Source organism: Anas platyrhynchos, chromosome 5, assembly GCF_047663525.1.
Source record: "Anas platyrhynchos isolate ZD024472 breed Pekin duck chromosome 5, IASCAAS_PekinDuck_T2T, whole genome shotgun sequence".
In the NCBI taxonomy this organism is placed as follows: domain Eukaryota; kingdom Metazoa; phylum Chordata; class Aves; order Anseriformes; family Anatidae; genus Anas; species Anas platyrhynchos.
Window position 1 is genome coordinate 15,937,991 of NC_092591.1, and position 55,852 is coordinate 15,993,842.

The 55,852-nt window shown below is 44.1% G+C and overlaps 2 protein-coding genes and 1 long non-coding RNA gene across 6 annotated transcripts; 1 reads left to right on the forward strand and 2 right to left on the reverse strand.

Moving 5' to 3' along the window:
• The first annotated feature begins 9,477 nt into the window (after positions 1–9,477).
• Positions 9,478–44,933, forward strand: ASB2 (ankyrin repeat and SOCS box containing 2). 4 transcript variants are annotated; one of them, XM_072038353.1, is made up of 11 exons: positions 9,478–9,763; positions 14,913–15,242; positions 20,793–21,066; positions 22,561–22,665; positions 25,839–26,005; positions 26,651–26,806; positions 28,898–29,143; positions 31,526–31,697; positions 36,478–37,039; positions 40,315–40,468; positions 41,220–44,933. In XM_072038353.1, exons 3-11 carry the CDS (start codon positions 20,822–20,824, stop codon positions 41,354–41,356), a joined length of 1,944 nt encoding a protein of 647 aa, XP_071894454.1. In that variant the 5' UTR covers positions 9,478–9,763; positions 14,913–15,242; positions 20,793–20,821; the 3' UTR covers positions 41,357–44,933. The 4 variants fall into 4 exon arrangements, with proteins under 4 accessions (XP_071894454.1, XP_027314051.1, XP_071894455.1 ...); XM_027458250.3 differs by lacking the exon at positions 9,478–9,763 and having other exon boundaries at positions 14,873–15,242; XM_072038352.1 differs by lacking the exons at positions 9,478–9,763; positions 14,913–15,242 and adding an exon at positions 18,653–18,780.
• On the reverse strand, positions 33,097–36,478 carry LOC110353062 (uncharacterized). The gene is made up of 2 exons (XR_002403051.4): positions 34,661–36,478; positions 33,097–34,535 (listed from the first exon to the last, which is right to left on the reverse strand). It is a non-coding gene; the product is annotated as an uncharacterized lncRNA (long non-coding RNA).
• Positions 44,934–47,215: 2,282 nt separating the features above from the next.
• On the reverse strand, positions 47,216–50,195 carry FAM181A (family with sequence similarity 181 member A). Its single transcript, XM_021273684.4, has one exon. The coding sequence runs from the start codon at positions 48,695–48,697 to the stop codon at positions 47,828–47,830; it is 870 nt and encodes a 289-aa protein (XP_021129359.4). The 5' UTR covers positions 48,698–50,195; the 3' UTR covers positions 47,216–47,827.
• Between the last annotated feature and the right edge of the window lie 5,657 nt (positions 50,196–55,852).

Below are 55,852 nucleotides of genomic sequence, written 5' to 3' on the forward strand. Positions count from 1 at the left end.
AGCTCTTCTCTTGCTCTAGCAGAGTGCCTGCTACTTAAATGCCCCACTGACTGCACCATGTGTGAAAGTGCAAATGCTCCCCACGAATAGCCACCACAGTCACCCAGGGACACATCAGGACTAAGCCCTGACACCAGGGATCTTCTCCTACCTCAGAGTGGGAAGGATGCTTACATCTTGCGGCTTGGCAGCCACCTCTGCTTTCCACTGGGATGCGGCTTCCATCCCCTCTTCATTTTCTTGCCTCTTGGCAATGAGCTCTGCTGTGACACGATTGACTTCAACCTCCCTCTTTAGAAACAGAGCCTTCTGGAGTGTATTTGTAGAGCTTTCCAGAGTCTTGCTGGGGGCCTACCAAGTGAACAAGTCAGTAAAGGCACACAGCAAATCCCCTTGTGCTTGCATCGAGCCAAGTCAGAGCCAAGTCAGACAATAACTTTTTGTCTTTAAGCTGGCCAAAATCTCAAGTTCTACTCCCTCGCCCTCACAGTGCAGGCATACACTTACATCAAGGCTGCAAACCAGAACAGAAGTGTGACAGATTTAAGTTCCCATTTAGTCAAAGTAAACCCCTAAGACATCCTTGGGCCATACTAAGAGCTACTGTGACCCAGGGTCCCATCTTGCCAACGCCCCCAGGAAGCGTAAAGTGGGGAGAACCTCTTCAATCAGAGGTGCAGTGGGGCTGGGCAGGACCTGCCCCATCACAACCTGTAAGGCTGGTGGGACACTGACACGTGGGTCTGAACAGCTCTTGGAGTCTTTGACATCCATGGAGCTGACTGGATCAAGCTGGGAAGTGTGTGAACTGCAGCCCAGTCTCACTCAGAGCTTTGTTATGGTGGAATTGGTGCCTGTTGACTGAAATGAATAGTGAGTTGCCATACATGGGCTTGTGTGTGACAGACTTGCCAGATATGGGCCTCTCCTCCAGAAAGGTCTAACCTTGTGTGGTGTTTTTAATAGAACATAGAGTAAGTATCCTGGTTATCTCTAGGTATTTAAAGACATGCCAAAGTTAGAAGATTAATCAACTTTAAAGCTGATAAACAAAAATAAACACCTCAAGAGGTCATCGTGGCCCACTCAAGCTCTGTGGTGGTCAAGGAGTTACTGCCTCTCTTTCTCTTTCTCATGGTTCAGTGAAGTGTAAAGTGATGAGAACATGAAGCATGGGTCAATATCTACAGTTATGTGGGACAAATATGGGCAAAGGAGAGTGGAAAAGGAACTGAGCAGGTGCTGAGGCATGTCCCACTTTCTGTACAAAGGAAGGAGTAGCTGAGGTAGGACACACAACATGACACAAACCAAACAGGTCCATAACTAATGATGCTATTGTAGAAGACTTGGAACTAAGTTTTATTTCCTTAACACAGAATGTTTTTCTTCTTCAATTTTATTACTGGTTTGTTACCTTGTTCTCATCATGAATTACTGCTTTTGTGTTGCTCTGTGTATAAAACTAAAACATACATATTCTGACGTACAACTTATTTTGAGGGAAGTCCCCACGTAGTAACGTGGCTTGGCCCAAATTTGAGCAGATATTTTGAATCTACTACATGCTTGGCTTCCTGCACTCGTGACAATGCTGCACCTGGCTGAGAGGGCTGGATGTATGCACTGTACACTGAGAGGGCAGCATTTGATTTAAGAGTTAAGAGGTTGCTTTGATTTAGGGAGAGAATGCAGTTTTCTGGGATTCTCTGACATATGAATAGGCAAAAAATTTGTTCAAGCTCACAGATGATGGAGATGTGAATGACACCTTTGCCTTCTTCTTCCCTAGGAAAATACAGAACAGTCAATCAAATCAACCAAAATGTTAGCCAGATCATGATTTTTTACTCCCTGTTTACTCATCTGTATGTGGTGAAATAGCCCTTGGCTTCAGCAGGCATTTTGCCCTTAGAAAATATTTCATAATCAACCCTCTCTATAAAACCGTTAAAGAATGGTGTCACACAAGAATATGCAGAAAAAGATTAAGGTAACACAGGGCTGCCTACCTTTCATACCCCAGTATGGGAGAGAGGAAAGCAACTCCTGTCCCTGATTCCTTGCAGAAGGCAGGCTGAAGGTGACTGTTTTTCTTTCCCTTCCCTTGGGACCAGAGATAGGGACTGACCAGATGTTAGTAGTGTTGATACTACCACCCAGGCCATGCATGACACAGTTGTAGGTCTTCTTGGTTATCTTTTGTTCCAGACTTGAGCTCTCTCTGCTGGCAGGTAACACCAACAACATGGCACAAAGTGTTTTTGTCAGCCAGGAAAAATTATTGAATAGAGGTGTTTTTAAAAAATTAGTGTTACTTATTTGCCAGCAGAGACTGATCAGGCAACAGCTTTCATCAGGTTCCCTTTGATAATATTTTTAGTTACTGAATTTATGTTAGAACACAATCATTTAATTCTTTGACCAAGTCATAAGCTCAATAATGCTGATGTAAATTGAAAGAGAAACTGTTTTATTCATTGGTGTTACAGTCTTGTAAGTTAGAAGAGCTGAGGCAGGGTGCATCTCCTTGTCTCTAGTAGGTTTGTCTTCAAAATACTGAATGCAGTGACGGCTTGTGAAAAGTTCTAAAAATTATATGAATTGTTGACAGACAAATTTTAATATTCTGATTTTTATCATTCTTTGTTGATTTCAAAAGCAATTGCACTACTTGGAAAAAATTTATGATGCAAGGTAATTTCAGGGGGTTTTTATATTTCAACTTTTCTTTCAGATTTAAGATTAAGCTAAATAGAAATGAAACAAGAAATCTGTTTTTTTTTAAGAAAGGCTATGTTGCATGTTTTCAAACACATCAAGAATTTGCTCCTGGAATCAGACCTTGCATGAAAAAACATCAGCTGTAGTGATGATTTTCTTAATACGTCACTTAACCCTGATAATAGTAATTACATGTGGTGCATTGTCATGGCATATAATTATACGGCTGTGCTTGGTAGTGCATGATAGCAAAGATGAGAAAGGACTATACATACACAAAGAAAAGAGTCACTCTGGCACTTTCAATGCCAAAGGGATTTTGGTCTGTGTATTTACAGAGATTACTTACTTTGAAATGTGTACAAAATGAATGGGTGCCTTTATTTATTTATATACGCACATGTATATCCATACACATATGGCCAGGGCTCCTTTTGAGGAAAATTTAGATGAAATAAAGACCAAGGGAATATAAAACAGACCTGTGCAGCTTCTTGACTAGTTGGTGCCAAGATTATACTTTAGTATATACTTTAGCACACAGGGGCCAGGCAGTAAACAAATTGTACTATATCTTGCAATGAAGAGAGGCATCCAGGAGGTAGATGTGTTTTTCAACAAGAAGGTTCAACCCACAAAGTATCATCAGGGCAGTCATTATATAAGACTTTTCTCTTAAGTTTAAAATTAATCTTCAAATCTGAAAACTTGAATTTTTATAAATCCACAAGGCCAGATCCTGATAGGCAAGAATCACATGTATTTTAATCAGTGTAATTCAGTGTGTGATGGTCTCTTGAACAGATCCTTCCTTATGGATAATACTGCAAAATGGCTACAAATTCTGGAAGTCTCAAATGTCAGGACAGAGGCCTTTGAAGGCAGGCTGCAAGAGAATGGTCCCAAAATGTGCAAAACTAATGGGCATGTCTGGTATGTTGCTGATTCTTCTGAAGAGAGGTTCTGTTGGAAAGAAATGCTGCCAAAACACGTGGAAGAGACACTTTTGTGCTATTTTGAGAAGACCCACAAACAAGTCAGCCAGATGTAAGGCAGCTAGACAAGTAGGTTTGGACAGTAATTCCGATCAAGCTAGTCAATGCATGTATGTGTCAGAGCTCCATGGTATATAAATAAGTATCACAGTGGTAGGCACATTACAATTGAGCAGTGGATTAAGTGGGCTCACACATGAGCAGCAGCTGCACACACTCAGTTTCCCAGAGCTGTCCTAAGCTTTCTGGGGCTGAATCAAGCAGTTGTGCACATGTGTGTCATATTACTTCTTTGGGGTTGTTCTGTCTTTTTATTTTTATTGACTCCAAATTATCTGCTATAAATTTTAATTTTGAAATGATGAATCATCTCACTGCCTTCTACAATGTGCCTTCCCCCTGTTGCAAGACAGATTCAAATTCAGTCAATGTAAGCCATCTGTAGAAATGTAGCAAATACCCAATAAATGGTTGGTGCCTACTGACATCTCTCCGGTTTGTTTCTATTTTCTGGGATGCCTCACTTTATGCACAACACGAAGTTTACACAGAGCTGTTTCACATATACAGGAAAACTGCTATTCAGTCATTCCTGCTCTTTGTCCTAAATTCTTTAGAAACACTTTTATTTCTGAGAATTCCTTGCCACTATATTCCCCATATAGTTTCCTTCTAAATTTAAGAATATGGCAAGTCTCCTGTTGATCTCTGGTCAGCAGGGAGAGCGCATCAAGGAGTTGAGCTCTGTGGTGCTACAGCTGCCTTCCTGCCATGGTCACAATGGTGTTCCCCTGGCAGATTCAGCCGTACCCAGGCAGGGTCAGGGTATCAGGGGCTTTGGGGCTTACCCTGGCAAATACTTCTTCCACTATGCAAAGCACTGCCCAGTCATGCTAACACCCTTATTTGGGTAAATAAAACCCTTCCTTGCTGCATGTAACAACTTGGGGGAAAAATTCAGCCTTAAAGATTTAAAATCAACTAAAAAATATACATATACATATGTGTATAATCAGTTCCCAAAATGTAAATGCTGCAAGCAGAATCTGAGTTTAAGCATTAGATTTCCTTGATTTTTTTTCAAAAGCTGCCCAACTTGCTTGGTGCTGTCCTTTACACGCAGTTCCCAGTCCCCTTTTTGCATCTGTGTGTGCATGTGGGTATGTCCACTGTATGTCCACAGAGATACACAAATTTTATCTTCATCCAAACTGCAGAACTGTGTATTTTGTTTTATTTGCACCGCAAAGTATGATTTCCCCTACGAAGTCAGCAAAAGTGGTGCAGAGCCCCATGCTTGTATCTGGTTTACTCTATTTAGTTATATGTAGATTAGTTTTTGTTTGTTTGTTTCTCTGCTAAGATACACACAGTGCTGCTATTTTTTATGATTAATTTTTCTTGAAGATGTTTAGCCAATATAGCTCTGGCCTGTCCACTCCATATAGTGAAGGCATAAATTGCCTAAGCCAAACACTTTTTCTGCTTGCTTCAGTTCAGCCTGTCTGCATAACACACATCTGGTTTTGTTGTTGTTGTTGTTTGTTTGTTTGTTTGTTTAAATATATATTTCACTGATGCTCTGCTCAGACAGAGTGGCGAGCTCTGTGCACAAGTATGTCATCAAGGTCCTTTCCAGATCTATTTGCAAATGTGGTTGTCATTCTGCGTCAGCAAATTACCTTGAACCATATGGAACTGACAGAGAGCTTCTCATAATCTCCAAAGATCCTGACATCTTATTGTTTGTTTCTTACCAGGCATAAGATATGGCTCTGGAGCTTAAAAAGGAAAAGCACTAAAATGTAATGAGAATTTCACATGGCAAGTCAATGTATGCCATTTGCATGTCACATTATTTCACAGACCAGAAACTCTGTTTTAAAACTCTCTTCATGGGAGCTACATGCCTACATGTGAAGTGCTGCTTGTGCTCTTCAGTCTGAGCTGCACCTTCTTTGGAAACAACTAAGCACAGTTCCACTAAAATAAATAGGGTTATACTGATCACTACTGGTTAATCATCTGCTCATTTTTTTTACATAAATAAATGCAAACAACTGAGTTCCCTGGCCTGGTCTGTCCATTTTGTGACATAAGGTGAAGAGCTTAAGGATAGGTAGAAAGCATGTGGAAGCAGTGGTTGTGAAGGAATTCTTTTTCAGAAGAAAATTGGGAGAAAGCCCACACCTTCTGCAATGTTTAACCCAGGTACTCTCTTGCCACACTAATTTGTACCTGCAATGGTTGTCTCAGGTAAAGGACTTTACCCAATGATAGAAAATTTCCAGTAAGACGTGCACATATAAATGTGAAGAGAGAGAATGAGTGCTTATTCATATGTGTGTTACATGTGGCAGGAAGGTCAGAAGAGATTACAATCATTTGTTATAAACAATAAAGTATAACTACAGCAGGGAAAGAAAATGCTGGCAATGCCTGCTTGATCTGTTCTTTCTTTCTATGAGACCTTAGTGGGTCTTGACTGACTGCTTTGTCCTCACTTATTCTAGTGTAACGCCATCAGCTTCTCTGGTCCTGGACCAATCTACCTGAGCATGCCACTAGCTGAGTATTGGCTCTTATGCTTTATTTTACAGAAGTGATGCAGAGCAGAAACAAACTGATCCTGAGGCCAAACATGTGGTATGGATTGTGGATCAGTGATGAGGAGAGCACCTTCCAATTGCTCTGGTGGTTTCTGGTAAATCTTTGTTTTTTCTCTCTCTCTCTCCTTTTTTTTTTTTTTAGTCATTATGCTAAAAGCAAATACAAAGATTATGAACACATGCACTCCTATTCACATCCTGAGCAGTGAACCAATAGCCTGAAACATTTCTTAACACTGGTGAAAACTGACAGACTATTGATTGCTTTTTTATGACACAAATGTTTTGACTCTAGGCAGACACAGACGTCCTGTGGTGTCCTGTGCTGCACAGCCTGCCCTGGTGAGTGTGCCTGCAAATTCATCAAGAGCTGCTGTATTGATGGCAAAGGCAAAGTTTTGATTCATGCGTGTGTTTGGGGATTTTTTTCTTCCTCTGACTGTTTTTGAAGCTAACCACAAAGTTTCCTGTACAACTTGAACTTGGTGTTCAAAGCATGCCCCAATGTCATTTTTGTTACCCAGTGTGTCAAAAGCAAGCTTAGTGCGTGCAGCCTCGCTTTCCTCTAATGCTTGGCTCACAGTTTCAGCCTCCATCAGTGATGGGGGTCCCTGCTCCTGGTGTTCAAAGCCACATGTGGGTCTCTGCTGGTACACAGCAAGAGGTTGCCACAAGTTCGACAGCCCCAGATGTGGTATTTGGGGCTCTGGAACTCATTGCTTCACAATGTCGTGGAGATAAAGAATTTAGCAAGGTTCAAATTTGGGCTCAGCACTTCATGAAAACAGGATTCTTCAGAAGTAAATTAATCAAAAAAACATTTGGAGAGCCTGCAAAGTGCCAAGTTTTGAAGATTTAAGCCAGTCTTTATGAATAATCAAGACTTCTCTGAGGGGAACAATTTATCCTGCCAGAAGTTTCTTGCAAACGCTCCTAAACCACCACTGTCAGAAGACAACCAGTGGGGTCAAGCTAAGCTGACCACTGGCCTGATTGATTTTTAGGTATCAAGAAATGAAAAATAAGGTTAAGTCAGAGATTTATCCATTATATATAACTATGAACATAACTAATGTGACAGACATGATGGACAGTTGCAGCAGAGAAAACAAAACCACTGTCATGGAAAATAGGTTGTGTTAATCAAGAAATGACTCAGTCTTTACAGCATTTCAATAAGAGTATCTTTGACACTCTGCATGTACCTATGTACACACACATAGAGTGTGAGTAGCTGAAGGCATATAAACCTGTGTCACAATCTCAGGTCAAAAGGGAAAAAATAGTAACCATGATTTAAGCCCTGTTGAAAGGTGCTGTGCTGACATGCCCTGACAGCAAAGTGCTTTTGTATCTGGAGTACAAGCTCAAAGTGGATGGACAGGCTTGCCTACACTGGTGTGGCAATGTGCCTCACTCTCATCCCAAAAGACTGTCCCACCCGTGGGTGAGAGTTTTTGGCTGAAGAGAGTGGACAGTGCCCGCTGCAGCCCATCACAGAATCACAGTGGTTGAGGTTGGAAGGGACCTCTGGAGGTCACCTGGCCCAGTCCCCAGGTTCAAGCAGGGCCACCCAGAGCAGAGTGCCCAGGGCCAGGCAGTCCATGAAGCCACACAGCCCCCACACCCAGGCCAAGCCCCCCCACACACATACCCTTCAACTACTGGGCAACTGTTGGGCATCAGCCCCTCCATCTGGGCTGGACCAGATTTGGCCTAGTGACCCAGGGATATGCTTGCAACCCATTTCTAATGCCTTGAACAAAAATCCTCCATGCTCAGCTCCCACAGGAGAACACCAGGTCCCTGCTTGCTGGACAGCACTGCACGCTGCCCTCAGTGCTCCTGGTAAAGGAAAACAGTAGCCATCACCCATGGACAGCAGCACCTGCAGCCCCAACACTCAACAGCAGGTGAAACCCCCTAATCTGTCCTTATTGGTGGGGTGGGACTACATAAATGCCTAAGGACAGAAGCACAGCAACAACTCTGATGGAGAAAATGCATTCTTCTTGTTACAGCTCTCATTAATGTCAGTGAAATTCAGCTCCTTACTGCAGCCTTCATCTCAGTTGTCATGCTTGTTCTCATCTGAAAAGGTATTAAACAGATTTTCCACAGTATAACTTTTTTTCTTTCTTTCTTTCTTTTTATTTCTTCCCAGTGGTCTGGTTTTTCCCTGGAGCTAAGATCTCCAGACACAGCTCAAGAAACTGATCATGCTTATTTTGGAGATCTGGGTCTCCCTGCCTCAGTCACGCTGAATGGCATCACCTAGCCCTCTCATAGTTCAGGAGACCATACCTGTTGCAAACCATTTCTTAATGGTGAAAGGTCTGCCCTCTTCCAGGTTTAGGGTGGGAGTTTAACAGCCACTTAACCCTGCTTTTGAGGAATCAGAGATCTCTCACTTTGGTGAGAAAAAACTCCACAATTCTTTTCACAATTCCACTGTAATTTACCTACTCACATCCTTTTGGTAATCTAGGCTGTCGTATATAAATGATAGTAAATACTGCTCAATACAATAAGAAAAGAGAGCTAACACAGAAAAGGATTTTTTTTTCTGTCTTACAAGTAGTGATGTCCCTTTCTGCAGTATGCTTGTGACTCTTTTTATTGCCCAGTCTGATTACCGTCTCAGTAGATAGAATCCAGAAGCCTTCTGAATTAGGTAAGTGTATGGTTATTTTTAACTGAATTGAACGTTACATGTTCGTATGGCATGTTGTGCAACAGATACATGCTGGTGTCATATGATATTCTGTCCAGACACTTGTCCTAAATTTAGCTCTAAATTTAACCTGAGAGAAGTAGGGCAAACAATTAAATGTCAACCCTGCAAAACAAACCTGTTGCATTGTGATTTGAACTTAAAGGAGGCATAAATCTCTGCTCCTTTCTCATGTGTGCTCAGAGCAGTCAGTGCAGAATAGCCAAGCTTTCTCAGTGGCAGTATAGAGGGGAGTTAATTTGATCAGAGCTTCAAATATTGTATTTATTACATTTGAATTTGACCACACTGCAAAAAACAGCACTGGCTAAATAGAGATGATGGTGCAATGTCCTTTAGCACAGTCTATTTTGGTTCTTTCGCTGCTCTCCTCTGCACAGCAAGCAATGATGTCCCAGGCCTGACCATCTCATTAGGGGGAACAGGCCAGTGCTGCATGGCAGAAGTCAGTAGGGGTGACAGGCTGTTCTCCTGCTTTGAGCTTCCCAGTCTGATGGCAGTGAACCCACTTCCAGCTGGGATGGCTGGAAGCCACCTTCAGCACTCATACCAAACCAGGCTGGAGCTCATCTCTGCAGAACCCAAACCACCCGCTTCTCCCTGCGGCACTGCACAGCAGGGTCTCACTCTGGTAGCCTTGGTTTAACTCTGGACACATAGAAAGTCATAACTGAACTCCTTGAACTTCATCATGCTGAAAGGTATGTATGTGTTTGCAAGCTGCTCTATTTAGGTGGGGCCATCTTTTGGTTTCCAAGGGCTTTTTATCTGTGGAAATAGTGAAGCAAGGACAGACCTGTACCTAGAAGGCCTGCTGTTCCCAGGTCATTAAGGGAAGGGGAGGAGAGCACTATAGCAGATCTGCATACAGCAGTTACAACAGTTGGAAACCAATCAGTCTTAAAGGAATTAGAGGATATCAGAGAAATGAATCCAAAACTGTAAAGTAGCAGAGGGAGACCATTCAGAGAGTAGATTACAGAATAAAATGGAGTAAACTCCCATGGCTCCCATGGTATATTTACACAGATTGTACAAAGCTTGTGTATTTACACAGGAAGTACAAAGCTTGTTGGACTTTTTCACCATTGCTGTTCTGGAGTCACTGTTTCTGTTAGGATCTTCGCTGTTTGCAGCAGCTCATGTCTCACGTTGCCATTCTTGCCCTCCTGCTTCCCTGCAAGAGCTTCAGAGCAAAGGGTTTGCAGCAACATCTCTGATTTCTGTGGATTTTGTAAAGGTCAAGAAAAAGAAAAGCCTTTCATTAGAACTCTTAATAGCATACATTATAGCATAAAATAAATGATATTTACACAGTGAAGAGTAGCTAAAAGATAATGTTTATGCTTTTCCCCTTCCTCCAAGGAGTATTTTTTATATATATAGTTTTTGGGTTGCATTCACTTTGTATTAGGATTTCATGTTCTCCTCTGACTGATTGCTCTTTCAGTCTGAGTCAGTGGATATGACCTTAGGATGACATTTGCAGAGAGGCAATGACTGCAATAGCTGTGTGTTCTTTCAAAGCTCACTGGCATGGCAGGTTCGGGCTGAGTCACCAGATACCTGAAATAAGGCTTAGGACCCTAATACAGGGTGTTCCCCATTGTGATCATATCATGTTTCCAGAAGAGTGAGGGCTCCGTTTTGATTGCTTCTGAAAGGTTGAAGCTTTCTGTGAAGAGCTACTGTGCAAACGTGGAGGTTGCACACTGAGCAGAAGTCCACCCCAACTTAGGGGAGAGGATTAGGAGCCGTTGACATGAGCTAAATCCCTCCTGATTATTATGTTCCCAGTAGAGCAAACTCCAAGCACCTACATCTTTGCAACAATGAAGTACTGAGGCAGCAGACTCAGCAAGGAATACTGTATATTGTATTCCCTATCCCTGGGCATGTGTGACACTGCACCTTTTCCCATGCAAGTGCCTCTGGCTCCTTGCCTCTCTCAGGGTACTGTGGCCAAAGCAATCTTTAGTTCTTGCAAAGGAAATTGAAACTGTCTTCCCCTGTGGGAGTTTCTGTCTCCTTGTTTGAACGTGGGTTGTATAGCGGGAGGTACAGGAAGATTGTTTTTGGTTCTGGCGTTTGCATTTAATCTTTGGGAGTGTCTGATGGAAGCACAGCATGGCACTACCAAATGCAAAGCAAAGCTCTGCTTACTGGAATACGATTGCGAAAGGGGCAGAGACATGTGCTCTAGGTCTATACTCGCATTGAGAGATACCACCCAAAATATCTTGCTGTCTTTCTATGGTGAAAAAGTTCAGACAAGACACAAGTGACAAGGAAAGAGTTCAAGGTACCTGGCACACACAGTCTGTGACAAAGTATTGCGGGGTTGCTCTGCTTTAAGCATAAGAAATTGTCATTAGGAAACCTAATCAAACAGGTGCCATGCAACTTCATAATGCAAGAGGTCCCCTCAGCTGGATCTTTTTGCATCTCATATCCGTGTGCATTCAGCAGTTACTACTGTTACATGCTGAAAACTGTACCTATGAATGGCAGGCAGAAATGAGGTGGTTAGGTTACCTCCTGGAGCCACATTTTCCGTCTCGGAACTGTCACTGTTACAGCTAGTCAGTATTTTTTTGCCTTCAGAACAGGCACTGCTGAGCCAAGCATCTGGGTGCAGCAGAGGTTGTCGCTGCTGGGAGTTACAGGCTAAGGATGAGAATACATTCAGTGTTGTGACCGTTCTCACCTGTATTTCATCGTGTGATGGCAAATGCGTTGCCAGCTTTGCACACAGAACAAGTCTTTAACTAGGTGAAAGGCCTCTAAGGATGCACAAATGAACTTTCTTTTTCCACAAGCCTTAGCCACCTGATTAATTTGTGCTTTAATAGAAAATAGCGCTTAGTGGAACTGAAGGGCTACTCAATTCAAGTAACTGTATTAGCGGCTGCAAACAAATCCAAAAATAAAACATGTTAAATGTGCTTTCCTGACCTGGCTTCTGATGGCTATTTTGAGGAAACATAAAAAATAAAGAGAACCTTGTTGTTCACTTAGCCATTTACTATTTTTATATGGTTGTCCTTTGTCTTCTCTCAGATTCAACTCTTTTTTATTGCTCCCTGTTTGTGAGACCCTAGCTGACTCCCCCATCAGCATGAGTTGGCTATTTCCATCATTTTCTATTTAAAAAGAAAGCAAACAGATCTAATGTGCAGTGTCTGAGTTTGAAGTCTGTCCCAGAAAATGGCATGAATTTATGTATTTATTTTTGCAGGTGACATTTCGTAATCTCTTGGAATTTCTCAGGGTTAAGTTGAAAATGCAAATTCATTACTGGGTGAGTCCCAGGGGAAATATTAACAAATCTGATGCAATGCTAATAAATCATAATGATTGTTATTATTATGCTTTGGATGTGTTGTAATAAAGACACGACATTGTTTTGGAAAAACAAAAAAAACCCTCAGCCTACAAATGTATGATTTCATGACTGTGTAGTAATATTTCTGTAATTAGTTTTTCAAACTTCTATGAGGTCTTCCTCTGAGGATAAGAAAGTATTTCACAGATACTGATTAAATAAAGTCCTATTTGTCAATCTCTATCCATATAAGTAATCTTGTTGGCTTCCTGTCTATGAAGAAATCTGAACTCCTCTCTGAAGTTAATGCATTTGGTTATTCACTGACGCAGATGAGACACAGAGGAGTTAAATGTTTTACTCAAGAGAAAAGTGAGAGTCAGTGGTATGTAAAAATAGATCTTCAGAAGCACTTTTATTAGAAAAGGGTGCAGCAGCCTTCATAGGTGCTCCAAATACATCAAATCCCTGATGTTCACAGTGATGCATTCCTTCAGCAATGGGCACTTAATGCTGCCTGGTCTGGCCAGAGTCATGCACCGAGGGAGACATTCATGCAAAAAGCTCCTCCATAGTGGAGCTTCTCTCCCACTCTCCAGCTACAGCTGGCAGTCCTGCTCCATGACCTACCAGCCTGTGGCATTTGGTTTGCTGAAATTTGGACTGGGGGAAGAGGCTACAGTACTGTGCTGTGCTTGGCAGGCACTAGAGGACTCTGCACCAAAAGCAGCCACCCAGCCGTGGCCCTTGCCACTTCATGCTGTGTGTCTTGCATGTCTCTGTACAGACACAAACATCTGGTGCAGTGCACAACTTGAATGGTCTGATCTGTATAATGCTAAAGAAAAGCAAGGCATGGGCAAGGACTTATGGTGACATGTTCCTAATTTCTTGTATGCCCCAGGACTCAGAGTATGCTTCATACAGTTTCTGTGTGGGAGGGATGCACTGGGCATTGCAAGGAAAACCAGGAGTGTGGGAGGGAGGGAAGTGCAGTGTGCTTGGTGTGAATGACATGGGTTACCTCCTGCAATGTTCATAGCTGCTGGGACCTTGAGCTCCAGTGTCTTTTTTTTCTGATTAAATAACCCTTACTGGAAGACTTACACACCCTTGTCTTTTCCAAGTCTGAATCTGCAATGAAGTATCAGCATTGTTCCTTGAGTTCAGTGGGTCATCATGCAGGCCATAAGAGTGCCAAGGGTGTGGATCTGATGAGAGGCTGCCAAAAGGAAAGCAGAAGGGTTAGATCTGGGAGATATTCACTCTTGTTTTTAAGGCAAGGCTGATTGCAATCTTAAAATAATATCAGGAAAAAAAGTGTTGGGTGTTGTTTAAAAGTCACAGAGGGTTGGCTGACATGCTGTCAGGGGTGTAGGAGTTTCACACCCACTCAGTGACAACATCCATGGCTCCTTTGTCTGCCTCAGTAATTGTTGAATGTCCTTAATTTTGGACAAAGCAATTGCCCTAGAACTGGTGATGAGGGGTAGATCATTTTTCGGGCAGCAGAGAAGAGGGATGTGTCATGGAATGGCTATCTTCTTGTGCTGGAGCACATCGGATTGAAGAACAGACATGGAGAAGGAATGATGCTGGTCCTGAAAGACCCTAAATGCAAAGCAGGTAAGTTAGAAGGGATCATGTAGGAGTGGATGATGCTAAATTGGTTCTCTTCCAGATTGCTCTTGACAAGCCTTGGATGGGGTTGTTTATGCAGTGACAGGGTGAGTACAACTAGCCTGAGGCTCAACAAGGTGTTCTGAAAGGAAACGAGACCTGTTGCAATCCAGGCTTTATTCTTTTTAAATGCAATGTTTTGTCACAGGAATTAATGAAATAGGAGCTGAAGGAAAAAGCATAGGCATCATTTTGATTCTGTATTATACTGTATTATACTTCATTCATCATATTAGCTAGACAAATACACAGTAACCATCCCAAACGGAGGATTATGCCCATGTTCCAGTTAATCCAGCCGCGTCAGCTCTCCCGTATGTGCCTGACTATTTCTTATGATCAGAGCTCTCTCTTCCTTTGCCAGTTTGCCCTATAACACATGTGGGGACAATGGCTGCCATTTCACTATTATGGCCGAAGGCAGTGTTGTCTTTGAGGGTCTTGTCTTCTACATTTAACTGTTTTGAGAGCTGTTCTTCTCCAGTAGTAAGCTCTTATAAATATTACTTGGAACAGGTTCACAGCTGCTTTTGTCATCTTTGGAATTCTGAAGTTTCAAACCTTGTAGCCTTAAAAATGCACAAACCACTCTAAAACATCACTAAATACCCACAGTAATGTTTGCCTGTTTCATTTAATGTGCAGCAGCTAAAGGAAAAGTAAATTGAGCTCCTTTCACCCAAGTAAATAAAACTCTCCAGGACAACATATTTTACTTCAGAATTATATGGTAATTTCTTTTCTTTTTTTTTTTCTTTAGGTTCCAGAAACATGTCCATATATGGTCTACTTGTCAGGGACAATAAATAATGATGTAATAGAAAGGTCAACTTTGTGTCATTTAGTTACAGGATGCTTGATGAAGTGAAGTTCCTCAGATTAATGCAACAAAGAAGAACTTTAGAATGGGAAAAAGTTTCAGCAGTACATCTTCAAGCAGGAAATCTGAGATTCAGAACAACTTATATTTTGGCTTGTATTCGCTGATCATGGGGTGATCCAGAAATAAACTCCAGGCTTCAAAGCGAGAGTGTTTCAAAGCTGTCCTGCAGTTGATCGAAACATCCAGGCAAAGCAGGGAGATGAATACCAACAAGGATTTTCTGAACTAAGACTTAATCAAGGAGATAACTAATTTCAACAATATTATTACCCTTTTATTTCAGAACAAAAAGGTAATGCGAATATGCATGTTTTGAACTTATTTAGCATTTTCAATCTCTCTTTTCTATTTGCTATATCGGTGTAAATGCTTATTCCTACAGCAGTTTGTAACCTAACACCCTAACACAGTCTTGGGAGGTTTTGTGGTTTCCTTTTGTGTTTTTATTTATTTATTTATTTATTTATTTTTACAAATAAGCCATACAACACTCACTAGTGTTAAGCAGAGCTGTAGTTCTGTCATTTCCTTATTTTTCTTTTACTTGCAGGTGATGTTTTTATCTTTATCCCTTAGAATAGCTTGCTCAGAAATAATTGTTGTTATTATGACATGAAAAGGTAAAACATAGTGTGCAAGGCACAGTGCAGAAAAAAGATGTCATCAGCAAACAATTTCTTTCATTTATAAATTTCCAGTTGGTATGACACAAAGCTAATATTGCACTTATTGCTGTGTGAATTAATGCTTTCTGAGAAGAAATAAAAGCATGCAGGTGTATGTATTTCCAGTAAAGATTTTGCACAGAATCACAACTTGATGGCATCATAACCCAAGCCAGACTGATAGGTGACCTGTTTTGACAGCTGGGGCTGGACAAGTAGATTTGTTTGTTTGGAGGATTCCTTTGGGAAGCCTGGCTTTGCTCTTCCAGCACTGGGCTATAACTTGACCAGTCTGCATAAGCTGTCATTACAAAATGTGTTTGCCTCTCGCTGCAGCTGGACTGCATGATGTGCTGTGCTTTTCATGCCCCAGCTCTGACAGGTCTGATAGGCACTGGAAATCTTTCTCTTTTTAAAATATCATTTGCCTCCCAGCAGTAGTTAACAATATATTTCAAAAGCTGCAGAGATGTCTGGAAACTGACCCAAAATATAGAAAAAAGAAAATGACCACTCTAAGTGCTGTAAATTGGTCTAGTTTCCATTGCCAGCAGAGGATCTGGCCTGAAAGGTGCAGCAGAAAGAGCTGAAGTGGAGCCTTGGTTTTCTGGGAAGATTTCCAGCCGTGTTTACCTTCCCCCTGTGTGCTCATGCTGCTTTCAGAAGTAAAGGCAAACACACAGAGTGGTATCTGCAGAACCTGGGGCTCACTCACGCCTTGTGAAAGGCAAAAGGAGCAAACCACTCCTCTTCTCTCCCGTTTGCAGCCTTTCAAAGACTTGTTTTTGTTTTTTAGATATGTGGTTTATCTCACCCTGTGCCATAAATACTGAGGTCCTGTATTGAGTTACAAGCTGACCGGGTAAACGAAGTGCAAAGGCAGGCAAAGTCCCTGGCTGTGCTCCCTTAATGACCTTGTCACTCACCTGCCACCCTCCTCTGACAGCAAGAAGTAATTCTACTAATTCTGCTGCCTGGGGTGCATTGAAGGACAGGCAGCCTTGCTAAGCTTTTCTTGAAGGGAGTGCTATCAATGGGGACCAGTTGTTTCAGATGCTAATGGTGTCGAACAGTGCGCTCCTGCATGTTGAGAGCCAGCTGTAATCCTCGTTGTTTATTTATGCTGCACCAGGAATCGGAGGCCCATTCTGCCAAACACTGGATGTTGACAGAGCCCGCAGTCCAAATATAACAGCATCCTAATTGTGTTTGTCTGTGGCTTTTACCACAATGTGAGTGGTTGCCAGTAGTCAGCCGGGAGCAGTACCTCTGCTTTCAGAGCCAGGTAGAGCTGCTCGTTGCAAGGTGCGGGCAGCGCCTGGGCCTGCCGCCACCATGTCCCTGCTGGCCCTACCTGCTGGGCCCCGTGTGCAGCTGCAGTACCTCTGTGTGGCACAGACCTGATTGCTACATCAAATAAGCTCACTGAAACCAGGGGAGCAAAGTTACGAATCAGGTGGAGATGTTGTTTATGTCAGGAGAGCAGGATCAGGCCCGAGGTGGAAATAATGAGGAATTTAGATCCAGAAGATCTTGTCGGACTGAGGTATTAAGTGGTAGCAGAGGCAGCAATATCCTAAGATGTGTCTCTAACAGGAGAGTTCACTAATGAGGCAATTCAGACCTGAAGGCAGAGTGTTCTTCCGTGACTAATACAGGCACTATAACCACAGCTTTAAAAATCAGGTTCTGTTGTTTTAAAGTACAAGCAATGTGTTGTGCTACCTGTCTGTGAGGATGGGCTCTCGGGCTGCCAGAGTAGTACAGGCCAACGTGCAAACCTCCCACAAAAAAACTGGAGATAAAGTGGACAATTAAGCCAGCATTTAATTTCTAGATCTGATTCTAATATTTTAAACCTACAATAAGCAGTATTGAAGCAAGTAAATAGATTCATGCTGACTGTAGAAAGATCACTTTGGCTAAACCTTACTTAATCAAATTGGTTCAGCCATTCCACCCAAGAAAAAAAAAATATATATATATATATATTTTTACATCTTTGTTACTGCAGGTGGAAAATAGGTAGCTTATAGCACATTAGCCTAGTGGGCATTTATAAGGTCGTGGTTGGAAGTTCACTGCCGTCCAGCCAAACAGGGCAGCAGCAGGTGAGTGACTGAGCCCAGCCCAGGGGGAAACGAGGTTAATCTGCATCCTGCTGCTGTGCACCAGCCTCCAGCGGAGGGCATGCACTTGGGCAGCTACCACAGCTTGCATGGTTTACAGCAGCCCCCTACAAATTAAATCTAGATCACTGTGACTCCACAGCTGCCCACCAAAGCATCTCAGCAGAGAATGGCTTCAAACCCAACTTGAATCATCTCTGGGAGGGTTCAGGGCAGCCAAGGATGTCTTTGGCTGTCCGTGTGGGCCTGAAAGCTCCTGCAGCCCCTAGATGTGACCCTCACAGCCACACTGCGGTTGTGCCAGTCAGATGAGCAGCACTTAAAGATTTCTCTATTTCGGGCCCCACAACATTTCTGCCTGCAGGATGAGTCAGTGGTGGGAGCTGCTGCCAGCACTGTTGTTTCTGCACTCCATGGGTCTCCTGTCAAAATATTTAGATTAGTGAGGATCACCAACACGTGGGGGAGATTCTCCCTTTCCTCTCAAGTGGGTGGGACCCATTTAACCCATACAAGAGTAAGAGGATCAAACAGGAATGATCCCCAAGTTAAGAAATGTTCCTTTTCCCTCACTGTGCCTCAACAAGGCAGGAAACAAAAAGAGGGAGAGGAAGATGTCCAGAAATGGCCTTTGTATCTAGATCTGATAGGGGTTTAAAGGAGCACCTAAATTCGGCCAAGTGTGCTGGAGCATGGAGTTGCATTGTTGCTGCTCTGCCTCTGTGCAGTCAGGATGTAGGAGGTGGTGCTGGAGAGGACACATAAGAGGCATCTGTGCCCCATGCTCCACTAGTGCAGGTTCTTCTCAAAGAACACTTCAGCTCTATTCTTGCCTCCTCCAAAGAGTCACTGTGCATCACCTTCATTAGGAGCTTAGGATAAGATCCTGCCCTCTCCACTAACAACTGAGTTTAAGTCTCTGAGTCACCACCTGGGCCAGGCCCCTACATCTGGGCACAAAAGTGCTGGATGTTGCAGACAGGCTCTCTGATTCCAACCCGTGGGTTTCACACAGCCACAGCACTCCACTCACTACGTAAGTACTTAGGCTGCGGGACTGTAAGTGTGCTGCCCAGCATGCCAGCAATTGAGCAAGCCAAACAGCAGCAGAATTTGCAGGGAAAACAAGGCTGTGTCATGGGTTTGAGCTAGCCGTGGGCTGGAGTGCAGCCAGAGACAGGTACTGGAGTAGCTGGGGTATGAGGTGACAGCAGTTCTTGTATAGGAACTGTCAGTAGTTTGATGCCTGGTTTCAGTTCCTTGGGACTGCAAGGGGTCAGAACAGAGCTGAAGTGCACCAGCTCACACTAGAGCAGCCTTCAGAAATCTGGGGAGGGGGAGGGGGGAATAAAAAAAATAAAAATGGTTTGCGTTATATACAGGAAAAAAAGGTTTTATTTTGGCAGTTTTCATGACTGCGAAACACATCCTTCATCATTAAGAGTCATAACGTTGATCTGAAATCTGCTGGGCTTCCCTTTCCCACTTCCTCTGGGGCATGCTTGGAGCTTGAGGGGCCGTGGATGTAGCAAACATGACTGTTTCTGAAGTGAAATGCTTAAATCCAAGGTTTTAAGTTTCTTGTAGCTTGATTCAGACTCTTGCATTTCTTTAAACACTGTGTGTATACATATACATACATATATATACATATATATTATGGTTAAAGAAATGACCATGAGTGTCTTGATGCACGTAGCTATGTCCATTCCCACATGTGGAGTTAGTTTCCCCCAGGTCAGGACTGTCTCTCAGCTGTGCACACAGCAGCAAGGGCTGTGGGAGCAGAGCAATCCCCTGGCATAAGCCCCAGGAAGCCAGTCTGCCCTGGGTGACTAAGTGGGAAAGAAAGGTGGAAGCATCACTCCATCAGTGGGGCTCTGGCATGGCAGGGGCGGGGATCCCCATGCTCTGGTATGGTTGCTGGGGCAGGGACTGACACCCCTAGGGGATGAAAGGGGTCCTGACCCCCGGCGGGGGGAGAGGCAGCTTTGTTGAAACCCCACTGGTGCACTTAGCCAACCCCTTGCCTATGTGCACCTGGGGGATGCTTCTCCACCATTATATTCTGCTGTCTCCCTGTCCTCCTCTTAAAAGAGCCAAGCTTTTATCCCTTGATTTTGGGACTTTGATGGCCAGAATCCTCTCTGGCATCTGGAGTAGATCATGCTAGAGTATTGTACTGTTCATGGCATTATTTCATCCCTATTACTATTGGAAACGCAGCAGTATTTTTGATTGTCTTTGCCTTTTTTGAGTCCATATTATGATGAGGGTTTGTAGTCATTCTGTGATTTCTGAGCATGCCCTTGTGTTTCCCCCACCTCTCCTTTCCAGATCTCAACCACCAATTTTTAGAAGTGAGTCTTCCCATAAGTCTTGAAACTGATGACCTTGAACTTTGTTCTGTGGGCAGCAAAAAATCAGAAGTGAAACTGAGCAGTGTCGTGTCAGAAACTGAGTGAGACAAAGAAAGTCACTTCAAAGAATATCTTTGCGTGTTGCTCAAGAGATCCCCAGATAGGGTGGAAGAAATTACTCCACAAATTTGCTTTACCCTGGCAGAGAACCTGTGCTTGCAGAAAACAAGCAGAAAGACAAACCTTGTCCCTAAATTTTCTGCAATTAGAATGAGAAATAACATAAAACAAAACAAACAACAGCAAAACACACACAGAATGATGCCCACTGGTGTTGACCTAAATAAACTGACTTCCAGGCTGTATCTCTTTAATCTGACGAGGATTTCCTTTACTGATTCTTCTCTTGAACTGTGGCAACCATAAAGAGTAGATAAGAACCTGCCTTCCTTGCAGCAGTTCCCTTCCCTGTTTAATCAACAGATAAATCAGCTACTTTATGTGATAGAAAGGAGTTCATTCAGTAAGTTCATGTGCAGATTTTGGATGATAATATTCTCTCCCTGGTGAAGGATTTCTGACATGTTTGCCAGTCAGTCCAGTCGAGGGGCAGAGCTGAACAAAAGCACAAGATGGTTGAATTTCTTTGCTAATTCCAGATTTTGATTACTGTAATCTCCCTTTACAGGAAAGCAAAACAAACACAAAGGAATAAAAATGGCTACAACGGCAGCAAATACCCAAAGACAAACAATAGGCTGTGAGGAATACAGCCTGTACGGTAGCTTGAGCGAAGACGAGCTTATAAAAATGGCCATCCAGCAGAGCTTGGAAGAGGACCCGGTGGGCCAGGCAGCTGCCCAGAGCCACCAGAAGTCGGTGGTGGGGGGCCCTGGCGAGGCGGCCACCCCCAGCCGTGGCAGCAGCCACAACCCTCCCTACCAGCTCTACCCTTGGCAAAGGTGAGTGAGTGCCTGCCCAGGCTGGGCCATCTCGCGCTGCCCGCCAGCAGGAAAACAGCTTCCCCCATCAAAACATGTGCTTTCTAATTAGTGTTGCTGAGCAGCTTCACGCGCTTGGTCTGCAAGCCTGTCATTAGTTTGAAAGCTGGAGCCTGCTATAAATCCAGTGAGGTCAACAATTTACATCCTCACGGTGAAACGAGAATCTGCCCGGAGCTGTCTGGTTTAAGTAATAAATAAAATGAGAAAGGGGCACTGCTGTGTGCTTTCCTGAAGGGAAGAAGCCCTACTGAAGCCAGCAGTCCCCCTATCCTACAGGGGCACACGTTGCATCAGGCTTCAGCTTCACCAGAGGGAGCACAACATTTGTTATGGGAAAACGTAGGAGAGAGGCCAAAAACAGACATATAAAACAGCGTGAGCTGGATACCTTTTAGATACTGTAGAGGATGAATTTCTTTCTGGTCCCAGGCATGCAGCCTTGGAGGCACCCCCTGGGCTCAGGCAGTGACAGTGGGGACCTGCTGGCAGGGGAAAACCAGACTTTGTTCTTCTTTCAGTCTTTATAAGGCAGATTTCTCACGGATAAGGGGATAAAGATGTTAGATAGTCACCCCAAGATCAAGGCAGATACAAAAATAGCCTTTTAAACTTTTTTTTTTTTTTGGGGGGGGGGGGGGGGGGGGAGGGGAGTGCAGTAACTGAAGTTTCTGTTCCTTCTGCCTTCTCATACCTCTACTGTCCTTGCTTGGTTCCCAAGGCTGGGAGGCTTGGGACAATCTGAGGAGCCGTAAGCATGCCTAACAGCTGCAGAACAAGGATGCTTTACAGAGTGCACTCCTGCTCCAGCTGAAGTTTGTGGCTTCTTGGTGTCATTACAGTGCACTTGCACTGTCAGCTCTGCCGTGGGGACCCAATGCTGAGCGGAACAAGGGCTTCTCTGGCCATTTGGTTCTGTCCTCCTTGGGGGTCCTTGCTATTTTACTGAAAGACTGCATCCACTGCTCTGTGCATTAACTTGTCCTGCCTTTGCTGCAGGCCAGCAGCATTTGACCTTTCAGCACAGCAAAAGCCTTTGCAGCTTTGTAACTCCAGGCTTGGAGAACCGCTGAGCTCTTCCACCACCCCGAGGAGTCAGGTGTCTTCCACCCCCTGCTCAGACCTGCCTGTGTGACACTTGGGGAGGTGACAAATGTCACCTCGCCTCGTGCCTGCTTCCTGTGTGGTGGCGGCAGGGTTAAACTCACTCTTGTCTTATATGGTCATTTGAATCCCCTGACGCTTCCTCAGAGGGCCAAAAATAATCTCGAGCTGAGAGAGCAGCTGAATCCAGCGTAGAACAAGCTGTGGCCATCTGCTTTTATTCAAAGCCCTGACCGGCAGGCTTCCTTGCTCCGTCTCTGCGGATGTGTGTCTCTGTTTCTGCCTCAACATGACCTGTTTCTCCTATTCGGAGTATTTCTCTTTATTTCATTCATGTCATCGCCACTCCAGATTGGCAGCCCAGCCAAGAGGCCGTGCTCAGCCTCCCAGCACAGGAGCAGCCTGGGGGGTCAGGCGAAGGTACGACGGCAGCCTGTGCAGCACAGCCCAGCCCGTGTAAGTGCCTCACCTCCTGCTCCCGCTCCAGACCCTCCTTGCTCTCTTCTCCCCCTTCATCCCTCTCCATCCCTCCAGTGCACACTTCCTGGGGACTTTGGGTCACTGGGTAGCTCTGGGAAAAAGCAGGGAAAAGAAATATTCTATCACGTTATATAAACAGGGCAGGAAAGTCCTTCAAAGGGATGTTGTATTAATGCTGCATCTTACCTGCCTGAGGGGCAAGGCAGCATGTCTGACTTTTGACCGTCCTGGCCACATTTTACTGTTGGCAGAGACCATAAATAAGCTCAGATGGCCACAGTCATGGTTGAGGAAAGCAGACAGGCAAGGGGGTAGCCCTGTTCCGTGCCTGGGTGTTGTGGAAGTGTCTGGTCAAAATGGATTTATTACAGCTCTCTGCAGGCAAAGTAAATGAAGGCACCTGCCTTTAGTGGCTAGACAAATTATTGCAGCAGCATTTCTCTTTGTCCTGCAGAAAACTCCTCCCTGCCTTTTTAATCCCAGTTTGAAACCACTTTCTTCTACCCATCTTTCAAGTCCCTTGCTGGTTGCATGCTTGCAGTGACTACCTTTCCACCACTCTACTTCCTTTCCTCTATCACCCATCTCTATATTCTCCCCCATATCACCTATCACCCATTCTCCTCCATCTCACCCTGCTGATCCAGGCTCTGTCCCTTGCTCTCCGCTGACATTGCCCTCCCTGACACATGTGAAAATCCCTTTCTGCTGGAACATGGAGCCTCCCTTATCCCCATAACCCGACACCTCCTCTTGGTCCCACTGAAATCACACCCTCATGTTAAGTGTTCTGCACTCCTTGCACACCTCTCTCCTTCTCTGTGTGCAAAAACTGGAGGGACAGCTTCTTCTGCATCACATAGCTCAGTAGGGTTCAGTCCACAGTGTGGGCTGGGATAACACTGATAAACTGCCCGTCCTCTGCTGCCAGGTGAAAGCAGAAGTGTGGCAGGGTAGCTACAGGGGAGCGTGCTGTCATGGCTATTTTAGGGCCCTGGTCTCGGAGCCAGGCAGGGCAGATTGTTGGCTTCACCTGGAGAGATGTTGCTCCTTCCTGCTTTCTGCATCTCACCAGGCTGCCAGGAAAATGAGGAACTTCCTGAACCCTCCTGTGCTCCTCCGAACCTCTTCTGCAGTGCTCAGAATTGACCCCCCTGTACATCTCTTCTGCAATGTGTATTATGAGCATGGCTACTGGCGTTTGAAATGCAGTAATTCTTTTGATTAGTCTATAAAGTTAAGATTTCATCAGAGCTTTGGGCTTCCTCCATAGTCCTAATACACATTTTGTATATTTCTGATGAAATCCAAGTAGCAGAATGGTGACTTTTTTTTTTTTTTTTTAGATAGTTTGGTTTGGTTTGTGTTTTGTATTTTATAACAGCCAACTATGAGCCAAGCAGAAAACAAGGATTTCACATGGAGATTCATTAAACTTTCTGTACTGATCTGGAATTTGCTTGGCTAAAGCATCCGCAACCTGATCCAGCAAACCCCTCTTCTTACTCAGGAATCATTTAAGGTCAAGGATCCCAACAGTAGCTTGCTTCATTCAGCATCTAAGGGCTCAAACTGAACAGTAACTGATTCTTCACACATTTTTAACCCTATCACTGATACGAGGTAGGCTGCTTTCACTGAGGTCCCAGCTAATGTGGTGCACCTTGCATTTTCTGCCTGCAAGCACCATGCACAGACTACTGCCATGGCCCACCTGGCATGCAGTAACTCATTAAGCGCCAGTAACTATCGTGTGCTGAATCCTGAGGTCATGGTGAGCAGCCCAGCGTATGTAACGTGAACCTTAGCACAGAACAACAGATGGCTTCAGCATCCTTGTGCCAGAGGCTGTTACAGACAAAGATCCCCCACCTCCTCCTCCTGTCCCAGCCAAACGCACCAATTGCTGCTGGCTGACTTCAACAAAATGCTGGATTTCTAGCATTTATATAAAAGTCTCTTATCTATAATTTAGCTGTAGTCCTCAGGGTACCCTGAGAATATGAAGATGCAACAGAAGATGGGACCTCAGCCCTGCAGCAGGTCAGGTGATTCCTCCTGCCCAGCGGTGGCCAGGACAGCAGCTGCCTGCTCTGGCTGTTATCTCCTCATGCAAAATGCCTGGCTTTGTCCCCTATCTCCCTTCATTCCACTGCTGCTATTTTTGTGACTCTGTTGTCCTGAGACTGCTGCTCCCAGCTCTAGAGATACAAGTGGCACGAAGGACATTTTCATCTAGGTGTCTTTCCCCATTCCTTGGCACACTGCTCCTGCAAGCTGCACTAAATGCAGAGGTTGTACCAATGATGTGGGTTATGAGGACTCCCATGCTGAGCTGCTTATTTTTTCCTGTCTCTAGTCTCACTCCAATATGGTATTTTAGACCTCCTGTTATAATTAGTTTCTGTCTGTTCTCAGTATCACTGCCCTCATCTCATACTGGGTTCCTACCTTGGTGATGCTAACACTCTCCCCGAGACAGACACCTCCCTCCCCAGTCTCTGCCTACAAAGCTGCAATATTTTCTCTACAGAGTTAGCGTGAGCTGCAGGCTCCCCTGGGTTTTCAACATCCTCATGTTCTCTGTCTCTGAAAATACAACCCTTGTTCATTTTTTTTGCAAGCCCCCATCAGAACTGGCTTGGGGTGTTTGCTGCCCTGGAGCTCTGCAATTTGCTGCCTCAGAATAAGGAAGCAGTGGCTGCCTTCTGTCAGCACAGCCAGGCAGAGAAGGACCAGGCACTGGTGCTGGAAGGAGTAGATCGCAGGCTGGGTCTATGCACAATTCAGGCTTGGCAAAGGAAAGGCTTGTCAGAGAGAAGCTCACCTGCAGGCTGCTCCTCATGTGTCACTTCTCAGGGCCATGGAGCACACTCCATGATTTTTCTAGGTTTTCACAGTGAGTTTCTTCTTCTACACCCCATGGAAAGAGATCAGCACCTCCAGACAGTGTTTCTTCTGATCTGTTGTGAATAGCTAAATTAGAGCAGATACATTTCACCTTTAGAGGCCCCGTAGCTAGAAACAAATAATCTTAGCATATCAGCTGTAGGGGTTCACTGTTTTTGCCAAATGATACAATGATGTTGCTGTCAAAAGCTTATTGGGAACGAAGGAAATGGTAATCAGGTTTTAATCTTGTTTTAAAGAGAACTTGACCCTGTGGTGGCAGCAATCAAGGATGGAGATGAAAAAGCAGTGTGCAACATGATGAAATCAGGAAAAAACCTTTCTGAACCTAATAAGGATGGCTGGATACCCCTACATGAAGCTGCATACTATGGCCAAGTGGGTTGCCTGAGTCTGTTGCAAAAAGGTCAGTGAAATTAAAACTAACTAATTACAAAAGGAGGAAGAAGAATATGAGTATACTAAAAAGCAGAATTAGCACCAGCCCTATCCTTTTCTTGGACTGTGTGTGAAGCTTTTTTTCAACCTCTATGAGTGCATATTAAATTTAACATTGTCTTTGAGGATAGTTTAACAGATTTACGCCCCTAAGAGCTAGGATATTCAGGAAAAAGTGATTCCTTGATAGACCTTGCCAAGCCTGAGACTTCTTACAGCAGTCTTGTAGTTGGGACCTTGGCTGTTGCAAACTGCTCAGCCACCACAGCAGACACCAGTGTCGCCGGTTAGCACCAGTTTCAGAGCCAGCCCAGCACCTCTTTCCACCTCTCTGAAAGTGGTTAACTACTGTAATTTGTTTTCAAACTGCTGCTGAAGTGCAGTTACTCAACAGGTTTCTGCATCACCAGTGGCCTAAACATTGTAATCTAAGCTAGTGACTGATCAGATTCATAGTAACTTTAGAGTATATTCTTAACTTTGTTTGCTGAAAACAAAAAGAGGAATAAACGAAGGAAACTCACCTAAAACTGTAAGGATGGAAGGGTGGCGGTGCTGCAGATACTTGTGTACTACCTGCCATGGTGACTTTGGGCTCTTGGTTTCTTCACAGCGTACCCTGGCACCATTGACCAGCGCACCCTCAACGAGGAGACAGCTCTCTACCTGGCTACCAGCCGGGGCAACCTGGACTGCCTGCTCACCCTGCTGCAGGCTGGGGCTGAGCCTGACATCTCCAACAAGGCCAGAGAAACTCCACTCTACAAAGGTAAGGGTGGTGCTTCCAGGGATGATGAGCTTTTCTGACACCACCAGGAGAGAGCTGTAGGTGCTCGAAGGATCAGCCATACCTTGCTCACCTCAGATATCTTGGCTGTCATGCCCTGAGGCTGAAACTCACCAATTAACTCATTTTGCACCCCATGTCCATGCACTCTATCTCCTATGTCTGACCTGCCATCCCATGGCCTCTCTTCTCATTCACACCAGAGACATTTTAGATGCTGCCCTGGGGGCATAGGCTGTAACGTGGTGCTGAGGGTGGAGTGCGTGGTGCTCAGTGGGCTTCTCAGCACAGGGAGTCCATGCAATGTCCCAAACTTCGGGAAAGCAGAAAGCTGGATAGTACTGGAATATGTATGCCTTTCCAAGCAGTTGGTCCTAAGTAACTGTTCGGTGTGGGAGTGTATCAGCTGTAGACACGCCAGTGATTCATAGACAGGGCCAGGCCAGGCTGTGTGCTACAGGAGATATATAAAGTTATAAACAATTCAGTGAAGAAGATAAAGTGTTTAACATGGACATACTACATTGCTGCTGGTCAGAGAGAATGCTTTCTTCAGCAGAACAACATCTGATTTATGATATCACAAGGATTCAGAGGACATGAACTCTCACACCTTTGTGTCCATCCCCTTTGACTGACTGTTTCTGCCATAACTATTTTTAGTGCTGTAAGACATTAAATAGCAGATATTACTGCTTTCAACAGCAACCTTGCCTCCAGCTTTGGATGCCTGGCACTAGACCTGTCTAGTTAAAAATGCCTTAGTTGTAAAATTCTGGCTTACAGTCTGTCAAAGGAAAGCTGTTCTACTCTGGCTGTTCTACTGTGTGTTAAACACACAGCAACAGTGGTAGTAGCAGGTAGCAGTGTTAGTAGTAATAGTAGCAATAATAATAATGTGAATGCACCCTTTAACCAGAGAAAAACTATTATTCAGAATATACAAGTCTTTATGCAAAACCTTCTGGTCCATCCTCTAATAGAAAGAGTCACAAATTTGAAAGGCAAATTAACCATCCCTTGTGTGTTAACAAATTTAATTCTGCAGAGCTACCATGCATAGGTGATTATAATAATGTCTATTCAGATCGTTGCTTTCAGTACATGTGAGCGACACCTGTGTATGGAAGAGAAATCCATGTCCATGTCCCAAGGGAAGAATCAAAACCAAAAAAGTACCACTGTGAGAAAAAGGAACTATTATATAAAACAAAACAAAAACAAAAACACAATTATTATAGAATGTGCTGGCCTACCTCTCTGCACATTGTAGAACAAATGCTACAGGGGGGTTGTAAAAGTTTTTGATTATTCTAGGTGCCTTTAGTTTTGGGTGCCACAGTTGAAGTGTATAAGAAGGATCAGAAGCCTCATGATTTGGAATTCAAGAAGCAACGTGACAACGTGACAAACTGATGGTATAAAAAACAGTATATATAAAAAACAGTATATTATTTACCAAGAAAACACCATTAGCTTGGGATGGTCCTGAGTTGTGAATTGTTGCAGGCTGAGAGAGTGCTACTGACTCACTCTGTTATTATTTTCTAAGGATCTTTTTCTGGCCACTCTTGTTTGTTTGTTTGTTTGTTTGTTTTTGTTTTGTTTTCATTTTTTTGTCTATATAGAACTCTATTTGTAGCTCAGGACAATAAGATCTAGAGGCATTTTGCTCAGAATTTGCAAATACAGCATTCAGGTCATGTGATTTCTATGATTTGTTCATTCTTCATAAATTATCTCTCGTCCCTTGTCCCTTCCCTGTGTCACTGTGATGTCCAGCTGGTACAGATGTGCTGGGCCAGACCCTCCTTAGAACTAGGCTTGGCACAAGTTCTGCACATAGCACAGCCTCCCCCAGCTCCGACTGAAGATTGGCTTCACTGCCACATCCCTTCCAAGCCCCAGACAGTGTCATCTGGCAGCAGCCTTAGCCGTCATATTGAATGAGATGGTCTTATTCAATATGGCCAAGTTGTGTTATATTGCCTTGTGCTACATGACATGGATACCCACAACACTTAATATATTTTCAAAAGCTTGTACTGATCACTTTTCTTTCCTTCAAAACAGCCTGTGAGCGCAAGAATGCAGAGGCCGCCAGACTTCTGGTACAGTACAATGCCGATACCAATCACCGTTGCAATCGAGGATGGACTGCTCTCCATGAGGCTGTCTCCCGAAATGACCTGGAGATTATTGATATCCTGGTGAAAGGCGGTGCCAAGATTGAGTCTGCAAACTCCTATGGAATCACTTCTTTATTTGTGGCAGCTGAGAGTGGGCAGTTGGAAGCTCTGAGATACCTAGCAAAGTGTGGTAAGTAGAGTTGTGCCCTTGACACACCATTACTCCTTTCATACTTGATATTTCAAAGTTCCCATTACTTTTCCCTGGCTCAGCTTTTCTATCTCCAGACAAAGACTAGCCTGTAGAGCTGCTGAACCCCTGTTGCTCCAGATGGCTGTATTCTGTAGGGTCTTTCAGAGAGCACGGTCTAAACAAATGCACTTTAGCATGCATTCGAGGTCACCTACTTCAGGAGTTAATATGATGCTCTCTAATTGCTTGACAGCTTTCAAAACCTGTATTGCTGTGCATATGTAGCTTAAATCCAATCCATCATAGAAGAAAACTGTAGGTGGTAGGAGATGGCAGAAGTTGAATATTAGCCAGCCCCATCTGCTCATGAACATGTACACTGATGGGCAAGGTTGTCTCTCCTCCACTAATGAATCCTGCTGGAAATAGATAGAGTACTATTGTATAGTTAATGGATTTACACCTAGGAGAAGCAGACAGTCTCCCTCATGTTTATGAGTTCAAACATATAAACAGCATGAATTTTATTCTAGTTTACACAAAATCTAACTTCTACTGCTCCAGACGTGTAAAACAGCTTTACAATAAGCACAGACTTTACTACCATTCTGAAGAATATTTTATTATTGCTGTGGATTACTACCTTCGATGTAGGTAAGAATTAGGTCCTGCACTTGTAAAATGAGAGTTAAAGAGAAATGAAGATAAGAAAAACTTCTAAATCAGAACCGCTAAGAAATATATGAGAGTGAGAGAGAAAAAAAAAAAAAAAAGTGTTCTGTTGTTCAGCTAACATTGTCAAGTCAGTTTTATATGACCATTTAGTCCATCAGACTGCCTACAATTTTAGAAACTAAGCTGGAATGTGATTTATGTTTCAACTTTGATAGATATTATGAGTTTCTTAAAGTTCAATTTTGAGAAAAATACACAAGAGAAAATCCAATAAAACTGTCCAGTTGTTTCAAGCCCTCAAAAGCTCCTCTGAGAATCCCAGAAATGATATCACTGCATTGTTTACAATGAGCAATGTTCATCATAAAAAAGGTTTCTTTTTCATTTCTTTTTCATTAAGAACGTAGTCCTGTGTTATGTTTTGTCACTGCAATTCTCCTGATGTTTCCAGCTACAACATCTTCAAAGGGCCAAACACAACACAGATGTTTCATTTTGGGGTGAGAGCATAGGGAAATGTTCTCTTTGGCAGGGATTTTTCATGATCAAACGGGAGACTGATTGACTCCTTTATTGGAGTTTAGAAGCAAAACTCCAGCAGACTGTCATTCCCATTTAGGATGCACATAGAGCAGCCTTTCCCAGGACAGCATGGTAGAGTATATTGCAGTCAAAACTCAGTCTGCCAGGCCTTAAATATCTAGCACAGAAAAAAAAAAGCAAGATTCCAAACTATTTGTGGCCAAATAGTACCAGGGATTGGTTTATTCTTGCTTGTTGTTTATTAAAACAAGCACCCACTAGAGTTCATGAAAAAGTGCCCCAAATACTCTAGTAGCTCATTAATAATATTTATCTTTTCTTAGGTAAAATTCACCATTTGGGGCCTAAGTTGAAGCCTCATAAAATGAAAAGATAAAGCTTTAGGTGCTAAGTTTTAAATGAAATATTCATTAACTAAGACTTGCCCAAATGAAAGCTGATTAGAATTCTTGTTCATAACTATGCAGATGTCTTTATAAAATCCTGTTTTAAACTGTATATATACGAAAATTGAAATATATTATAAATAGTATAAATGTACATACATATATAACTACATAAATATATAGATTATAAGCAATTTAAAAATGAAATAAATATATAAATCATAAATACAGAATCATAGAATAATTTACTTTGGAGAGCTACTATTGAGGTAATTTAGTCCACACTTCTGCTCAGGAATATTATATATACATAGTGTAAATATCTAAGTACTAATGGAATTATTGTGTCCAAAGACAAGGCCATGATAAATAAAGAACAAGCATATTTTAAAGCATTGTCTTTGAGATACAGCTGAATGGAGCCTCCATTCATAACTGGGATCTCATGTTTGACACCCACTGTGTATTTTATCCTGAGAATATCTCCGCTTTCCTAGAGTGCATCGTCACTTTATCACTTTACTTTTCCCAGCAGTCTCTGTGTAAGAGTATGATTCCGTGTTTATACTCTCCCTCATAAAATTCACATCATAGTAAAAGCCAGTGGAGATCTATAACTGTATCACATTGTCATTTTGCTGTGATAAGACTTCATTCACATCCTCCTTCTGCACATGGTGTAGCTCCAATGTCATGGAGATTTGTGTGTTCAAAGTATGACGCTCCCCATCTTATTTTAACCTTCTGGTGCTACAAAGATGTTCTTCCTTCCTAGGTGCTGATATAAACACTCAAGCCAGTGATAATGCCTCTGCTCTTTATGAAGCTTGTAAAAATGGACATGTACCTATTGTGGAGTTTCTTTTGTCCCAAGGAGCTGATGCTAACAGAGCCAATAAGGATGGCCTGTTACCTCTTCACATAGCAGCCAAAAAAGGGATTTGCGAGTAAGTTTTAGTTAATTTCATAATTTCATCTTTTAGATAAAAATACAACGTCCTTATGAAAAGGAGAACATAATGTTCCAGATCCCATTCTGAGCACTGCAAGCAAGGGAGCTGCCGCTTTCAGAGCTTAGGCTGGAAATCATAAACTGAACAGAGTGTGTTTTCCGGATGGGGTTGTGTGAGCAAGGATGTGAGGTGAAAGGTCCCTTTAGCTTTGACAAGATATCACCTATTACAGCTAAATAACCCCATGCATCTTGAGAGTGGATTAAACTGAGCCCCACAAAATATGCTTGAGAAAGAATAAAAAAGCATCTGTCTAGTGGGTTAGTACTCAATAGCTATCACAACATAGCCTAGTCTGCAATCATTTTCCTACATAAATAAGCCCGTAGTAATTTTTCTCCACAAGCATAACATGCTGCATTCATCTCTGGTGTGTTCAGGTTTTATTAGCCGTAATTCAGCTGCTGACAGCAGGAAGTGGTTAAGTGAATCTTTAGGGCATTAGTGAGATTGTTGCTAGACTATGGTGTCCAGTTCTGGTATCCTGCCTTTTAGAAGGCTTTCAGGAAATTGGAAAAGCTTCAGAAAAGAAGTACAAGGATCACCTAAGGTCTGGAAAACATGCTTGTTAGTGAGTGATTAAACACTCTTTCATGGAACAGACAAATTCATAAAAAGATACTTTTTTCTTTTTTTAAATTAAATGTCTTTGGGATAGAACTGATTATATTCTGTAAACACTGAGAAAAGTACCTAATGGAAAAAACAATCTGGAATTGAGTAGATTTACCAGTCCTCTGAAGTAGTTTTTTCTAATGGGAGAACACGTTCTTGCCTGAAATAAATGACAGCAGTTTAGGAGATGTTGTCTAGGGGTGGGATTGTTGTGCTGTCATGTAAGTAGTGCTTCCCTATCTCTTTCAAGACCCAATAGGAACTGACATTGCAACCTGCTTATGAGTCTGAATTCCTGAGCATTTCCTTCTGATCCCAGGGTGAGCTCTAGCTAACATCCCTGGTTGCAGTGACAGACCCCTTTGGTGACTTGAGTGGACTCTTCTGACTATAGCAATTTCTGTCAAAATCCTTTAAGCAGTGATTAAAAGAGGGAGTACGTCCAGCTACAAAGGCTGTTTCTAGATAGTAAAGCTATCTTTGCAGACTGCTATAGCAGATTCTTATGTATTTCACAATGTCTTTTCACTTCACAATGAAAACTTCTGACAGCACTACACCTCCCCACAGTATCTTTTCTCTTAGCATTTTGTCCCATTTGGGAATCCCAATTACACTTCTCAAATCACTTTTGTAGACCTGAGGATATTTATTTTGTGCAATTGCAGTAGGCCTGCTTCTTTGTGGAAGCTGTATTCAGAGGGCAGCCCAGTGTGAATTTACGTAATTGGTTTATATGCTTCTAGCATGTACATAAATATCTTGCATAGACTAATACAGGCACAATTCAACATTTTCTCCGGGGTTTGACTTACAAAGACAGTTTCTTGAAAACAAATGCATTTTAGATGAGAAATGTGCCAGAGACAAAAACCAGCTCCAGTCGCTCACTTTCAAAAAAGTTAATCCAACAGTACAGTAAATTGATCTGAATCCAATCTGTATGGAGAGTCCAGACCAGCTTTCTTAATCTATTCTTCCTCTCAGTAGATCCACACCACAATCTGAAAACAAATTTACATGGAAAGTCTGCAACCTGAGTCCATCCGTATATTATGAAATAAAGGGCCTAATTCAGAGGTCATTTCTATCCTTGCTAACACTGAGCAGCATAAATGAGACCAGAATTCAGCTCAAACTCTGTGTTTGTTCACTTGCAAAAGTCTGAGCACAAATTTTTGTGCACAACTGCCCAACTGCTGCAAACAGAACTGCAAGAGGATGAAAAAAAGAAAAAGATCTCTTATAAATATTTATCTAAATGACAAAGCTTTAGCCCGATTGGCTGATTGTTCTTAATTCCTTTGGTATTCAGTAAAATAACACCCTTCATGGCGACCTCTCTTTGTTGTATTCCTGCAGATTTAATACGTAATTCTGCAGGAATTCCACGCTTCAACTTTTTGCCAGAGCACGAAGGCTCCCTACCATCAAAAAGCAAAGAATGTAGTCTCAGGGCTCAACTGTCAACTCTTGTAGCTTCATGTTTGTTTATTTTAAATGACACCTTGTCAATACTGACATGAAATTCATAAGGGTCATCTCATCAGCTGTAGGACAATCACAAGCAGTCATTTAACCCATTCCCCTTTGGAACCAAGGAGCTGAGAAGCATTTGTGAAGAGTGGGCAGATTTATTAAGTGCAAGTCAATAATCTCTTGTCACACTCAGGGTAAGGATGCTTTCTGCCTCTGCCCTATAATTTCTAGTAAATGGAGATCCCAAAAGCAGGTGTCAGGGATAAGGGGAAACTCAGAGCTATTTCAAAACTGTTTAAGAAGCTCAGCCTTGTGACAGACACAAGCTGTGGCATGGCTTGTCCAGCTTTGGCTGCCTTCACTTGAGCTCTATTCTCCTTCCCACCAGACAGGAAAGACTGCAGTGGTAGAGACACCACATTACTGAACCAACTCGCTTTGAAGGAAAAAGAAACAAACAGGTACTAGATACAGAACTAGACTGATAAAATACGATGATTCCAGACTTTCCTTTTTGTTCTCCCAGCAAAGGTACAGGCGTTGTACTGAGGTCTGTGGCACTGCAGCATTTGGATATAAAGCCTCAGTGTGGCACCCCTATGGTGAGACTCAGGTTCTTGCAGACAGAAATGAGGCAGGTTAGAACTCAGATGTGAAGAGCTGGTTGAAGGACATATTCTGGAGGGAAAGAGCAAAATAGACCCTTAAATCTTCAAAAGAGTTGATCATGAGATGACTAATTCTGGCACTTGGCATGGTGTCCTCACAGTGCTTTGTGCCCTTTCTGCTATTAGGGCTCTTACAGAAAACATTTGCTAATGGTGGAAAGTTGCCAGCTCACTGACATCCAATCCTCCTGCTCCCCAGTGAGCATCATGGTGCTGGAATGAGTGAGGATGCTGGAAGAAAAAAAAAAAATGCTTCACTTCCCAAGATATTTACATAATTTAAAACAACAACAGAACTTTGTTTTAAAAATAAGATGCATAAGTAACTTGGAGACATCAACTGTCCACCATGTAAATAGGAACATAATCCTGTAAAGTGTTATTCGTCTTCAACTCTTCTTTCAGCTCCTGGGAGCACTGGAGGCTCAGTCTTTCACAGGATCATTCAATGCATCACAAGCAAAGTTTTTTTCTTAGACTAGGGCTTATATTTTACTTAGTTCGATATGTAAATATACATTTGAGGGCCTAGTGTTGGAACCAGCCGTTGAAGCCCAGCTGAAGATGTGCCATATTTTAAAGAAGAGAGGCACTACTCATCAGGAAACTGAGCTCTGCATGTTTGTTAGAAGAGCTGTTGAATGCCAGGTAGAGTCATCTGCATGAGAGGAAGAGGAGGAGATGCTTAACTTTCTGGCTGCCACAAGTCCCTTTTTTAGATGTCCCTGTCTCTGCAGGCATCCCATAGGGAGCATGGGCATCTCCTGGCACAGTAGGCAGGCTCAGGTTGGATGGTCCATACTCTCTTCCTAGATCTATCTTAGGGTGACTGTCTGTATTTACAGAATCAGGATAGCACCTTAGCTAAAACACACAACTTTATGAGCAGGAAATGGGGGTTTAACCCATGGGTCTGGTTATGTAGCTCCAGTGACACCTGTGGAGACATAAAATGCTAGCGGGTTTGCAATGGCAGGGGCCTTGTACATCATATATTTGAAAATCTGATTACGTAATGAGAGCAGCCTGATTTATGTTGCAGTGCTAAAGGCTGCATCACACTTTCCAATAGCAATCCCTGCTTACTGGGGTTCAGGACTTGGCTGTACATTTTTTCTCCCTGGGCTAAAAGCATGGCAACCAGCCTAGAAAATATTTATGTTTCTTTTTCTCCCCTTTTCTAATTATCTTTTTGGCTCCCCATGATCTGGGATGGATGTTGATAGCCCCATGGATTTGCCACAGCCAAAAGCTGCACAGTGAGGTCCTCCAGGACGGGGCTTAATCAAGGGTAATAACTGAACTGTAAAATCTGGCATGGAGGTCTGGAAACCAAATATATAGTTTATCCCAGCTCTGTCCCACAGAGGAAGGTTTGGTTTCATCCTTTTTCTGGTCTCAAGCCTCTTGCTGCAGCTGTGACCCATGAGGCCGTCCAACGTCTTGTGTGGGTGAGCACTCAGCAGCAGAGCAATCATGATGAAGGTGGGGACATACAACCCCTCTTTCAACAAGTCCGGCCTACTTCCTCAGGCAGTTCTTCTGGCTCCTACCCACAGTTAAGTGGTGGAGGTGCAGAACTTATGTGAAAGCCCATCTGGGTGTCTGCCTTTTGGGTTGTGGCACAGGAGTGAGTTACAGCGGGATAGGTGAGGAGGCAGCACATTGTCTCTTCTGTTGTAACTGCCCCAGTGGCTGTCAATACTTCACAGAAATTGGGTGATAATTTTGAAAAATTTGCTCCTCTCTGAAAGAGGAGTCACCTAACTCACATTTTCATGAAGGTAAGAACATAGGGAGATGAAGACAGGTTTCAAGTTCACACTCTGTTTTTGCTCTGAGTGAGTTGTTCCTGTGCCAGTCAGTAGGCTCTTAAGGTTACAACCACAAAGCGAAGATTTGCAGTAGATCCATTAGAGCTCACCACTGCTCACTGGCTCTCCATCCATCAGGATTGTCTCCATGCTGATCCCCGTGACCAGCCGTACCCGTGTCAAGCGCAGCGGCATTAGCCCCCTGCATTTAGCAGCTGAGCGCAACAACGATGACATCTTGGAAGAGCTGATTGATGCCGGCTATGAGGTGAACACCAGCCTCTCCACTGAACGCTCCTGCCTTTATGAGGACAGACGTACCACTCCCCTCTATTTTGCTGTTTTTAACAACAATATCTATGCCACAGAGCTCCTGCTGCAGGCTGGAGCCAACCCCAATGTTGACCTCATCAACCCCTTGCTCATCTCCATCCGCCACGGTTGCCTGAAGACCATGAAACTGCTTCTTGACCACGGAGCAAACATCAATGCCTATATTTCGAGCCATCCCACCACATTTCCAGCAACCATCATGTTTTCAATGAAGTACCTTTCTGTGTTGAAGTATCTCCTGGATCTGGGCTGTGATGCAGTTTCCTGTTTTCAGTGTCAGTATGGAAATTGCCCACACCCTGCATTAAATTACAGACGGGACAGACTTAATGATCCTCAGCTGTCCACAGAGCCAACTGTAATACAGGTAAGCACAGCTTAACCTACCTTTAACACTTCTGAGGACCTCTCTCACCTATACATCTTTATAACTCCATGTATTTCTTTTCCCACGTTTCCTGTGAGAGAAGTTGCCTTTAGTCCTACTTTACTTACGTAACAATAAGGCTTAATAAGAGTATGTGAGAGCTCCAAGTCCATGTTCAATGAAGTGGGGAGAGCGGGGGGAAGGAGAGGGGAGATAGGCAAAATCTGCTGTTGCCCTAGCCTAAATTTCAGGTGAATTATAGGCATCTTGACAGCTTTTGCTGTCAGATCCACAATACTCTTTTCCTCTGGACCTGAGGTGCCAGGAGTGAAGCATGTTTTCTTGACAGGTAGTGTCAAATGGGCAATAGAGACATGCCTGTATTTCTCACCCTGTAACACCTGTTTTATCTAATAGAGAAATTAAATTTGTGGTTAAATTAAAAATGTATAGTCCTTCACTTTATGAGGGTAAACTAGTGAAAGTAAACTGGAAAAGCAGCCAGGAAGAGGGTGTATAAATCACTACATCAGCTACATGATTGCACATTATATTCAGTTTTCAAACAAGATTAGGAGATTTAGATCCATGACTCCATATCTTCAAAGCCACCTACAGGTTTTAGATGACCATGTCTTACGTGTGTATCTCTGCAGTCCTTTCCAAATATCAGCCACCATTTCCATTGAGCTGGAATTGGATTCTCAGTCCCCATAATCTCAGATTTCACTTTTTTTTTTGGTGTGTTATCTTTTCCTGTTGATTCCTTCCGAAATATCTCAAGGAAATCTGACACTCCAGTCCAAATTTACTATCCTTCAACATAAGACACTACAAAAACTATCAGAACGGCAGTTCTCTTTCTCTTTTGCAAAGCATTAGGGAAGCAATAAGTCAACTCCTGTATAGATTAAGTATACTTTTGTGTGATTTAGAAGATAGTGTCACTTAGGCCAAAGAAATGATCACCAATAAACCAAATCATCTCTGAGTCTTGAACCATGATAAGGTAGGACAAGAGTGAAAGAAGGCTGGAGTTCCAAGGCGAAGAGAGCGGATTTGTCTGTACCCCCTGTGATATCCTGTCCACACAAAAATTGGTCTGTTTTTACTTAATTAAATGTGGTATTTCCTTCTGGATGTCACCTAACACAGGTTAAAAATAACCTGTAATGAAATATTGTGTCACACACAAACAGAGCCGTCACCTCAAACGTCAGACCACATGAGGCAGAAGAAGCAAAAGCTGTGTAAAATCATATCTGTGCCTAGAGAGAGATTGGTGAGGGACGAATGCACGCGGAGCAGAAAAAAAGTGATGCCTTCCCTCCAGTATTAATTTAAAATTGCTTCTTAGTGCTAGATTTCTGGCTAATAAAAGTAAGGCTTGTCTGGTCTAGCTTTGTGACATGGCTCTGATATGGTTTGTATTCTAAAATACAGAACGTCACATGAAACTGTAGCTTTTCTACACAAAAGATGTGCATTTCTTATTTTCCTGTGTGGAATTACATAACTAAAATAAATCTGAATTAGTCTTTACACGGTAAAGACTATGAGCTATTGGAGGTGGATTTGAAAAATACTTAGCTATAAATCATTATTGCTTCTACTGAATTAGTGTTTCCTGGAGAAAGTGAGTGCAGAAAAATGCATGCTGTCTCAGTCCCCATTTCCCGAATAGCAGTGTCAAAACCATGGACGTGGGGAGTGAAGCATCCTACTGCCGCGAGAGGGCATTCGGGGGCCTGCCAAGACTTCAGGCAAAGTATGTTCCGAGTCCAGAGTCACTCTGTCCCCGAGACAATTCCTCTGCCTGTAGTTGCAGTTTTGCATTATTTTGCTTCAATTTGCTCTGCTTGCTTTCTTGTAACATGTTTTGGAACATTTTTAATCTGGAAAACATTTTCGTAGGATGAGTTCGTGAATAGGGAAGAGAGAAAAAGAGAGGCAGAGACAAGAGGAGAGCAATAAGATCTAGAGTTTTATTACTCTGAAATTGTGTCCTCATTTAAATTCTGTCAAAGTGGAGTTACTGCTTGGAGGTGTAGTGCAGAGCCCCAGTTTGCACGCTGTATGTGTAACTGCATGGTAAGGGCATACACTGGAGAATGTCAGATATGCCAAACTGAATTTCCTATAAACAATTTGGTAGAAAACTCAGGGTTGCCCACTGGGAGCCTCCCAACATTACTACATTTAATTTTTCTGACAAACATTACATGGGGATGGTCAGAGAAACAAAGCCAGAAGAACAGTAAACACCTCTGAGGATGCTCTCACCTGGAATTAAACGACCTTATAATTCTCTACAGCTTTATTCTTCCTAGGTGTGCTAATATTTTATTTCCGAATAAGAATATCCACAGAAAATCTCAATGCATTCTGAGTTAGTGCCCATACATGCACAATCAAAGGAGATCTAGTTACAGGAGCTTAAACTGAAAGAGGTTTAGGCTGGTGCATTTTCTTTCTCATCTGGGGTGGGCTTGGAAGGTGCAGACAATTTCAGTGACTAAGAAGATGGATGGTGCTTAAGTCACCATTATTCAATAGTGTCCAGCTATGTGTCTGAGTCCTCATCCACACAGCATGATTTAGTTCATCTTAACTTATCTGACTGCTCATATGCAGATAAATCCAAAGATATCTTCATCATATGCAGCACCCTATCAGAGATAGATGGAGCTGTCTGGTATAATACATGCATTTAAATCAAAGTGGGAAGGCAAGTAACTACTTTTTTGAAATGACACTGCTTAAAGTCAGCTCTGTGCTTCAGTATTTCCATAAGCAGCCCTCCATGCTAAAGCTCTGAGTACTCTGCAGCTTGTCCTGTGGGCAACAGATGTGAAGAAGAGAAAGGGACCCAACATGCTGGGTCACAGTGCCCTGAGCTGCACACACCTTGCAGCAGCTCCCTCATCTGCTAAGGGCAAAGCTCTGAGGGCTCTTCTTCCTACCCATTCCCCTGGTAGTAGAACTGTCAGACCCTGTAAACAATTCAGCATCCTTTCTGTGCTCCAGAGGTAGGACTCCAGCAGGGTTTTGTGTCCGCCTGTAGCTGCAAAGAGAGGATTCTGTCCTCAGTTGGGGAAAAAAAAAAAAAAAAAAAAAACATTAGTAGAAGTTTTTTCCCATGGTAAACTGGAAATAGCCTTCACAGCTGGTAGAAATTTGGGACCAAACAAGTAGCTGGGATTGTTGCTGTTGTCATAGCTTCTGAGGGTGTATTCATCTCTCACTGACTGTAGTGAATCTCTTTTTTCTTGAAGTTTTGTGACATGGTGTCTACTCCAGAGATGAGTCGCTGGGCTGGGCCAATTATTGATGTTCTCCTGGATTATGTGGGTAACGTGCAGCTCTGTTCCCGTCTCAAGGAGCATATAGACAGCTACGAGGACTGGGCTGTCATTAAAGAAAAAGCAGGTATGGTCACTCAGAAGAGAATCCACCATTGGATTCAATATGTCTGTCACCATCTCCTCTTAGAGTTTTCATTCTTCCTGTTGAAAAGTCCTGTAGGTTTTTAACCTGATCTCTGCAGGACCAGACAGTCCGTATCCATCCCTTAAACTCAGAAGAATTTCCCTACTGAGACTGATTTACATTTTGGACCAGTTATGAAGCACTAGAAATTGCTGGGTTGCAATTGACTCTGATGTTAAATCCATCAGCTGTGGACCTGACCCACTGGAAAAAAGCCTTTGCAGTGCAGGAAGGCTTATTTAGCTTCACCTGGGATGCAGGCAGATCAGGGTAAGCGGCCAGCATGACCATCTCCAGAGCAGGCCAGCAAGCACCAGTGGCTCTCCTCAAATAGTCTTTCTCACAGGATCCAAAGTCTTTCCTAGTCATTATCAGAATTAGTTGTCCAGCACCAAGCTAAACTGGGAAGGTTTTGCATTAATTTTCAGTGGGGAGGAGGAGTACTGTGAAGCAGCTTGCTTAAGTCCTCCCAGAAAGCCCACTGCTAGGCTGAGATGGGATACAGCACCCATCCTCCAGCCCTGCTTCCTTTCCTACGCCATGAATGAGCAGCCACTGATGCCAGACACATTATCCCTCCATTACATAAGTCCCATTTTTCCTCCTCCCATTCTCCTCTTGCCACTGTCCCAGCTGTCCCTCTCAAGTTCAAACCTGCTCTGCTCATGTTTCTGACCTGCCTCTCTTTCAGAGCCCCCACGACCCCTTGCCCATCTTTGCCGTGTCAAGGTACGAAGCCTGATCGGAAGAAATCGCATTAAACTTATTGACACCTTGCCTCTCCCGCACAGACTGATTCGATACCTACAGCACGACTACACGCAGTGACCTCAGGCACAGCAGACACGCAGCGGCTTCCCGGCACGGCACCTGACACCATCAGCATGGTGAGGGTGCACGCCACGCGCAGTGGAGAGGAATTGCTGCTGGCTTGGTCAAGTGCACTCCAATGATTAATCTAAAATCTAAAAGAAATATGCTTCTGGAGCACAAGTAAGAAGAAAATGGAGGAGGCAGATAAACATTAGGTTTTGCGGGAGAAAACACATGTGATTCACCTCAGAGCTTGGTCTGCAAAGAAAAAGAAATGAAAGGCAACTCTGAAAAATGAATAGTGCTGAAGCAAGTACCAGTGGGAGACTGAAAGGTATCCTGGGGTCTAGTGGAGCTTAGCATCCTTGCTGTGATCACAATTCAGAAGTTGTCAAGAGTCAACGTATTTGGGAAAACAATCACATTTCATTCACTGACTGAGATTTTTATTTTAGTTTCTACTCTATGTTTTGGATTTCTGCTCAGTGTGCTGATTGCTGATTCTCTGATAGTTTGACACCAGCTTGTTAACACTTATACTTTTATTTTTTTGGACCTTTCTTATTGAGTAGAGTACTTGATTACCGAACATTCAAAGCTCAGAACTTTATGCTGATGCTGAGTCCTTTAATACTCAAGGGAAGGTTTATTTAAGAAGGATGTAAGAATTGTATTTACACACAGCAAATACAGTTCATGTTGTATTACATTTGCAATAAGAAGAAGATGAAATTCTCCTTGAGAGAATTTTCTAGACTGGGGGGCTTGAAAGAAACTCTGAGCTCTTTTTTATTTTTTATTTTTCATTTCTGTAAATTAGAAGTAGCTGCACTGTAAACAGTAGCTTAAGTCTGTCATGAAGCCGATGTCAGAACAGAACAAAGGCCTAGAGGAGCATCAACAGTGACAAAGAGAAAAGAGGGAAGGTGCATAGGGAAAGACAACACTGCAAAGCCAACTTTATCTGTTGTTATACTGGAAGATCTCATACCTATGAAATCCAACCTCTCTTACCTCCTTGGACCTCTGTGGCTATAACAGTACCACCACTGGAAGAAAAGAGGGAGTATCTCGAAATGAGGAAATGCAGACTTTGAGATTTTAAAAAACAAATGCACAAAATTAGGCATCTAAAACTTTATTCAGATTCTTAAACAATGCCAAGTTGCTTGTGTTAGGTGTAGTTCCACTGAAGCCAATGGGACGACATTTGGTGTCAGATATTACTGAGGCAGAATAAAAGTCCAAGGATTTAGCCCTGAATTTCCTGACTTTGGAAGTCTGAAGTATCTATTAGCTCCCTTTGACACTGATGAAAGTTATTATCTCAGCTTCTTTGAAAATTAGGTCACCTATTTACAGCTCAGATGCACAACTGATTTATGGCAGCTTAACAAGTTGCCATCTATCAGCTGAACCACCATAATTGTCCGTGAAATTCTTTTATTGAAGTTTTTAACAAGTCACAATCCCGCACAGCTGGGGAGGCTGAGGAGCCCACGAAGGGTTATTGGCAGTGTCTGCAGCTCAGTTGACAGGTGTGCCTTGCTGAACCGCTGCAATTTGATGCATGCCTCAGTCCCACCCAGGCACCTAAGTAGAGATGAAAGAGCCTAAATTTGTAACCATGTCTTGGTGGATCTTATGTTAGAAGAATGCCCTTTATTACCTTAGGTAACAAAGGAGCTATGCAGTAGGGTTTGTTTTGATTCCCCACCAGAAACCTGACAGATCTGTTCTTTGTTTGATGGCCTGCGTGCCATGGAACCAGGTACAAATACAAGTAGGGAAAATGCATTGCACCAACTTTTCTTTGTGTGGAGTTTTACACTTTAACACAGGAGTAAAAGTGTGTTGCACACATACAAGTCTGTCTGGGCACAGAAATCCAGATTCTGTGATGATTTTGATTGAAATGCATTCAGCACTCTTGGGATAGGATGTGAGTGAAAGCAGAAATGGTTACAGCTAAGGGCACTCTGTCTATAGCTGTCCCCTTCCCAAATGCAAAAGCAGTTGAAAAACCAGTTTCAATTCACACTGAACTGTCACCTTCTTGAAAAGTTTTGGAAAGCTAGGTGAGATTCCTCCACTGCTGAAATTTCATTCAGTACCTTCCACTACCACCAGGACCTGAGCCCTTGTCCTGCAGCATGAGCCCACCCCTCCTACAGGAAGGAGTGAGGTCCCTGGAGGCACCATGCCATCTGCCCAGTACAGCCATCAAGAAGATGGAGCCTCCCAGTGACACCAGATAGGAGCTGGCCACCACTGCTGGCCGTACAGAGGACAGCTGGCTGAGCAGGCCGCTGAAATCTCCCCCAGCCTTTGTGAGTCTGTCATCTTTAGAGCAGTATTGCCAGTGGAGGCCCTGTAATTGTAAGCAATGGTTTGAGAAATGGAAAGCCACCTGTGGAGGTCTTGCATCCCTCACCTTACAGGGCTGAGCAGTGAAGGTCTGGGTCTTACTCATATTGATGTAAATCAGAAGAGAAATCCTTGAAATTAAATGAGTGTAACTGAGTGTAAAAAAGTGTAGAATTGTAGGGGGTGAGAGACATACAACATGGCCTGGTGGAGACCATTTACTTAAGCATTTTTTTGGTGTGCAGTGATAACCCTGGAGATTTCTGGCTGGTAGAAGGGTTCAAAATGACCACCTGCATGCATAACTGCAGGAGTGTGTTAGCCATCCCGAACTGGGAATTTCCCCCGAATCAGCACTGTTATGTATACAAAAATCTCACAAGCTGCAATTTCTTTTTATGTCCTCAGACAAGCCCATACTGGGTTTGGGCAGAGCAAATACAGAAATTCCATTTCTTTTTTCAGTCAAAAGACCTTCACCTCTTTTGGGAGACTTATGTCCTGGTTGCTCACATCTTTCTGTCCTGAGCCACAGAGCCACTGGCCTGATGTGAACATACCAGAGCTGCAGGAAGGGCAAGGGCCCACACTACACAGAAGCAGGAGAGACAGGGATGTTAGAGGGGGAATCTAGGAATTAGGTTATTGCGTTGTTTCTGCTTGATCTTTACTGCGACCCTTCATACAGTCAGTTTACATTTATTTGCACTGAAATGGAGCCAGCTACCTCTCTTACACTCTGGTCACTGACACAATGTTTTATGTGTGATACTGAATCTGCACAAAAATGACTATCATTTACTGTATCTGTCCAGAAGTTGCTGTGAAAAGACAGATACCCAACATCCCAAGCAACCCAAGCTTTGTAAGCAGATCAGTCGTCCCAGTACAGGGAAAAGTGGCTTGTTTATATGGAGCATGATAGAATCCTTCAGAGATGATGACTTTTTGTGAAACGTTGTAGGAGTATTTCATGACCAGGTTCTGTACTTTTTCTTACTGCAACATGTGCAATTCACTTTATGTTCTTGTGCACTTTTTTGATTTTTTATTTTGTATCAATGCTTTTTCATTTACCTCTCCCTTCCCATTATTTATGAAAGCTATTGTAGTTTCAACAGTTTAAATTTGCACTGCTGTAGTAAATAACCACTCTCGGTTGTTATGTTTCCATCTTTCAAACAAAGTACAAATTAAACAATCAGACTCTGAAGGGTTATCATCTGTTCTGAACAATAGTATTGAACAACCAAACACTAAAACAGACAGGAAAAGTCTGAATCAATCCAAGCTTGAACAATTAATAATTTTGATGGTAATCTCAGGGGTGAGAGAACAAAGTATTGCAAGAGAAGAGAGAGAGTTGTTATTCTTTGAAAACCTTTTGGAAAGTCTCACGCATCTCCATTCAGTGATTCTGAATATACTTAACAATTCGCTTCTGTTCATTTGTGTTTTACTTCACTGCTGATCCAGTTCAGAGCCCCAGCAAGGGCCAGTTCCTGCTCTGGGCTGGAGAGGGAAGTTCCATGTCACAAAGGAATTTAAGGCTTTTAAAACATAACATCAGCCTGAATCTGAGGGTAAGTGTGTAAATTTAAGTGCATTGGCACTATAGAACCAGAATGGTCTGGTTCTATACTTTGACTTAAAATATGCTATACAGCTATATCAAAAATGTACAGCAACACACATTCAAATAAACAGTTAAAAAAAAAAAAAGAAAAAGAAAGAAAGAAAAAAAGAAAAAAAAAGGTATGTAAAAGGTAGAAACTTGTTTTTAACTCCTTTCATTTTCTGGATGTCTTCAGAAATGAAATTTCTGCAAAAGCTATCCACTTTGCCAAGTATTTCAATGTTGATAGAAATCTTGTGCAACATGCAACGCTTTCAAATTTCTCCCCTGAAATTAAGCAGGAGCAGTTGCCCACAGCAATTTTTGCAATACCTGTTGCTCATTCCATGAGCTGCTCTGGTCACCCAGAGGGAAATCAAGAGTGATGCCAAGGAGGCTGCTCTGCATTGGCAACACTGAGAGAGACCAGTTCAGCAGCAGGCTTCATCTGGATTACAACAGTGACACAGAGCTGTTTATGTGAGAAAGTGCTCCTATTTCCTTGTAAAAAATACCTTGCCTATGGCTCTGCAATTTTAGAGCCATAATTCTCCTCCCACTAAAGTAAATAGGGCTACTGTTTCTGATTTTTGTTGGAGTCACCTTAGAGAGGGACAGTCTCCTCATGGATTTTTTTTTCCCCAAAAGAGAAAACATAAAGACATAAGTATATTCATATCTTCACTTCTGGATCAAGAGCTAACCTGATGCCTTTATATCTTAGACCATCTCTTTACCACCTTGCACCTTACATGTAGTTGCATGTATGCGCTACCAAAGCCATTTTTTTCTCTGTGTCCTATAGGTGAGGCTTGATACATATGTGAAGTACTGGTAGCAGTGAGAAAGCAATGAAAACCATCTCTGCTTCTACTTTGGATCTGCTAGACCAGTACACTACAGCCATTGTTTCCATAAAAGTAAACATCACTGGGATAAACTGAGAGGTTTGGGAAAAGAACAAGCTACATTTGGCCTGAAAGTAGTTTATGTCCTAACTACAGTTGCAGCCTGGTTACATAACACCAAGCCCCATCACAAGATCCAAAATTAGACTCCATGGTGGCTTAAGATGATAATTATTTCATGACCAAAATTGGAAATTGCAACGAATGAATGAAATTTTCATGACTGCACTTGAAAGCATAGCCTGTTTTTCTCTTCACGGAGATACGAAGAGTGATAGAGCGCTACAGTAGCCAGAGGCCAATGATATTGAGGCTACTTTTTGTTGAATCCTGGGAGAAGATCCCATTCACTCCATCGAGAGCAGGTTCAGGTCTGGGGAGGTCACAGATGTCCATTCTCTGTTCTTTTTCCCCCATAACGCACAGCTCATATCCTCAGTGATTTATTCCAGTGTAACTGAATAGCTATACATCTGCAGTATTAAAACTTTCAGATCTCATGTTCTGTGCCCTAGCAAAGAGCACAGAAAGGTTTAAGAAAAACTTAACTTAAAAAAAAATAACTAATTAGCTTTTACAATGCCACTTCACTAAAATAATTAAGAAAACACTTGGCAAATCATTTGTAGCCAGTGATTACATCTTAAAATCAGGCAAAATAGAAGATCTCTGCTAGGCAGAAATGAAGGCAGGCTATTCTATGCTCTTTTCTATCGTATTTTATGTTTTTATATTCAACTAGTTAGACAATTTATCATTTTTTTTTGTTGGTGCAGAACAATTTCTGAAGCAGAAATTCATTCAGCTTTCATTTGCACTGGTTTAACACCAGCTAATTTCCCAGCCTCAGAAGAATTACATTTGATTTACATCACTCTGAATGGGCAGAGATTTCAGCCCTCGTGTCTAACCACCAGTTGCAAATTAAACCTGAGTCTACCCAGTGGGGCAAAAGTAAACACTACATTTGCAGAATCACTAGAATAAAATTACCTCCTTTCTTCCTTTATTTTTTTTTAATTCTCTCAGTATTTACACACAAGAAGAGCTTAAATCAATTCACAAACATGGTTTCTACATTAAATACTGTCCTTCCAGTCTCTTGCACGCAAAAGGAAGTGACCTGAATATCTTGACTTCTCCAGAATTACTTAAAAGTACAAAAACTGTTTCAAGCAGTTTAATTCATTTCATTTTGCTGCTGTGGCCACAGGGCAACCCCCGGAAGATGTTCCCACATGGAGGAGGTCTCCTAGGTGTTACAAGTGCAGGCTGTGAATGGCCCGGAGCCCCACTCGCCATGGCTCGAACAATGTGATACACAAAAGAGGCCTGGTTTGCCCCACACGCCATGCCACCAGCTTCATAAGGCTTATTCCTGACTTGCACCCGTGTGGTGAGAGGAGCATGGAGGCCAAACTGTTCCTGATTCACTGCAGCCTGTGCAGGAGGACGACTGTGTGTTCGCCGCCATCTCTGGATGCAAACTCCTTTCCCACACTGCCAGCAGCTTGTGCCCACTGCCTAACCTGACACTTCAGCTCTCTCTGAAGGGCTGTCGTGTCCAGCGTGACACCCAACAGCCTTTTTCCCCAGCTAAAGATACCCAAAAACATTGAAAATCGGTGGGGGGACAGCAGGCTTGGTGGGGATGGGTTTCAAAACCACGGGCCTGTAGAGTTTCTGCCCCGCGCCCTCCGCCTCCTTGCAGAAGGGCTGTGCCTCGGCCGGCAGTGTGGCCGCACTCTTCCTCCACAGCCCCAGCCCCGGGAAGGGCGATGGGGGCAGCGTCCCCGGGGGCTGGTACACAGCTGGCCCAGGGCACGGGAAGGGGCAGCAGGTCCAGGTGCCCACCCGGCCTGAGAGGACTCCAGCAGGGTCTTTCTCCCCTGCTTGCAGGGCAGGCTCAGGGGGGCTCTCGGGACCAGCAGTGTCCAGGCTCCTTTTGCTTTTCTTCCCCTCAAAGGGAGGAGTGTCTCTGGGGGCTGACAGCCCCTCAGGGCCCGGGGGGAAGCCCCTGGATGGCAGGCTCTGGGCCGGCCGTGGCTCTTCCCAGAAGGAGGCGGGGAGCTGTCGTTTCCTCATGGGCACCTGGTCAGGCCTGCCGGCCTCGGGGTTTTGCTCTGGCAAAGCCCTCTCCCCAGCCAGGCTCTCAACTGCTTCAGCTGCCTGCAGCACCTTCTCAGCGGCAGCCCCGCTGTGGGGACCGGGGTCGGGCACCTCGGGCTGGCAGCCACGGGCCCTGTCCTCCGCTCCCCGTCGTGGGCCGCACTCCGTCGGCTTGCCAGGATGGCACCGCGGGACCCGCGAATACTTCTGAGAAAACCTCTTGAGCTGCTTCTGCAAGTATTTTCTGTGGTCCACTGACCGGCGGCAGGGAGCGGATTTATCCAGAGCTGCCTTGATGTCACTGGAGGCCAGGTTGACGAAGTTCAGCAGGGTTTTTACCTCGCTGTCCGATGCCATTTCACTGGACGTCGCGTGCAGAGTTTCCCATTAAAAGTTTATAATCCGTCCCGGGTAACCTGCGAGACACAGCGGGCAGGCTTGGAGTGCAACGCCTGCATTCAAAACACATCAAGAGAACTGAGGGAGGTTACGGGAAGCCGTCAAACTTCTCAGCTATGCCCACGAGTTATCCATCAGGTCGCCTCCGAGCAGGCAAGCTGCCGGCAGAGCTGCCGCACACCCGCAGCCCCTCAGCGCTGCCCAGGCACGGGGTCTGCTGGCTTAATCTTGTTAGGTGAGGCTTAGGTGGGGAAGAGAAGCCAGGACGGCTGCTCCAGCATCCCTGCAAGCAAGCGCAGACACTCACCCGGAGCACGGGAGCTTCTCCGGCGGTGCTGGCGGAGGAGAGCCCTTCTGCTAATCTCGTTAGGCAGGTTACACACCGCCACCCCAGCGGAGCAGAGGCAGCCCGTGTGTGGAGGCAGTTGAGCGAGCACTTGAGCAAGCTGAATGAATATCGACTCCACCGAGTTCGGGGCTCTCTCAGGCCAATCAGGAGCCACTTTGCCAAATACAAAGCATCCCAATCAGGCATCAGCCTCCCCTTCTCACATTCTTTGCCATCACAAATTGTTGCCATGGGGACAGCCACAGAAAGACAGCTAATAAATACAATCATTTCCCCGCGATTTCTACCATTCTCCCCTATCCTCTTCACCCCTACCAAGGCCTTTCTTTTTTAAAGGCACAATCCAAAGGGAAAGCGCTGATGATGAGTTAGGAAAGTTTAGGCACCCTTTTCTCTGCACTCCCTGAAGCTGTCTGGGGGCTGATACTGACCATGCTTCATTGGCACAGGACAATGTAATACGGGGGACCCGGCTAGCCTACTTTTAACCGTTCCCCATCAGAGACTTTTTTTTTTTCCAGGGGAGGATGATGTCAGAAAAAGGTAGGAAAGGAACAAATCTCTAAAGAGATGTGCAGATATCCATGGAAAGGGAGCTTGAGCGCTCAAGAATCTTGTCTTTATGTTTGCCCCCTCAATTGAGTTACACAAAAGCTGAATTACCCATTCAAACTACCCGGACAAAAGGATGGAGTTGGATAGTACTCTTGCATCTGTAGTCAAACAGTTAGAGACTTAAATCGAGTCGTCATGATGGAGAAAGAGTTAGACAAAGCCCATAGAATTGCCATCAGCAAACATTTTCCTGTGTCATATTAGTGGGTCTCCATGACTCCCCCTGGCCTGGGGACAATAGCACAAGTTTGCACACTCGACTACTGTCACCCTGCCAACGCTGGCAAGGAGCAGAAACAGGACAATCCTTTAAGGGGAAAGCATGCCCGCTGCAGGGAAGGTAAGAAGAGAGGGAAGAAAAGGCGTGTGAAATGCTAATTGAGCTGCTTCCTTTACTGATCCAGAGTTATGCGAGCCCTCCGCCTTCTCGCAGGCTTGTCCCTAAGGGGTGGCAATAACTTAATAGCACAGTAAAACTGGGAGCCAGAGGAAAAGGAGAGCAGAAGGGCTGCCCTTGGTGCATGCCGGCGGCGCAGAGCTGGCGGCAGCCCCGTGTCCCAGCGCGGGACTCGCTGCCTCCCAGTGCCGGCACAGAGCTGCTCCAGGGATGGGAACCTGCGGAGCGGGGGGCAGGCTCTGCGTGCTGGGAGATGTAGCCAGCCCAGGGGCAAGTACACGTGTGCCTTGGGGAAGGCAGGGACTGAAGTCCAAGCTGTCCCCCCTTTTGCAAGTAAAATCTTCCTTGCTGACAAGAGGCGTTGCAGGTCTGAGTGCTGAGTTGAAAACTGTGGCATTTTACATGTATTTCTATTGCTCTGGTTTTCCTTAGAGAAGGACAAGATCCAGACCGTGCCACTATACCATGCTCCAGGCTTACTCCTCAGTGTCCTCATACCACTGCACCCAGTACTGCCGCTCCATTTCACACCATTTCTCCCAGCCCGACCCAAGCCACATGTGCCGGTGCCCACACAGTCTTGGGAGACCCTGGAACCAGGACATCCCACAGCAGGAGATGCTGCAGAGCCATTTGTACCGTGGCGGGCTGTAATGTCCCAAGAAAACCTTGGGGGCACCTTGGTGCTGTCTGAGGTGAGGCTGGCAGGGTGAGGGGCTTTTCTTTTGTCCTCCCAGTTTCTATTGCAGAAGCAGCTCCTCCCCTGGGAGACTTGGTGAAGCTAAGCCTGCCTGCACCCTCCATCATCTTCCTCACACCATCAGGATGCAAATCTCTGCACAGCCTTCTCCAGTAAAACCTTGGGGAGGGAGGAGGACAGGGGCAGGGACAGGACACAACAGTTTCCAGTCACCTGCTCAAGTGTCTATTTTGGGATGCACTAGCTGGGGTTTGCCCTCTCTGTGACCCAACACATATCTTTCTCCTGCAGCTGAGGTTACAGAGAGAGGTTTTGTGGAGTTCATTTAACAAGACACACATTAAGGGATCACACCTTTTTTTTCAGGAACAAACTGCCTCCTGTGCTCGAGCGTTTGCCCCCAACCTGGCCATCACATTGCATCCATCTCCTGATGGAAATATAGTTGGTAGCCCAAAGGAATGAGAGAGAGAGACAGAGAGGTGTGGGACAGATATCAAGGAGCAAAGGATTGACTCAGGACATTAATAAGCTTTGTCCTCAGAGGCCTGTGAAACTCATGTCACATGCTTTGAGACCCTACTTTCATTATAGGGGATTTATAGGAAGGATATGGGATATATACTTGAGGATACAGGAAACCCAGCACCCCTCCGAGACACCCATGGCTAAAGTTCTCTCCCAGTCCCCATCCGTGCCTGTCCCCTCCTGGCAGGACACTTGCCCAGGTCACGGCTTCTTGGCCACCACGTGGCAGCTCCCCATGCCCCAGTGCACTTGCTGCTCCACATCCCATCCCCCTGCAGCTGGGTAACGGCAGGGAGCTGGAGGGGAATGAACCGGCAAGTGGGATTTAAAAACCAGAGCAACCCACCCTTTCAAGGTCAGACTCAGGTTGAGCTGCACAGGGTTTTCTCTAAGAGGCCACCGGAGCCCTTTTGTTCCTCGCTGCTCTCGCCATGTTCATCCCAATGTACATGTGAAAGGAACAATTAACAATAGGGCACTCCTCTCCGAGGATCCAGTGCACTTTGAAGTGTCCACCAACCAAAGGCTCAAGAATGATACATCATTTTCCACTGTGAACGTGTCAAACTAGTACAGCAATTGAAAAAATGTCTCCACATGCCTTCCCAGCATGCAGACAGGGACCAGCTGGAGAGCCACTTCATATCTGACATGTCACCCCCTGACAGCTGTCTTCTTGGGAATTTTTGGTATGTGAGGTTTACTAACTCCTTTTTTTTTTTTTTTATTTTTTTGAAGTGAAGCACAAGAATAAATCCATTCACTTTAAAGTTGTAGCCAGGCTTCTCCTAAACATGCAGAATCTCATCCAAGACTAAATAAAGGAGAGATAAAAGAAGATTTTCTTCCACAAAAATACCTGGGAAGTGTTTTTAAAGTGTCACGCATTGAAAGTGATGTCACGATTTAGCCAATTCTACACCAAAACCTCCCCCAGCTTATTTCCACTCTGAGGGCCCCTTCAGCATGGGTATTCCAGCACCAGCATCTTCCTTGGACCGTGCAAGCAGACCCCTAACACAGCCCACTAATGGAGAAAGCTGTCCCTAAGCAGTAAGTGCACCGAGCAGTTTGGGTAATGTGCATACCCAAATCACTGCTGTTATTTGAATGGTCTGTAAAGCAAAGAGCAGCTCAGTGAGCAGCTGGGTAGTATAGAAGTGATGAAAAGCCACTGTGTTGACACTGGTTTGCTCAAAATTCCTTTTTGCCCCCAAAACCAGCACTTTTTCCCTATCTTAGCCTGAGCAATAAGTGTTGTTGTGGGGCACTCCCCCCTGTCAGTATAACAACACTGCATATTGCAGTGCTGGTATACCTTCTAGGCCTGCCTGGGCTGACATCAGCTCCGGGTGGCTTCTTGCCCTCCCTGATTTGGGGTAAGTATCAGTTGTCTAATGTATGCCTGTATGGTAAGACTGTTATCCCCATCTCTTCCTTATGCATGTTAAAACTAGGCAATATCCATTAATAATAATAATAATAAACTCAGATTTTTACTTAAAAAATAAGGCTTCTTAACAATTGTCAAAAGATTTGCCTTAGAGCTAAAGGTTTAGGTTCTTTGTGCTTTGGAGAGGAGAGGACTGGACAGGACAGGACAGGACAGGACAGGAGAGCAATGTTAATTATGCACTGACGGCATAACAGTGGAAAATGTTGTTTAATAGCATACTGCAAGAACTGGGTGGCCTTAGGAGTTAATGCAGTAGGAGAAGAAAGGGTAGTAGGAATGCTTGGCCACATACTTCAGGGACTGATAACAGGAATTTCTGCCATGAGGAGAGAAGTCGCTGTCTGGAAATGAGCAGGAAAAACAGGTGATAGGACGAAAATGAGCGTCACCTCTCCATCCAGTCTGACCTTCCTGGAAGGGTTCAGTAGAACATGATCCAGAAGGGGACACTGATGGGGTTCTGGCCTCCAGACAGGTTATCCCCTGGACTCAGAGCCTGGCCCAAACCTGGGGCACAAACCTGCAGATTCATTTTGAAAAGGGAAAAAGACTCCTAAGCTCCATTTATAACTGTTTCTGAGGATGAAATCCATCTGTCAGAAAGCTGGCAACCTCTGTGCTAGCAGCCTGGCACCTGCTGCAAGGACCTGAAGGACCTCGGGGGCAGACAGGCAAATAGTGCCCGTGGCTGCAAGACCAGTCCCCAGGGGATGTCTGACAGCGTCTGCACGGGCATGCAACCAAAGCCCTTGACATCTTTTCCTGCGCCCCAGCACATGGGCGCTGTGGACAGCAGCAGGGATGTTTTGCCCTCGCACTGATCCTTACACTGCCTGGTCCTGTCCTGAACCTGGGTCCTCTAAGCTCAGGGAGGGAGAAAGGACAGAGAATATGGGATTTCTCCCCAGACTCACACTGCCCAGCTCCCTCTCCTCGTCTCCCTGTTGAAGCCAACACCTCTCCTCCCAGGGGAGCAACCTGGCTCTCCCAGCAGACGCAGCTTTGACTCTTCTCCCCCCACCACCCCCTTTTTTTTTTTTTTCTCTTGACAATCTGCTGTGACCTGAGTGACATCCTCCCTTTGCTTTCAGTCCCCGATTTTCTGCACTTGGGGACAGACTTTGGGCAGGCCCCGAGTGCCGAGCGGCGAGGGGGGGCCGCCGAGCCCCACAGCCTGCCATTCAGGCAGATGGCGGAGGGGGCTGCTCTGAATAGCTCCTGTCAGTCTCACAGAGCGAACTTTACAATTGTGCTACGTGTTGGACTGCACGTGACTAATGCCATTCTTCTGCAGGCTGCAGGCAGGACACAGCTGTTTCTTTAAGGAAGAAAAAAAAAGTCTTTTTTTTTTTTTTTTTTTCTGGGAAGGAAAAACAAAACCCAAGCACTATTGCAAGGTCACGGCAATATTGTATCTATGTATCTAATATTACACTCCGTAATTGGACATGATCAAAGCTCATCCTGCTTTTCACTGCTTCTCTTTCTGGTAAATCAGATAATGTTTAAAAATGAGCCTGGTCTTGGTTTGGTCCTTCTGGAGGTTTAAATCCTGTCTCTACATGCATCAGCTATGCACTGAGCAGCAGCAGCGGGGCCAAATACAGTTTTCTTCACATAATCCTGGAGTAATTCAGTATTTCATGATCAGTGAGGAGTTCACTGCCAAACACTGTAGGTAGAATGTGTTGATGAGAAATTGTACAGCAAAAAGGATTTAAAAATACAGATATGAGTATGAACACGTGAATAGGTGAAGATCTCTTAAAACCTGGGGGGAAAAAAATCCACAGTGAAAAAAAAAAAAATCCCTTGCCCTCTTCTCACCCTTTACATCGTGATATCAGAGCGCATTTGTTGTCCTGATGCAATGCCCAGCAGGAGAAATCATTGCATGCAGGCAAATGCATCTCCATGCTCAGGAGTCCTTCATACAAGGAAAAGCTCAAACGAGACTGAGGAAATCCCCAAGCAGCGTCAAAATTGCCCCAGCTCAATGGGTCCTGAGTGTGTTCAGCACTCAGTGCTCAAGCCCAGCTCTTCAGGACCAATCCTACCTCCATAAAGCATCAAGAAGTTTCAGATGGAAATGGGCTGTGCAGTGAAGAAACTGAACTCACAAAGCCAACATTAAGTAAAGCATCAGTGATCTGAGTCAGTTTGTCTGCTGGAGCTTGTGTGTTTGCTACTGCAGTTCTGGGCTCATTTCTTCCACTGAAGCCAAATTTGAATTGGGCATGGATTTCTGCAGGTGCCAAATGAGGTTCCCTCATGAGTTTTCTGTTCAAAACACAAGAGTTGGATACTAGAAGCAGATTAGCACTCTGCTTGTCTGGGATATCACAGTGACTGTGCCCACTGGGAGCCTATATGTAGGTGTTGATGGGACACAGCAGGGGTTGGTATGTGCTTCTGCAGAGTGTGAAGGGCTTAGAACTGGAGAGCAGTGTGTCGAAATAAAGAAAAAATCATAGATGCTTACTGGCCCTAACACAGTGTTTTCAACCAACTTTTGCTGATAAAATGCTAAAAAATAAACCAAATAAATATTTTATTTTTTTTTATGGCAAATAGCAATAAGAATGTCTTGTCCAAGTAGAATGGCCAAGCCAGTTTTTGCAAGTCTGATGCCAAGTGTATCATTATTCTTTTCTTTCTGCCCCCAGCAGATCTGGTACATGGGGTTTTGTCACCGTTGCATGAATTAGATCTGTCCATGAAGCTGCCAGTCATGTGCAGATCCCCACAATACACTGCACAGGAGTTGCTGGTGTTGGGGTGTACAGTCTGATCCACCACAAGGATCACAAAAATCAATCCAGAGAGCTGGTGTTTTTAAGAAGCACTTCACACACAAAATGCTGAAATCAGTGGCTTATGATTGAAGAGTGTTTGTAGCTATTTCCAATAGTAGCTTAAATGCTTATTTCTTGCAGTGTGATTTGCACCTTAGCAATGAAATCTGATAAATCTAGATGATCTTTAGAGGTCCCTTCCAACCCTGCCCATTCTGTGATTCTGTGATTAAAGAAGGTAGATCCAAGGTAAAGTCCTAGATAAGCCTCGTC

What these genes read in the sequence shown, in the direction of transcription:
- ASB2 (XM_072038352.1), top strand. Translation starts at nt 18,714, where the DNA reads ATGTTGCAGACAGGCTCTCTGATTCCAACCCGTGGGTTTCACACAGCC. An exon ending in GAGATACCTAGCAAAGTGTG is followed by an intron (nt 29,144 to 31,525) that starts GTAAGTAGAGTT and finishes CTTCCTTCCTAG; the next exon opens with GTGCTGATATAAACACTCAA. An exon ending in CAGAGCCAACTGTAATACAG is followed by an intron (nt 37,040 to 40,314) that starts GTAAGCACAGCT and finishes TTTTTCTTGAAG; the next exon opens with TTTTGTGACATGGTGTCTAC.
- FAM181A (XM_021273684.4), bottom strand. Translation starts at nt 48,697, where the DNA reads ATGGCATCGGACAGCGAGGTAAAAACCCTGCTGAACTTCGTCAACCTG.